This window comes from Strongylocentrotus purpuratus, unplaced genomic scaffold (genome assembly GCF_000002235.5).
Source record: "Strongylocentrotus purpuratus isolate Spur 01 unplaced genomic scaffold, Spur_5.0 spur5_scaffold_16, whole genome shotgun sequence".
NCBI lineage: Eukaryota > Metazoa > Echinodermata > Echinoidea > Camarodonta > Strongylocentrotidae > Strongylocentrotus > Strongylocentrotus purpuratus.
In genome coordinates, this window is record NW_022145601.1 from 28,041,444 (window position 1) to 28,104,592 (window position 63,149).

General features: G+C 37.2%; 2 protein-coding genes across 4 annotated transcripts; one reads left to right on the forward strand and one right to left on the reverse strand.

Annotated features, from left to right (window-relative positions):
• Window positions 1-7,280: 7,280 nt before the first annotated feature.
• Window positions 7,281-19,158, reverse strand: LOC576803 (60S ribosomal protein L22). The gene is made up of 4 exons (XM_777072.5): window positions 19,099-19,158; window positions 9,036-9,155; window positions 8,212-8,333; window positions 7,281-7,600 (listed from the first exon to the last, which is right to left on the reverse strand). Exons 1-4 carry the CDS (start codon window positions 19,105-19,107, stop codon window positions 7,459-7,461), a joined length of 393 nt encoding a protein of 130 aa, XP_782165.2. The 5' UTR covers window positions 19,108-19,158; the 3' UTR covers window positions 7,281-7,458.
• Window positions 19,159-23,694: 4,536 nt separating this feature from the next.
• Window positions 23,695-57,584, forward strand: LOC576873 (G protein pathway suppressor 2). 3 transcript variants are annotated; one of them, XM_030987218.1, is made up of 13 exons: window positions 23,695-23,822; window positions 26,409-26,493; window positions 28,270-28,418; window positions 28,884-28,990; window positions 30,026-30,147; window positions 30,739-30,812; window positions 31,607-31,698; window positions 32,184-32,325; window positions 41,511-41,780; window positions 45,916-46,043; window positions 47,448-47,561; window positions 48,274-48,360; window positions 55,862-57,584. In XM_030987218.1, exons 2-13 carry the CDS (start codon window positions 26,429-26,431, stop codon window positions 55,949-55,951), a joined length of 1,440 nt encoding a protein of 479 aa, XP_030843078.1. In that variant the 5' UTR covers window positions 23,695-23,822; window positions 26,409-26,428; the 3' UTR covers window positions 55,952-57,584. The 3 variants fall into 3 exon arrangements, with proteins under 3 accessions (XP_030843078.1, XP_030843079.1, XP_030843080.1); XM_030987219.1 differs by having other exon boundaries at window positions 32,187-32,325; XM_030987220.1 differs by lacking the exon at window positions 26,409-26,493.
• Window positions 57,585-63,149: the final 5,565 nt, after the last annotated feature.

Consider the following 63,149-nt stretch of genomic DNA (forward strand, 5'->3'; position numbering starts at 1 on the left):
ACACCTCATGTGATCCTGGGTCTGGTGACGTATCCTCTAGAACACCACACCTCATGTGATCCTGGATCTGGTGACGTATCTTCTAGAACACCACACCTCATGTGATCCTGGGTCTGGTGACGTATCCTCTAGAACACCACACCTCATGTGATCCTGGATCTGGTGACGTATCTTCTAGAACACTACACCTCATGTGATCCTGGATCTGGTGACGTATCCTCTAGAACACCACACCTCATGTGATCCTGGGTCTGGTGACGTATCCTCTAGAACACCACACCTCATGTGATCCTGGATCTGGTGACGTATCTTCTAGAACACCACACCTCATGTGATCCTGGATCTGGTGACGTATCCTCTAGAACACCACACCTCATGTGGTCCATGATACATGTACCCTCTCAGTTATTAAACTGTCTTTTGATTATGGATGAAGTAATGGAATTGAAATGATATCTCTGTTGTGTTCAGCATTGTTACTCAGGCGATAACTGATTGATACATTGTAATTACCATAAACAGAACAACTGCTGAAATTGAAATAAATGCATATTATGTTGTTCCAATGATGTCAGACATGTAAGGTCACTCTCTTTCCTCTGCAAGTGACATTTTCAGAAAGTCAAGCATTGATCATGTGGGCCTCAACTTGATATTTACCATTCACATTGTAATGGATAATAACTTGAAGAAAAAAAATATGCTTGATATATGTAACTTGCAGAAAACATGTTGTGAATACTCTCACTGTGTTAGGGAGTCTATGTAATTGTAAGCTTTTCCTTTTGAAAATGTTTTTCAACAATGGCTGGAAAGCTAGATTTAATAAAATGGTCAAGATTATATAAACAACTGAAAGGAAAGCAATGAATCTCGACTATAATTGTATATTTGAATGGATAGATGTTTAGATGTAGCCTTCTGATATGGTTTCCTGTGTAACTAGCCTGGGAGCTAGATTGGAATACTCTCTAAATTCATTATGACACTGGTATTTTTTAATCTTGATTTTGCATGCTGATTCTGTGCCTTATGAAATATAATTGAATACATAAGTATAGAAAGTCATGTTTTAGAAATTAGCAATATATTGGTTGTAGAAGTATAGAATACACATATTCAACTAGTATGTAGTGTGTTAGCTATTGATAGATCAACTTTTTAAATTTGCAATTATGTATAAAGAAAAAAGCAACTAATATCATGTAATGCTTGACAATTGTAAATATGTTGACTTTGATGTCATGTAATCTTCAACAAAACTTTTAAATTCAAGCAGAAATAGCTAGTGCCTGTATAGCAATCGGAATATGAAGTAACAGAATAGCAAGATGAATGAAGATACATATATAGTCAACAACTCTTATTTAATGAAATATCAGTGAAAGTTGATTATTATCACTCAAATTGTATGAAAAATCTTCTGATAGCTATGAAACCTTCCTACTATCTGACCTACTATTAATTAATGTGCTAAGAATGATTTATGAAATGTTATTCTGGATGTCATAAAAGACTGATATACTCATTCAGGCAACTCAAACAGGGTCGATTGAGCTATAAGAGCCGATATCATTTGAGGGGTGAGGGTGCGAGTCAAAGTGAAGAAGAAGAAAAACTGAAACATAAATGTTACAATGTGACATGATACGGGTAAGTGAATCATATCAGCATTGGTTTACCCTGGTAAACAGGACCACAAATGTAGTGTAACTTACAGTACTGCCCTTGTGACAGTATATTTGTGTGTGATAGGATTTCTGTTATTCATGTAAAAACAACCATCGATTTATAGAATTGTGCCGACATTTCTTGTAATCCTTGCATTTTTTGTTTCCCTTTAATCTAGTATTTGCTTAGAGGCTTTTTCGGGAGTTGTGTAACAGTTCCTTTCCGGCTTATTCTTTTTTCCTCTCAACTTTTGATATACTTTAATATATAATATATGTACCCATCTATGTATTTTGTCAAGTCCATTATCAAATTTGAGCCACCCCCCCCCCCCCCCCTCACGGAAACCTTTGTCACCAGATGAATCATTTTGCTTATTGTTTTAAATTTTGAAAATGTGCCTTTACTTTTGATTTTTGTAAAGACTTGGAAATCATGCAATATATGTACATGTACATGTTTTGATTTACATGCATTCAATTTACCTATCTTCCATGAAATATTTGATTTATAAAGGTGAGCTTATTTTTAGGACAATTATAGTCAAAAGGAGCAAATTTATTTTGAATGAAAATGGAATGCACCAATATTATTCAATCTAATTTGATACATGTACAGTTAAAGATAAAGTTGAGTTCTGGTCATGCAATTGCATTGTAAAAGAAACAGTGTGGAACCGATCAAAAAAAGGATGATCATCTAACATGTAATTATTGGTGTGTACTGATAGGTTCTGATGGAATCATCAAAATGATAAGAAATTTGGCCCAGTCTTGGTAAAGTTACAAGCACTGTACACTGAAAGATGTATATGGGACTACACAAATATGTGGCGTAAAAATCTGTCCCGATTAAAGATCCACGCTTTTCAGGGAACATTTTTAATCTGATGTTCTTCCACACTTATATAATAACAATGATAACACACACAAATTATTTTTCACCTCTTCCCAGAACTCAACCTTCTCTTTAACTCTGCATAACTTTAAGTCACACAAGTCAAATTTGTTGTTGTTGACCAAACTGAAAAATGTATTACATGTATGTACACTTCACAAGTCAAACCATATACAGTATTTAAAGAATCAGGGGATTTCTCTCTCCTATGTGAAAATGGCAGATATCATAGCCTATGCGACTTTGAGCATGTATTTGAATTTAATTTTAACACATGGATGTCGAAACTACTACTGCCGATTAAAAATTAATTTAAAATTAAGTTATTAGTGATGTCTATACACTGTACATGTATCTATCATGCTTGCTTGTTACAGATGCTTTTTTTTCTTGCCCTATAGGAAAGGCTTTCGGGAAAATATTTGTTTGTCATAGGACATTTGAATTCTCCTGCACAACTCAAAATGTGCATGAGGTTGCTTAAAGGGACTTTGTAACATTGTTAAGATGAGAGATAGTGGTGCTAAGGTAGTGACTTCAATGCTAGATGTACAATTAAAGATAATCTGAAAATTTGAGCGAAAACGGACCATCATTCATGGTACAAATTGGGAAAAACTCATCCGATCGATTCCTTAATTCTCCCAACTATATTATTACAATTTAATTTTATTTTACGTGAATGGAAATCTCACAAAGCGATAAAATGGCTCTACATTCCATTCCAGACATTTAAGTGTTGACACATTTTTATAGCCTGTTTTTATGTCTTTTTTTCATGGAAAAACGGTTGGGAGAATTTAGATTCAGAAGCGCCGCACATCGACGCCCGTTCGAAAACCCGTTGAACTTTGTTAAAAATCTTCATATTGCGTGAATTAATTTCGGATTTGGGGCATCGTAGTTGGATAATCCATACATACAAACATAATTTTACGTGTTTTGCATCCTGATTCAACAGATTTGTGAAATCAACCATCACAATGTTACTTAGTACCTTTAAGCAGGACTGCACTACTTGCGCCCTCTATAGCCAACAATGCCTTAGTGATACCTGTTAATCCCCCATGGTCCCCTTTTTTCTTATGTTAATTGAGAGCCGATTTGATCAGATAACCACCTATCAGTGATGTAGGGAGGACTAGTGCAGATAAGCTTTAAGGAATGGTGGCATAAAAAAAAATTGTTGAAAATAATGTTTTTATCATATTGAGATAAAACGTTACTTTAATGGAGCTGGTATATGTATTACCTTGACTAGGGTTAATATTACTCTAGTTCAGATATGTAAAAAAAAAAAAAACTTTGAATTCACCAACATCTGTCATTATGCCTTTGGCATTCTTGACTCGTCTCTATGTCATTTTATTTCACACATCTCTGTAATGTTCTTTGAAGACAGGTGTTCTTCATGAATTTCATTTATAAAAAATTTGAATGAAATCTTGTCTGTTCATATTTTTGTAAGGATACGGGGCATTTCAATAAAGATGCATATATATGGAACAAGTCGTGTGTGGTCTGTGGAGTATATTTAATAATAATAATACTCAGTTTTTATATAGCGCTTACGGTATTAGAATCACTAAGCGCTTCCAAACTTGGAGAATATTACCCCAGCTTTAGCTATGCTGCCATTTTGGCGCTCTAGCATTTCAAAGAATTAATTCCTGCCAGGTACCCATTTACATCACCTGGGTTGAGTGTTGCAAATGTAGATCAATGTCTTGCCAATGGACAGTAGTGATGTGGCGGTTCTCGTGACCTTGTGATCAACAGTTTGGCGACTAAACCTCTCGACCGCGGCACCTCTATTTGTGATACACATGTATTTATCTTTCAGACTAGGAATATTGTAGAGTCTTGAGATCATGCTAGGAATTACCTATAGCATAAAAGGAATGGTCTTCAGTTCACAAAGGTATGAATTAGATGAAAATGATTTTCGTGCTCAAAACACAATTTATGCTGATGGTTCACAATTTCAACTGTGAAATTGAGTTCTTGATTCCAAACACGTATTTCATTTTCCATAATTTGGATGACGTGAAAATTACCCCAAATATCCAGATTTATTTTAAACATTTTTATGCCTCCGCTACAAAGTAGCCGGAGGCATTATGTTTTCTGGTTGTCCGTCCGTACGTCCCGTTCTCGTGATCGCGTTATCTCAAGAACCAATTGATGGATTCCCTCCAAACTACCTACAGAGCCAATGAACTGATTAGATTTTGCGCTCACAAGGTTGAAGGTCAAAGGTCACAGGGCTCATTATGTATGCAAAAATAGCTCGTGATCGCATCATCTTAAGTACCGGTTGATAGATTCCTGCCAAACTTTAGTCATGTATGTAATTAATAGAGCCAATGAACTGATTAGATTTTGGGGTCAAAGGTCACAGGGCTCATGATGTATGCACAAATAGCTTGTGATTGCATTATCATGAGAACCAATAGACAGATTACTATCAAACTTGAATTTTTTAAATTGCTCTATGGCGGAGGCATCATTTTCGACTGCGCGCAGTCGAAATTCCATCTAGTTTCTGATCCCATGGTTTTCCAAAGTTTTGTAAAACTTTTATTACTGTAGCTCCTGAAATATGACCCTTTCCTGAACTGTACGTGGCCTTTAACCTTTATGTTAATTTATCAAAGATAAAAAATGGTAAAATCAACCACATTCTTTTCACATGCATACATGTACGACAGATAATCATCTTTCATCAACATCCCAGTTTATTGCAACAATAGTCCCATGAAACAGACAGAACATCACTTCTTCACAAGCAAATACAACTTGAACTCTGTATCTCCACATCTATTCTATCAAGGATCACACATCCAATTATTTACTCTTCTCAAGACTTGCTTTCCTCCTATCTCCATCTTAAAAGTAATACAAAAGTTTTGGGAAATTTTGAAAATTGGGTGGACAGTGATTCTTTAGCCTCTAAAACTCTTCTGCTTTCAAGAACAAGGGAAACGCTCTCGGCGGTCTCGCCGGCATAACGCAATTCAATATGATAAACCAGAACATCAATGAGGTAGCCCTCGTCCGCATCTCGCAACAACAAATATCGTAAATTTTATGTGGTACACTTTTGAACTAGTCAAAAAACAAAATTTGATGCCCTGGAAGGGACATAATTTCATTTCATTTGCATAAAGTACCATAAATAATCAATGGAGCAAAATCTCAGTTCTGTGTAGAAGTTTAGTGTTCCAAATTTAGCTCTACCAGATAAGGCAAACCAAATTAAAATCGGTCAAGAAATGAGGGAAAGGAAGCAACTTTTGTTATTTTTGGAATAAATTTGCATAAATTACCATAATTAATGGAGAACAATTTCAAAATTCTGTGTAGAAGTAGTGTATCAAAGTTAGCTCTACGATATAAAGCAAACCAAATCAAAATCGGTCAAGAAATGAAGAAGCCTTTTTTGTGATTTCGAATAAATTTGCATAAATTAGCATAGATAATGAATTTCACGATTCTGTGTAGAAATTTTAAATCCCCCTCCCAGCCCTATCGTATGAAACAATCAGAATCAAAATCGGTTGAAAAATAACAATGAAGCATTTTGAAAATCTTGATGTTGATGCCACAACAAAGTCTAGGTTTGTTAACCTTAAATGACCTTTGACCTTAACTAAGTGACCTGAAATTCTTCTCACATGATTGGGGAGACTTGATAACCCTCTGGTCCAAGTTTCATTGACTAAGAACTTATACTTTCAAAATTATATAAAAAATTCAAAAACTTTCGATGATGATGCTACAACATAGTCCAAGTCTGTTGACCTCAAATGAACTTTGACCTTGACTTTGTGATCTGAAATTCTACTCACATGATTGGGGATACTTGATTACCCTATAGTCAAAGTTTCATTGACTAAGAACTTATACTTTAAAAATTATATCAAAAATTCAAAAACTTAACCTTGGGTTAAGTTTTTGATGTTGACGCCGCCGCCGCCGTCTCCGGAAAAGCGGCACCTATGTCTCGCTTTTTGCTACGCAGGCGAGACAAAAATTGAATATAAAAATTTACCGGTGCTCCCGGTAAATTTTGATAAATTTCAATTAACGCTAATTGTGCTATATAATTTCCCAACAAGAAAAGCTAATCGGTCAATTTTATTCAAGAAACATGGTTTTATAGCTTAATTAATATCTTGACCTTGAGAGGGAGCTATACAAATACAAAGAGTTTAAAATTTACAATTTTATAACTTCAGACTCGATTTCAACCGCGACAATGATCACTGAATATTATAGGATCACATATGCTTCCGATATGTTCATTTGAACCAAATTCATGACCCCATACCAAAACTTTGTATTACCTTCATGATATTCAATCAATCCTACACTGTACAAGTACAGTCTTTTCAAATGTGATACTCCACTTTTTTTTCAGTCTTCATCAAATTATTCCATGCATTCTATTCTCACCAGAGAAACTTTCTCTCTTCATATTCTTTGAGATTAAACTATTTTGTCAAGTCTGACATGACATCAAATCACATTTCCTCCATTCTTCAATTTTTCTCATCCAAATTATCTATCTCTCTTCAAAAAAACAATAACGGTATAAGATCAATATCTCTTCAAATCCAGTTTGTCGCAACATCCAATCCTCCATAACATCTACTTCTCAAAATCTCCACTACCAGACACTACAAAAACACATTTGCGGTCGATGTGAGTTTTGTTGTGTAAATAAATAATTTATTTACACCTGTGGACCATCACATACAAAACATCAGAAACTGGTTGTCTAGTAGCTTCTAAAAATATCACATTGCTCGAGTTCATGGACTCCTCAATCCACAACAGAGTTTGTGTATGATGTCAGCGACGATCAGGGTGGCGATGGCGCAACAGTTAATCGTCCTCCTCTTCCTCATCATCTTGGTTGATCTGGAAGTATCGGAGTTCGTAGCTCTCCTTGTTGGCAGCGACGACACGCAGCCAGTCACGAAGGTTGTTCTTCTTCAAGTACTTCTTGGTCAAGTACTTGAGGTACCTGATTGGACATTGACAAAACAACAAGTGAGATTGGCTTCATGAATATTTGGCATTATCTTGGCAAGCATTAAAACTATTGCATTAAAAAATGACAGATATCGTGTTACAATGTCGGTTTAAAGGCGTCGGTGAAGTTTTATTTAAACTGAATATTGAATAGCTGTGCAAACTCGATGCCTCTCAACTACAGTGAACAAATACTTCAGAACTATCAACATATTTTATAGTGCTAATTTATCTAGGAACTCATTTTAATCTCTGGTGTAAATTTTATTAGATAGGGTACCACACTTACTTTAATGAAAGGAATAATTTCAAGATTCTGTTAAAAACATGAAAATGTACGGCCTGTAATATATCTTGATGAACAATTTGATTGATTTGGGAGTTATTCAAGCCTGAGATTCTACCTCTTCCTCTGCTTGTTATCAAGCCCTTTGTAAATGTCTTTAAATCGAAACTGAAAACACATCTTTTTAATTAACTGTAAATCTAAGCATATCAGGAGCTCTTATAGCACAGTAGAATATATACTTAATGTTCGATAGTTTCTGCGCTCTATAAATGTATTATTATTATTATTATTAGTACAGTAAGCTAAAGACTCACCTCTTGGAGAAAGCAATCTCAGAAGTCACAGCGACCTTGCTTTTCTTACGCTCAATGACGATGTTGGTCGACAGGTTCTTGGTCTTGCCGTTCACCTTGATGCGTTCCTGAAGGAACTGTTCCTGTTGTCATAGTGAAATCAGGTCCAGTCCAAAGAGGAGATGAGAGAGATGATGAGGGGATGGAATAGAAGAGGGATGCTCCATATTAGGGAATGAGGCCCTAACATGATGAGAGCTTTGTTTAGGGAAGGTATCCCTAGATTGGATCAGGGAAGATCACCCTAAACCAGATTGGTGAAAAGGTTAATATTGATGTTTCATAGTGTACAATGTAACATCGCACAAGGCACGATCACACACAATACAAACAAGTAAAGATCAATTCACTCGCAGTAGTCGGTCTGTGTTGGATCGTTTCTAATAAGGTTGCCTAATTACATCCCTAACAAGTCTCTTTTTAATGGCCATCAGCAGGATCTATATGAACACCATCTAAATAAAGCCTCTACTTTTCTTCCTGAAAATGCAGACAGGTCATACTTCTTGATCTTATTACTCCTCGTTTCTTTTCTATTTTATCCCTTTTTAGAGGCTCAAAGGTGACATGAGACCATACCCCCTGATATTTGATCTCTATTTCAAGTACAACCATACATAAATAGCTCATTTAGTATTTATCACGAAACACTTTACCCATTTGTAAGTTTATTTGTCTTTATCATTATTTGCATCGAATACTTTGGGGCATGTGGCTGAGAGAATGACCCCCCCCCCCCTCCCGTTTCTCTTTGAGGTGAGAGGGGGGGTGGGGATGAAACTTACAAAGTTGGAGGCATCCATGATGCCATCTTCCACTGGCAGAGTGCAGTCAATGGTGAACTTCAAAGTCTGCTTCTTCTTCTTGCCTTTTCCAGTGGGGCGACCACCCTTCGTTGCTGTTTTCTGTAAAATTGAAGAAAAATATGAAGAATTAACATTTAGACTAAGCCCGAGTCATTACGGTTTTTGTGCTAAATGTTTAACCGTTAAAAGTATACGGGCAGTTTCGTTTAACCGTTTAGTAATAATCTGAAAAAGTGAAAATACAGTATTTGTAATAGTGCTGTAGCTCGGAACCCTGCTGGTCTTCAGACTGTCGGGCTGAGCATTCCGAGCCGGACTATGGCACAAATTGGGTCATCCTGATAAACAGAGACCAGTAATAAACAACATAAAACATGTCTTATTATTCCTCATCTGAAATCATGATTAACCTTGCAAAGTTACTCTGTGAAGATAGCTTGATATATATATGCCTTTGCAATGCAATGTTTGCACGTGGTCAGGGAGAGAGCTCCCTGCATGTATCATTGCCATATGAAATTATGTGGAAGTGTGTATCACACACACCCAAGACACACCCTGCCATGAGCTGATCCAAGGTAGTGATTATGTGGAAGTGTGTATCACACACACCCAAGACACACCCTGCCATGAGCAGATCCAAGGTAGTGACCAATCAGGAAGGTTCTCTAGCTATGTGGGTGGAGTTTGATACCAGCATAAATTACAGGTTGGTGACCGCGCGTGCTTTCACCGTACCCAGTTCAGTGGGAGGTCAAGAAGCCACGCCCACATGTGTGCATGTGACAAGCATGAGCTCTCCATCTGTGTGTATGTAGTGTATTTGGGCACTGGAGGTTTGTGTGTACATGTGTGTGACTGAGAGAGCATGCATAGGCTAGCATGTCCCTGCATGGACCAGGCAGGGACATGAGAGAGTGAAGAAGTAAGACAAGTGAGACTAGATAGAAAGGGTGGCTGTGTTAATCGGCTGAATTGAAGAATGATCAAAAACTTAAATTACTCACAATATCCAGGACTTTGTTGAGTGATATTTCTAAAACTTCAATTATTATTGTTATCATTATTTTTGTATTTTATTTATATATGAACATTATTTTAGGGGGCGAGTCGGCAAGGGATGAATATTAATATTGAGAGAGAGAGAGAGATAGGGAGAGAGAGACTCAGGGGGGGGGGGGGAGAAGGGATGTAAGAGGAACTGACCATCGAATGTGTAAACATTGAGAACTTTGCTTGTGAGAGTGCAGTAATAAGAAAAGGTACATGAGCGATGAACACATTGCAGAGAGAAGGGAATAAAGAGGGTGAGAAAAGAGAGAAGGGGGCTGGTTGTTTTATTGTTTACAAATTCATTTATGGAGATTACTGCTGCCAGAAAACTGGCGCAGCGGGCAGGGTGTAACATTACACTGCGGTTTCTTTGATTATCTTTATCATCGGCTATTAGCACATTCCAAAATGTATGCAAATAACGGTTAAACGGAGCGAGAAATGCTAAACGGTTTTGATGAATGCAGTCGGATAACCGTCGGTTAAACGGTTTGTCTCAGGCCTAATTTAGACATCCTTAAAAAAAAATGATTACATCCGATAATACTAGGGGTGGAAAGATTGCTTTACCTTTCTCAGTTTTCACATTAGAAGGGAGTCTTGACCCTCTCCTCCCCAACCTGAGTGACTTGACATATTAGTAGGGTGTCTGATCGCACACTCGGCTTTGTGTGCTTAAAACCCTTCCTATAGATAGGGACACTGATTTTCCGCGATCACGGAAAACGGACAGAATTCACGGAATTGACCATTTGAAACGGAAAATGCAATTTCGAACAGAAAATCGCCAGAAACTCGCGGAAAACCCCTTTTACCTCAAAACTTTTCATTTTTCAAGAAGAAAATCGTAAAACCTACACTATTTTTGTGACTCGTTATGCAGTGAAAAAATATTAGGCCTCAAATCATGGTTAATAATTCTGAATGTTAAGCGATATTCGTCAGATTCTTAGGAGACCGGGCGCTGCCATTTAGTTTCGCTACACCAATAGAGATCGTGACACAAAACATGGTACAAATAGCGGCGAAACGATCCTATCATGCCAGCTAGGCGCCTAGTATTACGTAGACGTAATACTAAGCACACACACGCCAGCAGCGGGCGCTACGTGCGGCCAGATTGTACACACGCTGTTGTACAGTTCGAAAAAAGGGCTGGCATGTGCGCCTAAAATCGATCGATCGGGACTCAGTTTATTGCAGAGGCATTCTCTGTGTACAATGTGAATGCCTGTGTGCTGCAGTGTGTGTGTGAGCTAAGCTGTATACTTCTTCTACTTCTACGACGATACTCAGCAGGATCCATAAGTCAGGATGTAGTGCTGAGGAATAAACTATCTAGTTCTTGATACGATGTGATGGCTGTGTGTATGGGCTATTGTGTACGATTTGAATGAAGTGTTTGGGCTGAGTTGGGTGATTGGTACACGTGTGTCTAATGTGTATGTATGCCATTCTATAAATAATTGGAACTTCTCCGGCCGTGTTTGAGACTTTGCAGGTGTTTCCTTTCCCTTCTTTCTCTCTCTCTTTCTTTCTGACATAAAATCTGCCTTACTGGCCTGATGATGAAAAAATAACAAAACTACTTGCTATGTAAAGAAAGAACATAAATACATCTACTAATCTACAATGAACACAAATACTTTTTTTGTTTTACCTCGTTAGCTCTCGTCAAGAATATGAATGGGAATTACTTTCCCAAAAAGAATTGGACTTTAGCCAGCAAATGAGCAATTAACCTTAACAAAATTTGTTTATTTATTTCTGCACATTCTGGAATAAAATAAGATAAACAATTTGGGATTAACCCTGTAAGTTGGGGCTCTGATCGGAGCGACACCTCGCAACTTTGATTGGTATCGGATCGGAAGATCAAGAACAAAAAAAAATCGGCCGATTTTTTTTTTTTTTTTTTAAATGACGAAAAATTTTAAGTTTTTGGCTATCAAATGCTTAAAAAAAATTCATGGCTGGGATAATTTTGTAATTTAGAGTTGTTGTAGACCATGTTTTATGATATTTAGTGCCTTTTCATGACTTTGAAATTAATAATGTTGGTCTAAGAGCAGAGGCAAAACATGTGGGCCGCCATCTTGGATTATTAATGTAGGTATTTTTTTTTTTTAATGACGAAAATTTTCAAGTTTTTGGCTATCAAATGCTTTAAAAAAATTCATGGCCGGGATTATTTTGTCATTTAGAGTTGTTGTAGACCATGTTTGTTGATATTTAGTGCCTTTTCATGACTTTGAATTAGTAATATTGGTCTAAGAGCAGAGGCAAAACATGCGATTGGATCTTGGATTATAATGTAGGTATACATTATAATCCAAGATGGCGGCCTGGCCTTAACAGCTGGATTGCCTCTTTGAAGAGCGTCCTGCGCGAACATATTTTGAGAACCATTGTCGCGAATGAGTTAAAAAAAAAAAATCCCAGAAAAAAATCATGAATTGCCATGACAATATTCATTTCAATTTTCAATGTTTCGGAGGCAGTTATCGACATAGCGAGCCAGTTTTCGACCGCATGTACAAAGTCAATAGGAAGCGCGCTGATCTATAGCACTAGCGGGCGGAGCAGGTATCCCACGCCGGAGCTCCCCGGTGCTTGCCAGGTCGGAAACTAGCTCTGCGTTGATCGGAAAAGTGGAATCTGAATTAGACAGAGATATAGTATGAGCGTTGCGGTGTCCGGCTGCACTGATGTAAATACATGCTCATTTTATGTTACCCATATTTCTTACAGACACGCGTACGATACTCGATATTTAAGTAGGGTGTCTGATCGCGCACCCGATGTTGTGTGCTAAAATTCTTCCCATAGAGATTACACGCATCCCTATGCAGTCTATGTGCATTGCGCGACCATGCAAAAAAAGTCAATTTTTTTTTTCAATTCGAGCTTCAAACCTTTATCTGTTAAGATCCTGAAGGTGATACTCAATAAATGAGGTGTCATATGAAAGAGCAGGTGAATTCCAATATTTCCAAAGGGGGGTCACCCCCGAAAAACTAAAAAAATCTTGGTCAAAACAGCAATTTAAACATTGTGTCCTGGCTAACTCTGAGGTTTGTCACTTTTGAGATATGACACCCCGATCGATAAGTAGTCCTAGTCCTAAGGAATATATCTATGTACTTATTTTTTCGCTAGCCCCCAGGGATCACAGCTGACTACAGTTTGAAAATATCCTTCTCCACATTTTTCGGATCAGCTAATTTGGGAGGCGTGAGCTCCGCTCAGTCCAAACCATGGTTACATCGCGTAACATCTGCGCGTATAGTGAATGAAAGTATGTATAGCCGTTCGCACAATAAACCCGGAAGTGAATGCACGTTATAGTCAATAGCAATATCGCGGAGACAACGTGCACGTTGTCTCCTCGATATTGCCATTGACGGTAACGTGCATTCACTTCCGGGTTTATTGTGCGACGAACGGCTAGCCATACTAGTCAATGGCACATGTCGCGGAGACAGCGTGGCTCAAGCTGCAAGTTGCGCATGACATGCGTACGCTATGCATACGCTTGCATATCGCGCGATACAGCCGTTTGGCTAAATTTTGCAAAACAACTTAACTCGTGTACGTCTTTTTCATCGATTCTGATCAAAATGCTATGAATATTCCAGCATTTCGGAGGGGCTGTATCTTTTGATAAAAACATCGGTGAGACTTGAAATTTGAAATGTATTGTTCTGATTACATTTTTAATTCAAATATCAAACCAAAATGGTGAAAAACAATCCCAAATTGAAATTGAAAAATCGTTCAGACTAGTGCTGTAAGTCAGACGCTATGTTCGTGTTCGGTTCAGTTCAGCAATTTTTCACCCGAACTTGGTTCGGTTCCGGATTCGGTAATATAATAAACAGCAGCATTATAGCCACGGCGGTCGGCACTGGGCGGGCCGGCCAGCCTGCCAGGCCCAACCAGCACGGAGGACTTCTGCACACTGCTTCCGACCAGCACAAATTTCACATTAAAAAACTGCTCTAAACGTAATTATTTGGGAGAAAAATACTACTTGCATTCGTATTTCCATCTTGAATCATGTTTTCTATTTGTCAATAAATGATATTCTTTAAAGATTTTCCGAGACGGTTGTTGTCTAATGTTAAGTCATGAAAGCTGCCATCTTGAATAGAGACTCGGGCTCATCAGTAGGAAAAATATGAAATCCCTATTTTTCCTGAATAAATAAATACCATACTATAATATATATTTATTTCATTATTTATATTGTAAAATTTGTCCGATATTGTTACAATTAAAATATTATTTTTTTGTTGAATGGGTTTGAGCTGAATTTGTTTTGATCACACACATGTATTCTTGTTTATGGCTTGCGATCGCGACCTAGCATGGTCAGGATTTGGGATTTAACTGGCGCCAGTGAAGTCGCGCCCACCACTGGATAGGCATAAATCACAAAGGCGGAAAATGGGAAAAAAGTAAATATAAAATGAGCAATCATGACATGAAAATTAGGTACAAAATGACAAGTTTATTAGCTTGCAAAAACGTTTACTTTTTCTGCCGAACATCTGAACCAGGCCTTTGCGTTCGGTTCGGTTCGGTTAGAAGTGCAATATTCGGCGAACTTCCGTTCGGTACGGCGGTTCGGCTACAGCACTAGTTCAGACACCCTAATTTAAGATTCAGGTAGCGGGACCGCAGATTACATTGCTAAAATGTGATATTTTAAGATATATTTTCCATTGCAAATGTGGTTCTTCTGTGACTCTGGCATGGTATGGTATGTGAGGGATAGGTCTATGTGATATGCTATTATGCGATGTATTTTAAAGGGATCGTTTAACAATGTGAAATCTGAGATACACGGCCCTAAGTGTTATCAGTGTCTGTGATATGGTGTAATATTGAAGCCCTAAAAAAATTGCGCTTCAAAATGATTAAGAAGTGCCTCAAGAAAGTAAAAATCTTTGAGTGACCGGTTTTACCATACTCGTTTTCCCCAATAGACTGTAGTGTTATGAAAACCGTCAGGCGAACGGTTTTCAAAATTTGTAATTCCAATCATTAATATCTCGTTAATCAGACAGGCGATCGGCTTGTAAAAGTCATGGGGCTCCTGACTGACCTAAAGGTTTATAATTATCATTGCATCATGAGCTAAATCCAGAATTTTGTTTCAGAATCTGAGACAAAGTTACCGGATCCCTTTAAAGGGATTTTACCATGCATCCAATGGATCGGCCGAAAACTGGAGAGGGTCGATTACCCCCTCCTTTACTCTAGACCTAGACCTAGAGTAAAGGAGGGGGTAATCGACCAGCTTCAGTTTTTGGCCGATTGGTTGGATGCATGGTAAAATCCCTTTAAAATACATCGCATAATAGCATATCACATATCCCACACATACCATACCATGCTAGAGTCACTGAAGAACCACATTTGCAATGAAAAATATATCCTAAAATATCACATTTTGGCGATGTAATCGGCGGTCCCGCTAACCGAATCTGAAAAATCAAGTATCTTACGGTGTCTGTAAGAAATATGGATACCATAAAATGAGCTTTATTTCAAGTATTTTTCAAATTAAGAGCCCGATTTTGTGCTGGTCGCAAGCTCAAAGGTGTCTTACCGCATGTATTAAATCAATGCAGCCGGACACCGCAACGCACACGATATCTCCGTCTAATTCAGATTCCAATATCCGATAACCACAGTACTAGTTTTCGGCCTGGCGAGCTCCGGCGTGGGATACCTGCTCCGCCCGCTAGTACTATGGATCAGCACGGAGACGCACAGCGCGCACTTCCTATTGACTTTGTACATGCGGCCGAAAACTGGTTCGCTATGCCGATAACCGACTCTGAAACAGTGAACATTGAAATGAATATTGTCATGGCAATTCGTAATTTTTTTTCTGGGATTCTTTTTTTTGTTTAAATAATAATATTTGCTTCATGATTTGAACAAAAAATGATAATAAATAGGAAGTTAAGGGTAAAAAAAATAGGATTTTGTCTTAAGTGGCCGAAAACCGGCTCCTTTACTCTAAAAATTTTTTTTTTTAAATAAATATGTGTTCTAGTCTAGACCTATTCAAAACTAAAAAGACTCTTGAAATGATCTTCATTCTTTCTTGCATTAAAATAAATAGAGAAAAGGAGCCGGTAATCGGCCAGCTCCAGTTTTCGGCCGATTGGTTGGATGCAAGGTAAAATCACTCTAAAATACATCGCATAATAGCATAACACATATCCCACACATACCATACCATGCCAGTGTCACTGAAGAACCACATTTGCAATGGAAAATATATCCTAAAATATCACATTTTAGCGATGTAATCGCCAGTCCCGCTACCCAAATCTGAAAAATCGAGTATCTTACGCGTGTCTGTAAGAAATATGGGTACCGTATTTGCCGGCGTATAGGCCGCAGTATTTTTGGAAGAGAAAATATCAAAAAGTCGGGGTGCGGCCTATGCGGCGAAAGAGTAATTTTTTTTTTTTTTTTTTTTTTTTTTTTTTTTTTTTAGTTTCGATTTATGGCGCTATGCCTGGCAATGTCTCCCAGCTCAGTAATTAGTGTGTTGACTCACCACTCGGAAACTACAACAACACTAAAATTTGACTGTCATCTTGGTTTGAAAGTAATCTTTCTAATAGATCTCAATATGTAGTTTATAATAATAGTTCCTCAAATTTTTTTCTATAACAAATGGTGTACCACAAGGTACACCACTGGTACCATAGGTACTTTATTGTTTTTAATTCACATTAATGATCTTACACATTCTTCTAAAAACGACATTGTTACTATTATTTCTGACAAGTTTACAAGCACAAATCAGCGCCTTTAACTGCACCTCGATGTTAAATGAAGGTCCTTCCACGCGTGGGTTTTCGGCAGCAAAACAACAACAAAACAAAAAAACAAAAAAACACGATCCAAAATCGGGGGTGCGGCCTATGCGGGGGTGCGGCCTTTACGCCAGCAAATACGGTACCTTAAAATGAGCTTTATTTCAAGTATTTTTCAGATTTAGAGCCCGATTTTGTGCTAGTCGCAAGCTCAAAAGTATCTCATCGCATGTATTAAATCAATGCAGCCGCACACCGCGACGCACACACGATATCTCTATCTAATTCAGATTCCAACTTCCGATCACCGCTGTGCCTGTCTTCGGCCAGGCGAGCACCAGGGAGCTCCGGCGTGGGATACCTGCTCCGCCCGCTTGTGCTGTACATCAGCGCGGAAACGCACGGCGCGCGCGAGCGCTTCCTATTGACTTTGTACATGCGGCCGTAAACTGAAACGCTCGGCCGATAACTGGCTCCAAAACAGTGAAAATTGAAATGAATATTGTCATGGCAATTCGTGATTTTTTTCTGGGATTCTTTTTTTGTTTAAATAATAATATTTGCTTCATGATTTGAACAAGAAATTATAATAAATAGGAAGTAAAGAGTCCTAAAAATAGGATTTTGTCTTAAGTGGCCGAAAACGGGCTCCTTTACTCTAGATCTAGACCACCGTTCTAAATCTCTCTGATTAATTATTATCTGAATGAAATAGTACTAGTAGGGTGTCTGATCGCGCACCCGATGTTGTGTGCTAAAATTCTTCCCATAGAGATTACACGCATCCCTATGCAGCCTACGTGCATTGCGCGACCATGCAAAAAAAGTCAATTTTTTTTTTTCAAATCGAGATTCAAACCTTTATCAGTTGTGATCCTGAAAGTGATAATCAATGAATGAGGTGTCATATGAAAGAGCAGGTGAATTCCAATATTTCCAAAGGGGCGTAGCCCCCGAAATTCTAAAAATATCTTGGTCAAAACAGCAATTTAAACATTGTGTCCTGGCTAACTCTGAGGTTTGTCACTTTTGAGATATGACGCCCCGATCGATAAGTAGTCCCAGTCCTAAGGAACAATTCTATGTGATTATATTTTCGCTAGCCCCCAGGGATCACAACTGATAACAGTTTAAAAATACCCTTCTCGCTATTTGGTGGATCAGCTAATTAGGGGGCGTGCGCTCCGCTCAGTCCAAACCATGGTTACATCGCGTAACATCTCCGCGCACGAACGAAACCCCAAATTCAATTACACATTATAGTGACTGAAATTATGGTTGGCAATTCCCTCGATAAACCCGGAAGTGAATACACGTTATAGTCAATGGCAATATAACGTGCATTCACTTCCGGGTTTATTGTGCGACGAACGCCAACCATACTAGTCAATCGCACATGTCGCGGAGACAGCGTAGCTCAAGCTGCAAGTCACGGATTGGCTTAGCAGAATGCGTACGATATGCATACGCTTGCATATCGCGCGATACAGCTGTTTGGCTAAATTTAGCAAAACAACATCACTCTGCGTGGACGTCTTTTTCGTCGATTTTGACCAAAATGATATGAATATACCAGCGTTTTGGAGGGGCTGTAACTTTTGATAGAAACATCGGTGAGACTTGAAATTTGAAATGTATTATTCTGATAACATTTTTTATTCAAATATCAAACAAAAATGGTGAAAAACGATCCCAAATTGAAAATTGAAAAATCGTTCAGACACCCTAGTACTAGATCTAGGTGTACATGGTGTAGAGGTCTAGTAATGAGTAAATAATGTTGACTTTTATAAATATTTTCCTGGAAATATAAGTAGAAATTTAGTCTCGCTCTCCACAAGCATGACAAGTTCATTCATTACACAACGCCACTGCCACCAAACTGCACATCCACAGCACATCGCGGCGCGCGCTTTCCACCTACGGCAACCAACACACATGGCCTCCGCATCACGATTCAGCACCAGACTCATCGTGAACACCCAAATTCATCAACCATTATTACACTTAACCAGTGGTTATATTAAAATCTGAAGTGGATAATTCTTTTCTATATCAAAAAATCTTTTACAATATTACTTTGGGGTCCTAAATTTTATCAAGTGGAGCCTAATTTAGGCGCTTTTCATTCCCGTAAAACTTACCCCAGGCATGATTTTCGGCAATGCAATAAAAGAGGCCAATTTAAGGAATCTTACTTCATAAGTACATGTACGTTTATTAATATTCAAAATATAAAATTGAAGTAAAGAAATCTGAATTTATTTGTAAAATTATATTTTATTAATTGCAAACAAATATTTATCAAATCGATTTAACCACGAAAATAGGATTTCAATGATTTTTAATTTCGAAATTTAAGAGATGTAAAGAATTGAAGTTAGCAACAGAGATTGGAAGCCGGTCATTGCATGCCTGCTTGGCAAACTTCACTTTTTACAGATCAGTGAGCCGAATTAAGGAGCTGACTTATTTGTGATCTGTTATTATTGTATATTGTTGTATGTTGGAAGCTTGTCGAATAAAAATCAATCAATCAATCGAATGGCAAATAAGAAATCCATTGCGGGTAATTTTGAAAATTTAGTCAGGTTCCGAGGGATCGGAGGGAATTTCAAGTGCCCTTCACCCCAAATTTCCAACCTTAATCCAAACAAATCTAAAAGAAAACACAGAAATCAGAGAAGCTGAGTGGACTACCCTAGTCTGAATGAAATTGGACAAAAATAAGAAAGCTATGAATTTTTGGAAAAAGTTGTAATCACTACGTATGGGAACATCTGAATCGGTATATCACAGTGATGACGAGGTGCGCCCTTTTCCCCCATTTGTTTTACAATAAGTTACTAAAATGTCATACAATTTGCCATTTTAAATGGAATATGAGGGAAACTAGCCGTGCACGGGTATTTGCAGGCTATGTATTTCCATTCTTTTTTAAAGACAAATTTAAAGTTATAGCTATATAGCCTATAGAGGCCCGTAACGCCTAATTCAGCAGTATAAAGGCAACTTTAGACCAAAGAGGGGGCCAAATTCTCGAGAAAATATTTAGTGGCGAATTAGCCAGCCGCGGCCAATAAGCGGGGATATGGGAAGGGGGGCAGGATCACTATCCCCCCTAATTCGTGAAAAAAATCATTAGCGCCGAATCATCTAGCCGCGGTGAATAAGCGGAGGGGGGGGGGGGGGGGTAAGAGCACTATTTTTTTTTGCTCAACGGGGGGGGGGAGGGGGGCTAGGGTAGTGAGCACTATTTCAGTTTCTTCTCATCACCCACCCCCTTGAGCCAGCTAGGAATGGTGGCCCGTCTTCTTCTTTTTTCTTCAAAATAAGTTAAATTTACCTATTTTGGGGGCCAGCTAGGGTAGGCCGCCCCCTCCCCCCTCCCCCAGGTCCGCCACTGATAACACGCCACTGAACCAAAACTTCCACAAGGCTGATGTAAACCTTTTAGGCCCTACAGCTTTACAATACATGGGTTAACCAACATTTTAACAATGATTCTTGAAAATTAGATTTGTTGACATGCAGGTGTATTGGCCAGGAGCGGCCGAGCGACTTCCATAGTGGGGGGCACCAAGAATAAAGGCACTTTCTGGAGGAAAAAAAAGGAATCTACAAAGGGAAATCTCAAAGCGAAAATATACAATTTGTTAGACATTGGTATATACCCCTACATTATCAGGGATGATTTCAACATTTGTTTCACTTTATACACCATACATCTTATAAAGAGGAAAAACCCAATCCAAATGGGGTTATAAGCACATTCTCATAACGGAAGACTGAAAAGACCTTTGATAAGTAACATAAGTATAATCATCTATATAGATGCGTGCGAGCTGAGCGAGCGAGCTTTGGGGAAAATTGCTCTTAGTAGCATGAAATTAGCTAGGGCGGGTTTAATGATGAGAGAAAAAGGGGACACTTATCAGGAAAGAAAAGGGGCATGTGTCAAAGCACAAAGGGTAATTATCAGAGGTGAAAATGGGGCACTTCTTACACCCTCAAAAAAAGGCACTCACCAGGGTTGAAAAATCAGTCATGAGAATAGGAAATGGGCATTTATCGACGGAAAAGGGGCACCCATCAGATTTTGATAGGGGCATTTATAAGATATTATTATATATTGTTAAAAGGGAAATTATCCGACAGAGGTGAAAAGAGGCACTTATCGCACCTGAAAAGGGGCAATGACCAAATATGAAAAGGGACACTTATGTGAATAAAAAAGGGGCTCTTGTAATAAAAGAAAATGTGCATAAGTTAAAAGAAAATGGGCTCCGATCAGATTTCAAAAGGGCATTTATCAAAGGTGAAGGGGGCACTTACCTGAAGTGAAAAGTAGTAACTTCTCGTACCTGAAAAGGGTCATTTACCAGAAAAGCGGGGCACTTATGAGAAGGGGAAGGGGCTATTTTTATGGGGCACTTATCATTAGGAATAGGGGCACTTATTAGAAAGGCAAAAGGGTACATGTGAAAATATAAGGTGCGCTTATCCGAGTTAAAATTGGGTTAGTTATTAAAAGGGGAAGGGGCACTTCTTACAAAGAAAAAGGGGCACTTGTCAAAGTAAAAGAGGCACGTACCTCTCAGATTTAAATAGGACAATTATCAGAGGTGAAGGGGGCACTCATCAAAAGAGTAAAGAGGCACTTCTCGTACCTAACTATGGGCACTTATTATAGAGATTAAAAAGGGCACTTATGAGAATGGAAAATGGAAAGGAAAAGGAGCACTTGTCCAAATAAAAGGGGCACTTATCACAGTTGACAAGGGGAAGGGGCACTTTTACAAATTAATAGGGGCACTTGTCAAAGTAAAAAGGGCACTATTCCTATGTAAAAAGGGTCACTTCTTAAACAGTTAAAGGGGCACTTTTCGGGTGCTTGAAAAAGTGGGGGCACTGTGCCCCCTTGCCCCCCCCCTCCCCTCCCCCAGAGGGCCGCCTCTGGTAAAGGCCTATTCATTTCTGCAAACATCTTACTTGCACTAAAGTGCAAAAGAACTGAAATTCTTCTTAGCGAATTTTAAGTGAAATGAAATATCTCTTCCGGGATCTCTTCTGAGAACATTATTAGGCTCCGTTTATCACATGTAGCTTTATGTAGTCCGATTCATAAACCAATTCAGTTCCAAAATGACCATTGATGCAGCCATATCCGAGACCTGTGACTAGTGGTAGAAAATAACCAAGAATGAGTACCAAACTAGTAGTTAAAAACACTATTTTATGAGATTATGAACGGATAATAGTTAAATTTTACCCCACCCCAAATGCAATATATATAGAGTAGATTTTTAACTACTATAGTATATACCAACAAGACGCTAACTCAGCGAGGCCAGTGAAAAAATACGGGGAAGTAGCAAAAATTATGCTCAATCACCAAAAATTATGCCAAACCAACCCCCAAACATCGATTTTTTATCAGGAAGTATTTTGCGAAGTATTTTTCAGAAAGCAGACGATTCATTGTATACTGTTTTCGACTCTTAATCCTTGTCTAAATGGAGTTTCCCCCTCCCGCGCGAAGCGCTGAAGCTTTGGCGTTTCATCAAAATATTAGAGAAAGGAAGACGATTCGTTGTACCGTTGTTGACACTTGTTTGAATACATTTTTTGAGCTGATATGAAAGGAAAATGAAACTTCGAGAAAATACAAATATTGTAGTTTTTGTCACTCTCGAAGTCGTCACAGCGGTTAAAAAGTCACAGTTCTTAGCCGGAAAAAAACTTGTCACAGGCGGCCGACTGACATTATACATCTCACCGACTTCGACCTCAAACTTCTGCATTGATATAGGACACGAGGATCGAGCAAGAATACCGACACAGCTAACCCGACACAGCCACATATTTATGCGTGTCTAGGCCTTGCTACCTCGACGAGACGACTCCACCCACCAACGCCCCTCTCTCTTTTACTGCCATTTCTCCTCTCTCAGGCACCTCCCCCTCTCTCTCCTCTCTCTCATCCCCCGTTTCTTTTGTTTCGGCCCTTTTCTCTCTTTTCTTCCCTTTTATTTCTTTTCTTTCTTTTCCTTTCTTTCTTTTCCTTTCTTTCTTTTCCTCCCTCTTTTTCTTTTTTCTCTTTCTTTCCTCTCTTTTCTTTCCTTTCTTTTCCTTTTTTTCCCTATCTTTTCCTTTCTTTCCTTTCTTTTCCTTTTCTTTTTTTTTTTCTTTCCCTTCCCTCTCTTCCCCCCGATCCCCTTTTCTCTTTTTTCCCGACGGCAGCGCAATTTTACTGACAATATCTGGGGGGGGGGGGGGGGTGTCGCACCCCACCGTGGCCCCCCCCCCCCCCCCCCTCTTTGGAGACGCCCCTGGTGGTAAGAAGCATTAAACAAAACACAAAATAAATAAGGGAATATTTAGCGGCGGCTTAGAAAAACAATAGAAAAGTGGAATGATTTACCATCATATATAACTACATGTACTTGAAAAATGTATTCAAATTATGCTTAAAAAAAGCTCAAATTGTGCCAGAATTTTGCTAAAAACAGCCAAATTATGCCAGGCATAATGCCAGATGCTAAAAGTGTCAAAGTTATGCCAGAAAGCATAATTATGACAGATCTGCAACGTACGTTGCACTAACTACAGTCCCGTTATTTCTACACAATTTCATGGGTCGATCATTGGTGTAAATATAATCATCAATTTGGCTAAAACCACTGAACTCTGACACTAGGCTAGAGTTTAGTGGCTATAGACTATTCCATTTACAAAAACGCGCACGTACGTGCGCTGTTAAATTTTGCGTGTGCTTATACGATATTTACGTGTATAATATTAGTGTAGACCCACGTACTGTACATGTCTGTAGTGCATAGTCAGTGTACATCACAAATTTTCCTGTGTAAGTTGATTTTTTTATCCTTTTGTGAATACATTTACCGCCATTTTGTGTTATATGGTCGTTGTTATAAATTCTAAAAACCCTTCCAATTACTTTTGATAACCTTAGACTTTAAAGAAAACAAAAAATACAGTGTTAATTTTCTACGAATTTTCACCCGCAATTAAAATTAAAATTAAAAGGAGATCAGTTTCACGGTGCACAGTTTCAGTTTGAAGTTTCATAATTGCGAATATAGTCGAAGTCACAAACTTAATAGTCTAGGATTTCAGGGATTTGAATATGCTATAATTAGTAGATCTATATAAATAAGTATTTAACATTAACAAATGAATTGGACCTATGATTAGGCCCTAGGCCTACACAACAATGACAACAAGTCACAATTCTTGATTTGTTGACAATGTGAATTCTCGCTACCCTAAATAGGTACGAAAATCTCGAAATTCGCGAGACGAGGTAATTTTCACTCTCTCGGGTCGTCACTACAACTTCCGGTATAGAGTCCCATCCCACTGGCGCTAGCGCCTGTGTTCGCTGTGCAGAGTTTTCACGCACGCTAAAATCGATGCCAATCAGTGTAATTTGTACAGATTATAATATGCAATGGAAAGCTTCGGGCAGAATTAGTGACTTTAGCACAAAAGGCCGTTAAACTCTACCGTGAAAGAGAGGGTTGTGATCACGAACGCCTGCACAGGAAGCTGTAATGTCGAAAAGCTATCCCATAATGCAATGCGCGTTTTCAGGATTTTCCCCGGATCTCGGCAGAATCGCTATTTGGGGTAGCGAGAATTGTGATGATACTGACTGACACACTGCACAGCTGAGCTGAGCTGAGTGATACTGATAACTAAACTGTAAACAGCAATAACTGATGATAGTGATAACAGTCTACAGTCCACATATCTGCAGATGCTGAAAGTGATGGGGAATTCTTTCAACTTATTAATAAAGACCCTACTTCCTAGATCTATCTGTTGAAAATACAAAGAACTAGACGGTGCCTCGGCTCTAGCCTCTAAGCCTCTAGGACTTAAAAATCTGAGTGGATTAGCCTAGATGTACGACTACGAGAATATACACCTGTACTTGGATCTATATTATAGCGAAGAAAAAGATGTAGACGTAGGCCTATGCAAAACATTTATTTCCTTACATTATTGCGCAAAATAAAGGCAGATCGGGGGAACAGTACAGAGGACAAGACAAATGTGCCATTTTTAGTTTTGACATACCCAGCAACACAAACCTCATGCCTTTGCCCTTAGTGGTCGTTGCTAATGCGTATTGACTGTCTTTTGATGACGTCATTATGTAGACCAAACGGGCTTCGCACTGTCCTGCAGCTGCCTAGACAGAAAAAAACTAGTGCAGTAGTCAAACGTTTAACCGTCCGGTATCCAACCGCCTATGGCGGATTCCGTTTTCAATTGGACGGTTTCGTTTTCCTGTTTTGTTTTTTTTTTAAATATTTTTTTAAAGTTTCGATTTATGCCCCTCCACCTGGCACTATGCCTGGCAATGTCTCCCAGCTCAGTAATCTGTGTATTGACTCACCACTCCAAAACTAGAACAACACTCCCAATTTGTTTGTCATCTTGGTTTGAAAGTAATCTTTGTAATAAGGTAGTCTACAGAGCAAATGGTACAAATGACTGCAAATATCTATCTTTTACACATGGAGAAGTTCCACTTTGAGCATAATAGAATAATAACTGCCAAAGTCCTAGATGTGCTTCATGAATACCTTTTGTTTGCCCTCTTGAAAAGAATACTTCCACCTGCGTATCATAGAATGTACCGTTGGTGCAGAAATGAATAATGTTACATAACTTTCATGAGCGCATATCCAGTATTCATCTCTGTGGGTTTTACCTTTTTGGTACAAATGACCTTTATCTGCCCATTTGCAGATTGTATCTGTAAACTGGCTTATAGATTTCAATATGAAGTTTATAACAATAATTCGTCCAACTTTTACACACGGCATACCACAAGGTTCTTTCCTAGGTCCTCTACTGTTTTTGATTTACATTAATGATCTTACACATTCTTCTAAAAACAACATTGTTATTATAATTTGTGACAAGTTCACAATCACAAATCGGCGCCTTCAAATGCACCTCGCAGTTAAATGAAAGTCCTTCCCACTTTTTCACACGACCTGGCCTGCTTTTAAAAAAAAAAATTGTTTAACCGAAAGCCGTCCGTTTTTAACTGGCGGTTAAACGGAATTGGAGATATCTGTGATGTTACTGCACTAGAAATAACCATCTAGTATGGGGATTCTTTGATTAAATTGATATTTGTCAACCTTTCCCATATATGGTAACCCTTGCATGCACACAGAGAGAGGGGGGGGGGTACTGATAACTATAATTTTCCCTCAGTTTTTCTTAATTTATTTAACAGTTTGATTAATAAAAATATGATCAGAAAGAAAAAAATATACAAGACTCATATACTATCAAAAGATAGGCGATCACACACAGATTGAAGCTTTGGAGTATGGTCTAGCATTGTGCATGTTGTGAGTGTGACATTTGTTTGATCATGAAAAATTTCAAATCATCAAATTATTAGAGAAGGAAGATGGAACTTGGATGACAGATAGACTTGGAAACTTGACTGCAGATCTCTGCATTTTTCCAGTACATCCGGTTAAAAGGTAATAAGCCATAAGGTAATAAATGAAGACCAGGTTTGTTGTGTACATGTGTTACAGGTTTTTGTGTTTGTTTATTTGTTTTTTTTGTTTGTTTTTTTGTTTTTCAATTTATCTATTTTTTTAAAAATGTATTTATTTATTTTTTTTTGGGGGGGGGGAGGGGGAGGGGAGGCAACATATGGCAAGTCTGTTATTTATTAATTATAATGTCAGACTCTTTTAATTGTCTTTTTCTGACTACAGTTGCCATGAATAATTGATGCCATTTGATCTGTGTGTGATTACATTTACATGGGTCCATGCTTTCTTGTTGCACCGGTATAATTGTAATATTATTATAAAGTTATAATCTTGCTTTCAATTAGTTTTAATTTTAAAAAGAACATATGTCAAAAAAATTGTTTTACCACATCCTTGTCATACTAAGAACTGCCAAGAATTATCAAAATTGTGACAAATGATTAGCAGAGTTGACCTTATTCCCAGTAGATCTTATTCCCAGTAGATCTGGTAATTTTAAAGTAAGGTAATTAAGTTAGAAATCAGTCTAATTAATGTCAAAAATATGTTCCCCACAACTTTATGCATGTGAAGTTTGAACTTCTCCTACCTGAAGATTTATGGAGTCAGATAAAGTCTGAGAGGCAATGATCAATTTACCCGTATTTACCAGGTTATTGAAATAGTGAACAAAAATGGCAGATATGGCAGTAAAGAAAATAAAATCAATTGCTGAGAAGGGTCTGGACATCTGTAGAGAAGATTACATCCTAAGACTAGGAGTGCAATCTCCATCTAAATTCTAGTTTTCAGTGGATGAAACATATTTTGCCAAAACCTAGAGAATTTTGCTTTCATTCGGCTGTTCATTGTTTTTTATGTTAAATACAGTATAAAATTAACTTTCAAAATCAACTTTCAAATTCCTGAAAGCTTTATGATAAGTACAAATTTTGACATCCCAAATGTTATGTCAGATTAAACTGAGTTTATAAACTTCCTTTTTTGATTTTACTATTAAAAAACAACAACTGTATGTTAAAAGCAGATTTACCATATATGAAATGTAGCACTAAGCAGTTAATTTTTTGAAAATCATTCATTGATCGTTTATTTAGCAACATGCACAATTGCACAAATACTTCCAGCAAGTAATGCTGCATGTTGAAATCACTAAAGTAAGCCCTGTCGTATGTCTGTACACTATGTCTAATATAGCAAGAGCCATCACTGGGTCATGCGGCACAGTTTGAGACCACATACTGGGACTCTTTAATAGATTATTTTGATTTATTGCTCAAGAAATATTCTTTATATTCTGGAGCAAATATATAAGAAATGATGATTATGATACACAGAAATGAGTTCATGATCCACAGAAATAGATTGATAACTTTTTAAAAGTTTACAGTTGGTAGTGGTTGTGGCTTTACATCAATTTAACAACTCGTGAATTTGTCCTTGAACCCATGATTTGTGAAAATATCTTTAGCCAAAAATATTGGCTTATAATGTGGTAACACATTTCTCATATTTTAATTTTCCACTGTAGCCAACTTCCTATAAAATCCATTCCCCTTTAAATATACATTGAGTCTACAGGGAGTGAAAGAATCGACCAAGAATTGCATCTTTGCTCTGACTGGTGGGTTTACCGATACAAATTGCCACTTTTGCCAGATGGGGTAATATGGCTAAAGAGGTGAAGAACTACATTGGTAGATAAGCATATTTAAACTATCACACTTTTCCTTTCACTCCTCTCATCCCCTCCAGATTGCCAGCAGGGCACTCTACCGTTGTCGTGGCGAACAATCAAAATAAATCCACCATGCCTGCTTTGTTGGAGAGACCCAAGCTAAGCAAGGCTATGGCTTCAGCTCTTAGGGTTCATGTCGTCAAAGAGAGAGAAAGAAAACGGCAAGGTGAGTGCATTCATTCATCTAGGGAGATGGGAAGATGCATGTATTTCCTAATCCTAATCTTGAATATTAACATTTTAATTCATGATGAAAGCATGCTTTTCATTGTCATTATATATGCATTGTGCCTGCCATGCAAAATTGGTTTCCCTTTTAATGTTTTTAACAGATATGTTAAAAAGTCATCTAAGGTCAAATGATTGTGTCAAAGATCAAAGATGATCTTAATGGTACTTAGAATTTGATTATATCAAATATGTGAAACTAATTTGATAATCATAGTGATCATAGTTAGGCATTAGAACAAATTGAATATACGTTTATCTAATATATATTCTCCTATGAAAAATCTGTGATTATTTTTTATTCTAACATTTCTTACAAAACTTTGTTGAGGACCTGTATGATTGGGCATTATTCCATAAGAAACAAATTGAAATTGACAGTTTAACATACTTTTATTTACAGAGGAAGAAGAAGCAGATAAGGCGATTGAACGAAAGAAACAAGAACAGGAGAGATTACGGAAGAGACAAGAAGCAGAGACGCTGTCATTAGAAGAGACAAAAGAACAGGTACATGAACATTTGCTTTTGATGATTTTCAAATGAGTGTTTGGCAATTCAGCTGTAGTCGTAAGATAATTACACAGCATAGTATATCATCATTTTGTCACGAATAACTTTTCAAAAATTCAGATTATCAAATTTATGCTTGCTATCATCATTATCAATAGTGATCTGTCAGTTTATGACAGGTTCAGTGACCCAAGCAAAATTGTATATCAAGTGTCTCTCCAAGTTCCTCGGTCTTGAGCCATCTGTTTCAGCATTTCATACCCTGTTGCTCCACATTCTGTAATTACATAGTCTAGAAAGCCTTTACGAGGTCTTCTCCTTTTCTTCTTTCCATGAATACGACCTTCTATGACTATGAGCATCAAGCCCTTATCATGCCGCATTATGTGTCCAAGCCATTTCTTCTGTCTTTCTCTAATCGTTTGAATCAGCATCCACTTTTCTTGAGCTCGATGCAACACCTCTTCATTCGAAACTCTGTCCCTCCAAGACACACCTAGTAATTTGCGCCAGCACCACATTTCGACCGCCTCCAATCGCTAAATGTCCTTTTTAGTGAGTGTCCATGTCGCTGCCCCATACAACAGTAAACTCCATACTAGAGACCTCACAAGACGCTTTCTCAAACTAAGGTCAATATTGTGGCTCATCAGGATAGCTTGTCAGTGAATGAAGGCAGCTCTTGCCAGAGCTGAGCGCAAGTTGACCTCTTTGGCAGACTTGCCATCCTCAGTCAGCACACTGCCTAGATACTTGAAGTGGTTGACTTGCACTAGTCTGTTGCCATCATAGGAAAGTGAAAAAACTACCGTATTCAGTTTAAAAGATTTTTGAAATGGAATGGCATGAGATGATGCTTCAATTTTTTGCCCGTATTCATTACAAACAAAATATTTGAAGCTAATCCAACTTGAGTTTCCAAACTTTTTTGAGGGGTTTATAGATATGGGCTGTTTGAATGAGTGAAAGAGTGGACTCTTGTCATTTGTTAGAGAATTCTTAACCATTTTATTGATTTTCTTTCATTTTCAGGTCAACAATATGGAGGAGAAACTGAAATCCCTACAGCAAGAGAAACATGAGCTTTTCTTACAACTCAAGAAAGTCCTGAATGAAGATGAGAATAGGAGAAGACAACAGGAGAGCAAGAAGAAGTAGGTTTGAATTGCAACCAGTAGAGGTCCACTGCTATTGTGTTGATTTTAGAACCAAATTTGAATGTGTTCAAACATGTGTGAAGAATTCATTTTGTGAGATGTTTCCTTCTTTTGCAGACAATTGAAATGAATAAGCATATCAGCTTCAAGCATGTGGCAGTAAGGAACATCTAAATGTAATTTTGTTTAAAGACGCTGAAAACCATTTTGTTTCCTAATCAAAGTATGAGATCATTCCAATTATGCTCTATGAGCTTTACTTATGCGAAAGTTTTATATTGATGCTGGTTTATATTTCTACAATAGTGGGTGCCTATATAAGTTAGAAATGTCAAAATAATGTCACTCCATATCATGGTATATGTGCAAGGAACTTGATGATTTAGTAATGAAAAGGACACTAACTGTCGTTTCTCTGGGTTAGGAGCCAGACATTATTTTGGACTGTGTATACCATGCCCATGTTAGTGTTGAGCCTTGATGTAGGAATTTAATCAAATTATATCTATAATTCCATATTTTAAGCATTACTATTACTTATCTGTGATATTGATCTTAATTTTCCATTTTTTGTGTCATTTATTGCAGTGAAATGCTTGTTGCTATGAGTCAGTCTTACCATCCCGCTATGCAGCTACCAGGCCCTCACATGCTGGTACAGAGTAAGTCCATCGTTTGCACTCTTCACATCACTCCATGACATCATTTGGTCATTACCAATGACAAGATTAACTTGCATCAACGTGGTTGCTGAAAGGCCAAACACACCTAAGGTCGTCCAGCGATCAGTTAGGAAAAGACACTTGTCTACCAAGGCAGGTACTCCCAAAGATCATGGGAGATAGAACTAAATGGAAGAAAAACCCTTGTTAAATCAGTGGGAGTATGCTGGACCCAGTAGTAGTAACTGGGTTGAGTACTGGAATCTGTCAGTAATGTGTTAAGTTACAGTTGTTATATTTTTGGTTTGTTTTAGGGTTGAAGTCCAAAAACAGCACAGTCTATTCGGTGACGGTATAACCAGGGTTATTTTCATATTTGTTGCCTATTTTAAACAAAAGTGAAAACAAATTTTCGAACATGTCAAAAGTATTTACTACCTGGAAATATCTGTTATGGCAGTTTTAGGATATTGCCAGATTCCAGACCCAAACACTTGGTGACTCAAGGCCTGTTCTTTTCAGACCTCATATTGTACAGATTATAGGTAGTTCTTATGGATTCCTTATTATGCATGAGCCTCTACAGGTTCAGCATGTAAAAAAACCAAGGAGATAATAGGTAAGCCTGTCTAGTATCTCCTTAGTAAAATCAATGGGTATCTCTGAATACAATATATCAATTGATTTGAAATATTTTGCTTTAATCAATGTCTCATTGCACATGGGTGTTATCATAGCATGTATGCTTAATGAGAGTGTTATTCTTGCCCTTCTCCTTCTTTCTCCATGATCAGGTGGAAGTTTAGCAAGGCCGACCTTGCTGGGAGATGGACCCAAAGGGCATTACTATCGCGGAACCCAGACTCCTCCCTCACAAACAGTTCAGGTTAGTTTACTTAATATAACCCCTATCCATCACTCAAAGCTTGTGTATCACATGGTCCCTAATTTGATATTAGTCTGACACCAATGCAGAGATGCCAACTGTTCCTTATTTTGCCATATTTGTCAAAAATACTGTTTTTTGCTCTTAAGAATACTTTTTTTGTTGATGAAGGTTGGCATCTCTGCCAATGTCCTATTGTCAAAACGTTCCTCTCCACTTGCTGTTCTTGACCAAGGAAATGTATTTCATTTGAAACCTCAGGGTACTGAAAGCCTTGTTACTGATTTGCCTGATACCCTCACAATGATAGTTTGACAGGGATACTCCTCAGGGAGTGGAGATGGTTCACAAATGTAGTGACTTATGTAATGAGAATTTAGAAAAAAAAGATTGTCGTTTATTCGTTTTTGCTCATGAACCATTCACTAATTATACTAATGTAATGCTAATATTGAAATGTTTCTTGCATTTTTGTTCTTTATTAGCAGAGTGTGAAGCGATCTAGAAGTCCATCGCCCCCTGTGGTAGACCTGTACCCTAAACATCACATACAAGGCAGCCATTATCCACATGTAGCTTATACGCAAAGCCAAGTCACTCATGCTCACAGCCCATACAGACAACAAGGTATGGTTTAGTAGTCTTAGAATTCAAATTCAAATTGTATTGATTATATTTTATAGATGATCAAAGGAAAAAAAAAAAAAATTTTGGGGGGGGGGGGGGGGGAGGGGGGGGGGGGGCATTGGAACTGTACTTCAAACATCACATATACACATCTTCATAAATGCAGAGAGCCAAGGCACTAATGCTCATCGCCCTTATGAGCAACAATGTATGGCATACTTTATTAGTCTTGTGTTTAATCATCTAACAAGTTAGGGGGTTGGTCATTGGCTTGGGGTTTGGACCCTACAATTAATTTAAGTAAAGACTTTCAACTTTGAGAGCTTAGAATCTCAGTGGGAAGGGGGAGTATGTGTATGGAATTCTATGGATTTGAAACCACTATTTATTTATTTATTTAATTTATTTATTTATTTATGCATGTTTACAATTTCACAATTCATTGAAGTTAACATCACATGAAAAATTAATATAAGATGACAAATCATTTTCAATTTTACAATACATTTGAATTAACTTCACGTGAAAAAAGAATATAACATTGTTTTATCAAAGACAAGTTGCAACTTATATACAGTTTGAAGAATAAACACACAAAGGTGATGAAACATAAGCAAATAGAGCTTGAATCGTTACAACACCTTTCAAATATATAATATATGACAAATAAAATTCCTAAAGTTTTGTTGTGAACTATTTACATTATTTACAAAGTTTTAAAAAAAAGAAAGAATTTTTTTGTTTTTTTGTTAAGCCTAGTAACAAAATTATGTTAGATTTAATTAGAACTGATAAATAGATTATAATGTAAGTAATATCTTACATCTGTGAAATGATAATACATTTTAGTGCCCTTTTAAAAGAGTTTGTTGATTTTATATTTCGAATATCATTAGGTAAAGAATTCCATACATCTGGACCTCTGTGTCTGATTGATTTCTGGGCTAATGTAGTGTGAGGATTGACCACATGTAAATTCGATGACTGCCTTGTTGAATACGAATGAACCATGTTATTAGGTTGGAACATTGAAGATAATGACGTAGGTAATAATTTGATATTAAAACGGAACATAAATATGGCAAGTTGGAGGAAGTTAATATCATCAATCTTTAAGCATTTCAGTTTAACAAATAGTGGGGTAGCATGGTCACGATAACCAGCTCGGGTACATATGCGTACAGCTTTCTTTTGTAACAGAAGAATATTATTAGTCACACACTTGGATGTTGCCCACAAAATATTACAATAAGAGATGTGTGGTAAAATTAGACTATTATATAGCATAAGTAATATTCTATCAGAAACAAAACATTTTATTCTATACAGTACGCCAATATTTCTGGAGATTGGTGTAACAATATGTTTTACATGGTCGCTCCAGTCAAGTTTTTCATTGATATAGACACCAAGGAATTTTGTACATGTCTTTCTCTCTAAAGAAATATCATCTAGTTTAATATTAAGAGCAAGGTTGTCATTAGATTTTCTACCTCTAAAATGAATATAATTTGTTTTAAGAACATTGAGAGAGAGCACATTACTTTTTTTTTTCTTTCTCATGTTTATTCGCCTGTACTTGTACTTGGAACTGGTGGGGGGGGGGGGGGGACGTACAAAATATAACCACCAGCTCCATATTCCACTCTTAAGTTGACCTCATACAGTCTTATTACAATGTAGGCAATTTTTTTTAAAACATTACCAAACAAAAACAAAAATAGACAAGACAAGACAAAATAGGTACAATTTACATCGAAAGTGAAAAAATACAGACAGAAGATGGTTCAGCATGTACCCAACAGGTCATATTACATGTATGTAGAAATACCCTATATTAAATTTAAACAAATAAAAAAAGAGCGTTTAATACCCAGAATATAAAGCATACACATCATTTAAATATTCAAAAGATCCCATTTCTTGTTCGAAGAGTCAAGTCTATCCCGACCAAGGGCAATTTCTTTTTCGATAGCACAACTTAGTTTTAATTTACAAATAAATTGATACATGGTAGGCAATACATGTATCTTATTATATCGACAGCAATACAGATAATACTTGGCATGAATAATTACAAAATTAAATTTGTCAAAAGCAGGATCCGTGATACCAAAAAACCCATCTCTGTTGGTAATAGTAAAACTGTTGTGCAGTTCTTTGTGCAGTATTTCCTGCACTTCTAACCAAAAAGAATGAGCAATTCTACAGTCCCCCAAAAAATGTTGCAATGTCTCATCATCAATTTTACACAAGGAACAAAGTTTTGAATCAATAAATTTAATATCAAAAAGAAATTAATTCAGAGGGAGATATCGATGGAGAAATTGAAATTGAAAATATCTTAATTTAGTGGACAAAGTTGCCTTAAAAGAAAGACGGTAAATAGTAGTCCAATCCAGGTTTGCCTCATTCATGTGGATGGCCCATTTCCTTTCTGAATTTGGAGTATTGAAAATACTATTAACACAAAGTTTTTGAATGAATCTGCAAACTTTACTAGCTTTACACATATCGCCAATTAACTCATTCTGCCAACTGTTGTGGTTCGCTCTATCAACAGCGATTTTAGATTTTTTTCCAAATAGACGGAATTGCATGGACCAAAGAAAAATAATCCATAAAATTACATTTCACCCTAGGGTAGTTTACAGTGAACTGATTAAAAGTGAGTGTGTTACCATTATCCTGAAGTAAATCCTTATAGTATTTAATACCATTGTTATACCAATTGTGGTTATATTGGGTATTGTTGTTTATTCTGATAGAGGAGTTATTCCAAATAACCTGGTCATGATAGTTATTGTTAATTGTTCTATAAGCAATTGAACACCATGAGCTGACAGTATTCCTAACAAACATAGTATTGATTTTGCCAATACCTTTTTCAGACGGATTCATATTACAATACCATAGGAGGTTGCCACCAAGGGGCCTCAAATTGTAATCAAAGAAGATTTTCCATTTGCCAGTATTTTTAGAGTCAATAAGGCGCTTCACCCAAGCAATTTTAAGGCCTTTAATAAGAGAAGAAATATGGCACATACGAAGACCACCCTCCGAATAATCACCAATGACAGTGAGTCTCTTAACTTTCTCCGGCTTCCCAGACCAAATGAATTTATAAACCACGGCATCAAGCTCTTTAATGAATTGAGCAGGGGGGTCAGGGAGGACTGAAAGAAGAAAGATAAGTTGGGAAAGGCCAAGAGATTTAATTATTGCAATTTTACCCAGTGGAGTTAGATCTCTACAAGACCAAATTCTCAAAATATTCTTTAACTTCTAAAACTTTGGGATAAAATTCAAATCGAAAAGATTACTGAGGTCCGCATTGAAAAAAACGCCCAGGTAGCGCACCGGTCCATTAAAAAACTTCATTTTAAGGGCACTGATATCAGGAGGATCATCTTTGAGGCACCCTAGTGGCATAATATCAGATTTGTCCAGATTAATTTTTAGCCCAGAATAGATTTTAAACCTTTCTAGAACAACAATAGCATGGTGGACAGAGGCAACATCCTTAAGGTACAAAGTTGTAATCAGCATAGGAGTTGATAGTTACAGTAGATCCTAAAATCTCAATACCCTTTATATTGATATCATTTCTGATGGCAATACTTAAGACCTCCCCACAGATTATATAAAGATATGGGCTAAGGGGACAGCCCTGGCGAACACCGCAGAACAGATTAAAAAAGGGAGATGCATTACCATTATTAATTACACATGATGATTTATCATTGTAAAATATATTCACCCAGTTAATAACATCTTTGCCAAAATTTAAAAAAATCATTGTTTTAAAGATGAAAGGCCACTCTAATTTATCAAAAGCTTTCTCGAAATCGATCATAAACATAATACCAGGCATGTTGTTACGAGATAAATGATCAACCATATCCCGTGCAAGGCGAATATTCTCACCTATGTACCGACCTTTAAGAAAACCAGTTTGGTCACCACTAATGATATTATGTAAAACATTTCTGATTCTAAAAGCAATGCATTTAGAAACCATTTTATAGTCGGTATTGAGGAGCGAAATAGGTCGCCAGTTTTTCAAAGAAGTTGGATTCTTATCCTTTTTGGGAATCAAATTAATAATACCTCTCCGTTGGTCAGGAGAAAGTTTTCCATGCTGAAAAGCATAATTAAAAGAATCAACAACAGTTTGGCCAATATCCTTATAGAAAAATTTATACCATTCGGGTGGAATTCCATCAGTGCCGGGTGTTTTATTGTTTGGCATGGATTTCAAAACAGCCAAACATTCCTGCAAAGTGATAAAACCCTCACAACTATCTTTTTGAACATCATCAAGTTTAGGGCACTTTGTGTGAGGAGGAAGCATATCTTCTGTAATATTACAATCAATCGGGTTGCATGAACTGTACAGATTCTGATAAAAAGACATTTCTTCAAAAAGTATATCTTTGGCATCAGTTAACACTTTTCATCTTCTGTCACTAGTTTAGTGATTACCTTTTGTCGTTGGTTCCTTTTCTCCAAGTTAATAAAATAACGAGAATTTTTCTCTCCAAATTCGACACATTTAGCACGTGATCTTATTATACAACCTTTTGTTTTATAACTATACAAAGACTCCATATTCGTTTTACATTCATGAATGTCTTTTGCAATATTATCACAAGGGTTATTAGAAAACTCTTGCTCAAGTTTATTGAGCTTCTTTGCTAAATCAGACTCATATTTCTTGCCGCGCTTTGAAATTTTCGCTGAAAATTCAATGGTAACCGAACGAACCTGACATTTCATAAAGTCCCATAGTATACTAGGATTCATATTAGCATCATTCTGTTTTGTTTCAAGAATACACTTCTTAATTTTGTCGACATAGTCATGCTCATGGAGTAAAGATGAATTAAATTTCCAAAAACCTCGGCCTCTTGCCTCATTGACTGGAACTAAATAAAACTTGATAAGAGAATGATCTGATTTAAAACCTGAAGAAATTTCAGATTTATTAATTTGGGCATATAAATTGAAAGAAACTAAGAAAAAATCAAGACGGCTCTGAATTGGTGGATTAAAAGATCGCCAAGTAAAGTGTAATACATTTGGGTGTTGCTCTCTCCAAATATCAATCAAATCAAGGGATTCCATCATATTTTTAACCTGACGCTGTGTATTAACTTTAGTGTACCTGCTACCACCTTTTTTATCTTTTAAAACATCAAGAATAATATTAAAGTCCCCACCCATCACAACAGATTCACAAACAAATTCTTGCAGATTTGTTTCTACCTCTTCAAAAAAAATAGGATTATCATTGTTATAACCATAAATATTAACAAGGGTGAACTTTTGGCCTTTAAGCAAAATATCAAGAATCAGAATTCTGCCATCATTGTCATGAAATTCTTTATCAACATGAAGGTTACAATTATTGGTTAAAATACAAACACCTCTACTGTTAGAGGTACCATGAGAAAAATAAATATCATCACCCCAATCATCCCTCCAATTATTAACAGAATTTACTGTACTATGGGTTCTTGTAAAAATTGAAACAGGATGATTTTTGAGCCAGAGGAAAACCTGCTTGCGTTTAAGAGAATTGCCCAAACCTCTCACATTCATTGAATAAATACCAACATTATGATGATCATTCATTGAAAATGTTTGTTAACTACAGCTTTCAAACAGCCAAATTGATCAGGATTCAATGATTCACATTTATCTAAAAAACTGTAGAGCCTGTTATAAACAATTCGTTCCAAAACTTTAAAAAAGCTAGGCAGTAATGAGATTGGTCTATAGTTAGAAAGGACCATCACGTCATCTTTTTTATGAACAGGAATCACCCTTGCCAGTTTGAAAAAAGAAGGAAACACTCGGTTCATCAAAGAGAGATTGCTAATGTGTACAAGAGGCGTTAGAATTGAACCAATGATCTTTTTCAATAAAAATGTACTGATTTCATCATGCCCAGAAGAGTGACTGTTTTTTAGCGATCTCACTACATTGAGAATTTCAATGTAATCTGTTGGTTTTAGAAAAATAGAAGTATTAGATGGTTCATTGTGGTACTGTGTGAAGTTGGTTCCATCTTTATTTATCATCTTGGCTTGATTTAGGCCAACAATGACAAAATAAGTGTTATATGCATTTGCAATATCTTCTGCATTTGTTATTTCTTTATTACCATGAACAATTTTTCCTGGAACTTCATGTTTTCCTTGCTTGAATAAAATATCCTTTACAATTGTCCAGGTAGATGAAATATTGCCATTTGCACTTTCAAACCTCTTAGAGTAAAATAAACGACGTGAACATCGTATAATTGATGTTAATTTATTTCTATATTTCTTGTATTTTTCAACATTATCTGGTGATCGTTTTTTCATACTTCTTTTATATAGGACGTTTCTTCTTTTTATCAATCTAAGTATCCCTCTAGTAATCCATGGATGATTTCCTTTTCTCTTGTCGTTTAATTGCACATATGGAAAATGTTTATTAAAAAGATAATAAAACTTATTCCAAAATACTTCAAAAGCACTTTCTACATCGTCACAAACTATAACATCATTCCTATTTTCCGAGAGTAAATCTTCATTCAGACAAGAAACATTTTCATCAGCAATTTTACGTTTCTTTTCAATTCGCCTTTTTGTGTCACATCAGTTTTGTGGTCAAAAAGTAAGCAAAACACAGGTAGATGATCTGATATTTCACAATAAAACAGACCTGATTGAGAAAAGCCTTTAGATATTTTTACGAAAATATTATCCAACAATGAAGATGAATGATTACTAATTCTGGTTGGTTTATCAATCATTACACTGAATGCATTGGAATCTAGAATATTTCGAAGATGAAGTGAACTTGGACTATTATTCAGTAAATCGATATTAAAATCACCCATAACACAAACAGATTTATTGAAAGAGTTGACAGTTGACATGAGCAATTCTAAATCATTTAAAAAGTCTACCATGTCTGTGCTGGGCGGTCTGTATATAACGCAAACAATAAAATTCTTTTCATTAGGAAGATCAACTTCAATACATAAGAGTTCTGCAGTTTCGTTTTGGAAAGAAATATCATGTCTGGGCTTAAAAGATAAAGAATCCGCGATATACATTAGAAGTCCACCGCCCCTACCACTCGACCTGTCTTTACGTATTTGTTTGTAACCTTCTAAGGTATATAAAGGTGGAGATTGAGGATTTAACCATGTTTCGGTAATGCCTATAACTGAGCAATCGAACTGTAATGATGATAACAGGATATTCATATTTTCATTATTCTTACTTAGACTCCGAACATTACAATGTAAGAAACTAAGAAATTGTGTTTGTTGAGGTTGATCCTTTACAGGATTAAACTCATTAGGTACGTAGTACCTACAGTCAATATTTGGTTGTAATTGGTAATCTTCATTAGTCATTTAAGGATGAGAGTCTTGCAGCATTCAATATTTTGGTTGAATATAGTGACAGCATAAGTTGACACTGATTGGGGAGGCAAACTTGCCAAAAGAGCGAAATAAAATAAAAACAGAAAAGATATGAAACATATGAAATAATAATCATCGTTAAAGAATGTTAATCGTAAATATTGCCTACTTTATTAACTTGTTGATATCGTCTACTTCAACTTCTTGATATCATCCTTGGTATGGATGATGATCGCAGGTTCCTTCTCATCTTTCCTTACGAATATCTTGCCGTTGACGGTCCACACGAACTTGAAGCCCGCCTTCTTCCTTTCGACATTCACGATTCCGTGCAGCTCTTGGGTAACGCTCGTCAGGTTCTCATTGACGTAGAATTTGTTTGCACTGCCATGAACACTGATGTCCCTGGTTGTGACATTCTTCAGCTTTTTTCGGCCATCGTAGACTGCATTCCTTGCTCTGTGACTGTTAAATCGTACAATGATGGATCGTGGTCGACGATCTGCCCCAGCCCTTGGAGCGCCCAGCTGATGCGCAATGTCGATGTCACTCTCCTTCAGTGAAGGAGCAACACATTGGGCGACCTTCAAAGCTAACACAAGAGGACTCTCTTTTCTGCTCTCTGGAATTCCCGCCAGCTCCAAGTTTATCCTCCTATGGTACTGGTCGAGGTCATGTACCTTGTGATGGAGGTCGCTGACCTGGTTATCCAGCGACTTGTTCTTAGCCTTCAGATCTTCGTTGTCTTTTTCCAACCGTCGTGTCGTCACCTTTAGTTCCTCGAATTTTTCATCCAGGAAGGATAGAGAGCGGACGATGTCTGTCTGCCCTTCCCTCACTTCCTGAATGGCAGCCTCAAGCAGATTCAACTTGCCAGTCAAGGCGTGCGAAAGTGTTTGTAACTCCTCCTTGAAAAGAGAGATGATATCGGGTTTGCTCCCACAAGGCCCAGCTCCTATTTAAATTCCTCACTTACTTGCGACCTGGTTTTCTTCGGCATTGTTACGTCATGCGTCACTGAGATGGCGTATTATGGATTTTGTCTAGATGCGCTCTTCTGCGCTTCAATAGTTGTGCGCAGTATATTGCGACTTTCAAAAAGAAAATAGAATAGCTCTATTGGAAAAAACTATTAAAAAATACAAGTTTTTCGAAAATATCACAAAATCGTCACCTCGTCATTCCAAGATGGGTTTAGAATCTGAGTCCTGGTTAGAAAAGCTAACACCCGATATAAAAATTAGCATGCATAGTCCATTGCATTCTGTTAAAAATCAGTCATTACCGGGAGCTCAACAAAACACGTCCACCCAGGATGAAGATGAATAATTTATAAGTTACTTCCACGCAAAGAACAAAATCAGTCTACGCGGTTCGTTTAGGCAACATGGTATCATGATACTTTATTAGTTAATATGATATGAAAGTATTTACCAGTAACAAGATACAATACATTACAATATTCACAATATTTAGAACAATGTGAAAACGTCAAACAAGTTTGTTGTGACAAGAATAAGGAGGAAAAATTGATACAATGTAACCTGTGTTGTGGTGGGGGGGGGGGGGGGGTGAATAAGCAAAGTGATTGTGTTTTGGATGGGATATTAGAACCTTTTCATTAATTCCAAAGTATGGTTATGTGCATTTATACTGTTGTCCAAGATGTTAATCCCAATTTTCAATTTTCAATTGTTTCCCTCTTAGTCTAAAAGTACCTGTACACAAATATGTTTTCTTCCCTTCCCCTAACCTCTAGGACACATAGCCTACACGACAGCTCAGGCTCCATCAGCCTCCTTCATCAACCAATCAGCGAGTGGCTATCCTCCAACCCAACAACCGGTCCACGCCAACTACGCCTCCAGCAGCCAATCAAATCCTAACAAATACCAGGCAAGGGAGTCCGCTTTTAGTTCCTATGGCAACCACTTTGCGACGGCGCAGAAAGGCATTGCAGAGCAGATCTCTCAGTCCTACCAGCAGCAACAACAACAACAACACCAGCAACAGCAGCAGCAGCAACAAAGTGAGTCAATGTTCAACGTTGAATGGGCCAGGTTCATTTTGATTGTCTCTGTCAGGATTCTTTCATACATAATGAAGATACTTGACAATTTGCTTGTAGGTGGAACTCTTTTTGGTATGAATATGCCCATGAAATGTTCATATTTTTTATTATACATGTACAGCCCTGGAAGGAAATACTATTTAAAGTTCATGTAGGGGTATTAGTTATGTAGTAGTTATATCACTCATGTAACTAACCAAACATTATATTTATTTGTATTTCCATGAATGAAAAAAGTTAAATCATAATTTGCTTTTGTTGCCACCTCCCCCCCCCCCCTTTCTTAGCACAGAAATAATATGAGAGAAGTTTTCAATGCATAAAAGTTCAACAAATAATACATAGATTGTTGCAGTTTAATTTTATAAACCTTCATAGACTTGAAATTGGATGAATGTTTTATCAATTATTTTTGCTGTAACAAAAAAAGTTCAGCTTTATTATTATTGGGCTTATTGTTAGGTTCTAAGTCTTATTTCAATATTATTAGGATATCTTTTCCTGGCATGTTGCTCTTGTCACAGAACACCAACAAATTAAAGAGTTTTGTCTTTCAAGATTGGCTCATGTTCTGGCATCTGTCTTCCATCTGATTTCAAACAAACCCATTTTTGTCAGTGTCAGTTTGTTGAACTCCTGTTAAACATTGATTCATAGACTGTGAATAGTACAACTCTGGGGAAGTTTTCTTCATCTCTGTGATCTTTCACCCTCTTGTTCCCACATGTCCTAATCTGTTAATTATCATACATGGTATTTCTGCCAGTGAAACATGGAAGGTAGAGGAGTCATGGTCTAATGGATATGTCGCTGGACTGTGAATCACATGGTCCACTGTGGCGCTATTGTTCTTTGGCAAGACATTAATCTACATTTGCCATTCTCCACCCAGATGTAGTTATTGGGTACCCAGTAGGAAGAAATTGCTTGAATATTTGAGTGCCTTTTCATGGTAGCTCGGTAACAGCTGGAGTAAGAATATGATTGCCAGGCCCTTAGGGAGTACAGTATTAATACTGATGAAGCTTCTATTATTATTATTATTTTTAAATGTAAATATTTCTGTCACCCATTTGGGCTCATCTGCAGTAAAGAGATTATCTTGGCACACCTGAATTATTTGAAACTTTGTTGACTTTGCTCCAAAAGACATGATAACTCCAAAAAGTTTGCTCCAAAAAGTTCATTTAACTTGAATGTATTTTGATGGTTTTGTTCAAGGACAGGATATTTGTTGTCAAATTTGTCTATCCTTTTGCCATTGTTCTATAGAGGAAATATATTAAAGCTAGAACATCAGTTTACTTGACTGGTAATTTGTAAATAAATAACTGCATTTAAACAATCTTTTATTGCAGACCCTCAATAAGAAAATATTGATTAATATAGTTTACAAACAAAGTCAAACAAATTAATGAGAAGAAACAAAGGCAATAAATAGGTTTACTTATTGCATAGGTATTATGTTAGTCTTAGTCTCACATAAGAATGAACAGAATTATAAAGGATATTTCCAGTGTTTCTGATATTAGGTCATGATAAGAGAGCTACATTGTGTTGATTTTGCTGGCTTACTAAAAAAAGGAATGATAAATAAAATTTAAAAAATCATAGAATTTTTTCTTTCTAAAACAGTCCATTCTTGATATCATCCCACTATGGGTAGACCCATATGTCATTTGAGAACTATCATCAGGTGTTTTATTTATGTGTGAAAACTTGTAGTTATTCAAGGACCATCGTGAAAGAGAACAGAAAAAGCATGATTGTATTTACATTTTCATTTTTCATTATCATGTCATTGTTATACATTGTTAGTCAAGTAATTCGTCCAAATTAAGCGCATTGTTCATTTCACGTTTTTTGTTGATCCTTATGACATATTTAGTTTAACCATACTTTTCATTTCACTTGTTTTGTAAAGCACTTAGAAAGTAAGAAACTGTACTTGTATACCAGCGCTATATAAATCTTAATTATTATTAGTATTATTATTGATTAAAGTTGGCCAGGTATCGAAATGAACTGTTGTTTTCAAGGTTGCAGGGTATACAATTATGTCTGAATTCCTGGTAATGTCAACAGCCAGTGGCATCATTCTGTTGATAAAGCTGATCTTATTTTTTACATGGATATGTTCTTTTTGAGTCACATGCAACATCACAGAAGTCTGGACAAAACAGAGACAATAGGGGCATTTACACTACAAGCAAATATCCTAGGTTTTTAAACTCACATTCTGGAGTTTCGTTGGAAGTTTCCATAAACAATTAAATGTTGAAATACCACGGAGTGTGATGTTTTTAAATTCTAGCCAAAATTCCGCTTTTGTAGTGTACATGCTTGTTCAGATATAGCGTGGTAAAGCTTCCGTGTTTTGTTAGTGTGCTAAATAATGGCAACTGCAGGCTACAAAGGACTTGCACATATTTACTGAGCTCTGTGTTAGATACAGTGTATTATACTTCAGATCATCATTAAGAAAATGCCCTGGTTTTGTTGCGTCATGTTTGAAGGAGCCTTTAATGTACGCTCTCCAAATAACAGTGAATTATTCCAGTTTTTGCACACGTGACTCTCCTCTCTCCTGCATGCAAAGGAGTGGAAAGTTGCGCATGGGAAACAGTCTCCAAATACCAGAATTAGCAAGCACCAACAGGTTTTTATGGGTAATGTAAAACACCCCAAAATGATGGTTTTTCAACAACAACAAAAAATAAATTTAAAAGTGTTAATGGCCTAATTTCCACGACATCTTTCCCACGTTCCCACATCAGTTGTTGTATTAATTAGAAGAGCAAGGATACCGTCTCAGTTTTGCTATAGTCATCCTTGATGAAACGGATGATCTACCCAGACCTTTACCCTCTGTTCAGACTAGCGATTTCAATCATTGAGCTATAAAAACCGTATGGTTATACAATAATGTTTTTTTTTAGGCTAAACATCATAAACATGTAAACAAACGTTATTTAGCGCTACAGAGGTATGAGCATCATTCCAAACAAAATACTTGATATAGAATCAGGGTCCGCTTCTCATGTGAATGTCTTATTGTATGAAACCGGTAAAACTTATCATGCGGGCGCAATGATAATTGACCAGCTGTCTTGTCAACTCACCTCTTCTAAAAAAGTTTCTTTATACAATACATTTCTTTGGATGACTGTTCACACCCCTTCCATTAATTTCCCCTCGTGTGAACAGGCTAACGGTCTTCCCTGTAGGAGGAAACAGGAAGTAATTGCATGGTGACCTTTCCAGAATTTAGTGTTGACTTCCTGTGGTCGTGGAAGACTGTTCAGTTTCCATCCATCTCTGTTTGCTAATTTTATGCTAATTTTTGACATATTCGTGAGGATGTGGATGGTTGCTATTTAACAAGATTAGTTGTATTTTAGTAGGCCTTGCTCTGCTTCAGTATTCACAAAGAAGTTGCGTTGGTCTTTAGAATGACCAACCAGTTAAAGATAAACAGTTGTGAATTATTTCATTAATGCAATAAAACCTGTCTATAAAGGCCACCTTAAGTGGAAGCGGTAAAAAATGATCCCTGACCTTTCTAAACAGGTTCTGCAATACATATGTCCTTCTTTTTAAAAGTAGGCAGTGTAAGGGGACATTACTGTAGAAGCACTTAACCTTTTTTGAGAGGTGACCAGTGGTAACTATGGCAAGTTTGACTGTGTAGTGTTGAAATTGGATGCTTGCCCCTAATACCTTAGTCTCACCAACAAGACCAACACCAGATCAAAAACAGATTTATAAAAAACATTACATTACTGATGGAAACTAATCTGTCGTTGTAGAGTCGGTTTGGAGCAGGTTTTATGAGGTGACTAAAGTATAAGTAAGAAAGTTAGGAACTTTAGAATCAGAAACATATGCAGGGTAAAGTGTGTTTAATTCAGTTTTACAAATTTCATGGAAAGTTAATTTCCCTCACATTAACAGACAGAAACCATGATCAAACCAGTGCGGGATATCCCATCAAAGCAATTTTTCTACAATGGATATGTGACGTCATTTATGCATCAATATCAGAAGCCAGACACAAGGAAAGTAACACTTTGTAAATTTGCATCACTCACAGGATATTTGCAAGGTGCCCCTTCATCCAGCCTGCATTCTGCCTCCCACCATGGAGTGGAACAGTCCAGGAAAGCCAGTAGTGAAGGTGATGACCAAGGCTACTATCAGGCCAAACTCCAAGGCCAGCAGGTAGGTTGAATTCATTATTTTCTGAGGGACAAGGAATAATGGATTATTCACCTGGTGTGGTTTGCAAGCCCAGGCTCTAAATTATGGTAGAAGTTGTCTCATGGAAGATGAATATTTTGAATCTCATGTGAGAATGCTCTTGATGGATTTAGGCAAATGTAGAAGGTATTTTTGGTATTTAAAATAAATGCTAACCCTTTCACTCTTTGGCAGACATTTTGATCAAATATATTGAACTAGTATAGAGCATGATTAGCTATTCAATAATAGAATATGGTACTTCACTGTACCAATAACTCTAAAATCATCACAACTTCATGAGTGATTTCATATAAATCCCATACCATTGTCACCATCCTTAGTGTTGTTCCTATTTCCTTTTGGTTTGTTTTCTTTTAACCTTGTTTTCTGTAGTTCAATAGTATCTAAGATGATTTGTCTTAAATTGCAATGCATGTGTGAAAAACAAAAAACCTCCATCCGGCGGGGGAAGGGTGATGAGTTGCCCCCCCCCCCCCCCAAAAAAAAAAAAAAACATGTTTTAAACTATTTAAAATCAGGATTAAAAACAGGATGCCAATTAACAGGAAATGTACCACTTTGGAAGGAATGTTTGGCTGAGTTTCAAAATGTTTCACAACTTGGTAAAAATGGCTGTATTCCATTTTTGCATGATGAAATAATAGTATATTAAAATGATGGGAATTCTGTTTGCCTTTGTGTTTGGAGGTCCTACATGTGTTACAAATTAGTACCATCATACATAGCAATGTGTCTCTAGACTCTCTACTGAGAATCTGATGCAGACTCTCACCATTTCACTTGTATGGCTAGACACATAATGTATTGATAGAGATCCTCTCTCCACAAGCTTTCCTGTCAAGCTATCATCTACATATTCAAATTTTGTTGTTGTAACATTTTGTTTAATTTATAAATACTGGTATACATCATATGCAAAAGAGTATTCCATAGGAATTTACTCTTCAAGGCGGGTTCATGGGGTCTCCCAAGTTTGAGAAGAAAGATGATTTAAGTCTGCAGGTTTGTCTGGATGAAGATAATGATGTCCATTCTGACATGTTTCCTTCAATATTTGTACCCCAACAAATATGCAGTAATTTTACATTTGTTCGAGTGACACTAGCTTTGGGCTTAATTTCATAAAAACTATAATGTTGCAATTGGGTAATAGGTTAGGTTTAGGGTTAGGTGCTAAAAGAAGAGTGTTTAGTCCAGGGTATATGGTGGGTATTTTATTAGTGTAGGACATGACCATAGAGCAATGGTGACTGGATCATGTGTGACATACAACAAAATAGGAATGATGTTTTAAGAGAGACAATGTCCTTTTTGTACTAGTATGGATCCACCCAATGTCTTTTTTTTTGGTACACTTCACAGCATCTTCGTCAGCTGAATTCTGGTCACCCTCAAGCCATCCATCATCCAAGCAGTCATCAACCTCTGCTAACACAAGGTCAAGTCCAGGCTCACATACAACCTGCGCAGACAAAGGTATGTGCGCACAAACCAGACCAGTTACTACTAAAAATTCTTATAGACCAGTTTACATCAAATTCATCTTCGTGTAGACCAGTGTACATCAAATGTTTATCGACCAGCTTACATCAAATTCTTATTGACTAGTTTACATCAATTTTTATCGACCACAATACAAATGTATTAAAGTCATCTAAGCAGCAGCGTCATCTAAGCAGCAGCAAATCAATTTGATACCCTATTTGGCTCTTCTTACAGGGATTGCTATTATTACCAGATATCATCATTTTGAGTTAATACCTGAAATTGCTATTTTTCATGATTGCTCTGTTTAAAGCCTATCTGCACTAGTTTGGCCAGGAGGGATTAGACTAGACCTCCGTGCATGGTCACTGGCAGGTGATTATCTTTAATCAAATCAGCTCTCAATTAAAGAAAAAGGGGATCATGGGGGACCAACGGGTAATGCTTAGGCATTGTTTGCTATATATAGGGCGCAAGTAGCTACAAGAAGTGCAAGAAAAGTTACTTGATATGAAAGCTTGCTGGGCCTTACTAGACACTGCAACAAATAACGCAATCCTCATTCTGACTATGGAAATAAAAAATTATGTAAGAGGGTGAATTCAATTCATTTTTTTCCCTCTTTCAAGTAGTATTAGAAGGTATTTTTGAAAGTGCTCATAAAATGAAATGAATATACTTTCCATGCCCTCCTACTTTGCAGCCGAGTATCCCCACCTCGTTTGCTACTCATGGAAGAAGGAAAACAGACTCACCTGTGTATCACAAGAAACCAAGCCAACAACATGGGGTAAGTCAGAATCATTCTTATAGCCTCCTGTGTGTTAGCTCATGAATCAACAAAGCACAGCTGCCAACCATTCCGCTTTTGCCGGAATTACTCTGTTTTTTCCTTTAAATTACGGTATTACGTTTTTTCTTCATAAAATACTTATTTTTTTTTTAATATTTATTTATTTATTTTTATTTTTTTATTATTTTTACATACCGCACGTCAAAAAACTGCCCTAAAATGGTGATTTGATCACAAATTCAATAGAAAACTAAATTTAAAACATACTTCAAAAGAAAAATATTTTCAACAAGAATGAAATGCCGATAATAACAAAATAACCACCAAAAAAGCAATTCCTGCTTGTATGGAAATAAACAGCATGATGAATGAACATTTCTGCATTGGAAGTGTGTCGCACGTGGTTGTAAGTTTCGTTTTTATGAATTCCTTTTTTTTTTGCTTGAAATTCCTTTTTTTTTGCCATCATGATTACTTTTTTTGGTCGCACAAGGTTGGCAGCTCTGACTAATGAGAGAAGGAAAATGAGCAAGAAGTCCACAGCTTTGTGCAAAGTGTGAATGTGAGGTTGCTCTTCTCGGTCAGATAGGATTTCCAGCAAGTACCCATTTATTGGCTTAGCTTTGGTTTCTCCAAACAATAGTCTACCGCATCATGAAGAAATTACAATTATTTTAAACCATTATCTCTCAAGAAGACTATTCCATTACCAGATTTCAAGTAGTTTTAAAGGTACTTTCTAAAGTGTTAATAAAATGAAATTAATTTAAAGTGTTGTACACGTAGATGACAAAGTATTATAGAAAACACAAACACTTTGTTCTTTAGTCCTGTTCATGTGTGTTTTGTTGTTGTTGTTGGAGTGTAGAGGCATTCTCTGATATGCTGTACACTGTACGGTCCGACTGATGTGCTAATGAGGCTTACAGTGAAGATTTATTCCGCATCTTGTTTGTGAATTTCACTGCATGCGCTAAACTGAGCCTGATTTTCAGTGTGATTTTGCAGCATTGAGCTTTTCTAGCGATAGAGAGCATTATCTTCAGTTGTCATGGCACAATGCAATAAATTCAGATTGTTAAGAATCTGAATTTGCTCCTCATTTCTATATCTAAGTTAACATAATTCATAATTTTTAAAGTATTGTTTTCACAATATGAACTGAATGTAAATTTGCAACTTTTTCATCAGGGATTTTGCTCAGTGGTTAGTGTGTGTGGTTCCTGACCCACCTATACCAGCAAATCTTATAATTTGAGTGGTTTATCAGAGAATTCATTTCGGTGTAAGAAATATGTGTAATTGAAGTTGACGCAAATTTGTATTCTTGGAAAAAGTTTAGCCTAAAGATATAGAACATTTAGATTTAATCCTGAATTAGATACTTAAATAATTTTAAGCTGGTGGTAAAGTATGCCTATTGCATGAATTTAGTTTAATGTCAGGACCAGGCTGGCTCTCCCAAGGTGTCAGGGGTGGTATTCTGAAAACCGTTATATCTGTTATATTGTTGTACCCTCACCTGATCCTAACCATTACAATAATATTGATATTTTGAGTATCTTTTTTGCCACTAGCACTTTCCTCTCATAATATCCTTATCCAGTGCATGGTCACAAGTACATGTAGGGCGCTTACTGGGCATAAAACTGATTCTAAGGAGTGTACACGTAATTTACATTATAACGATGCGCACTGGAATATAACATAATGAGATAATTGATTCCTTTTCTGAAATTTTTAATATTTTGGGGTTTTACCTCATCTTCCATGGTATTTACAACAAAACTTACAACTGCTAGAAGCTTCTGTTTATCTCGGGATGAGGGCAACATTTCTAGCTCAGGATCAGACAGTATGTTCGACTAGCAAGAATGAGACCTTCTCATTTTTGTTGATGCAAAAGTAATTTAATGGTGAAAAATAGCACTGGAATGCAAAGAAAATGAATCTCTTTTTGCCATTTGATATCTAAACCTAAATATCCGTTCCCAACACCTCGCGGATATGATTTTTATGCCTTGGCAAAATGAGTGACTCTGAGAATAAAAATCACAGATTATAACAGCCCCATGCATTGCTCATTACATATACATGCACCAATTTTTTTATTAACAAAATATGAATAAATAAGACTCAGAATGGACAAAGAATGGAGGAATTTTCAGTCATTTTTTACTTTGTCATATTACATTTGAGAGATGGACTTAGAAAAGAAAGAAAAACAAAGGGACTTAACTTTTTGGGCAAACAATGACAAGCGGTGCTGTCATGGTTTAAAGAACTTATTTAGCTACTAGGGGCAATTCTTATTGGCATTAGAATGGCAATTATAAAAAAAAATAAGTAAGTAAAGCTCACTCGTATATAAAATGTTCATTCACAACATTCATATATGCTGGTATTTGATAAACTGGGGGAACGCCAGTAAATATTTATCTTATTTTGAACATGCTTGTCGAGTGGATGTGGCCGCCTAAGGGAGACTTTACGAACCCTTTTACAGCCCCATGGTAGTTTAGCCCCATTTTGTTTGTTCAGTATATGTGTTATTGATCTGAATAGAGTCAGTCATAAAAATTCCAATCTTCTTAAGAAATCTTTACAGCCTGAAAAAATTCAAAAGCATATCTACGTAATCTATGAAAAACTGGTTCGGAACATAGCCAGTTTTATATCTTTATTGTCCCTGGCTTTAAAATGCTTTTGAAAAATGGAATGCTTGCCCGAAAAAGAGAGCGAGATAAGTAAACAAAACGTCCACTCAAAATCAGATTTATGGTATTAGCTCTATCAAAACTGTCCATGGAATATGACTGAGAAATCACATAGTAACTGGTCAATGGTCCATGCATAATGTGTTTACATAAAGCGGAATTCTGAGCTTATCTCTATCCAAGATGCAACCTTTGTGGAGTGTTTACTGAAGGAAAGTGAGATATTTAAACAGAACCCAAATTCCAGGACAGTAGAAGATAATGACCTTCTTTTCAGTTAAAATTCTTCAAATATCATACAAGTCAAGTTTTCTACTCCACTGTCTAATCTGAAATATTGTAATATTTGTAGGTGTTGGTAATTTTCACATGACTTTCAACTCCAGTGGAATGCATGTGTTTGACAGATGAGTGGAGCCATATTGTTCTGATTTGTGAAAGTCTTAAGGGGTAGCATAGATTGATGTTTCAATCACTTTACATAGACTTGTGTATGGTATCAAATTGGAAGATTGGTTTATCCATAAAGCTTTTTTCATCGTCATGTCTCAGGTATACATGTAGAAAGCACAGCTAAACCACTACATGTATCAGTTGATAGATGAGCCAATACATGAATGATTGAAGGAAGGAATGAAGAAATAGATGGATGGATAGATGAATGAATTTATTAAAATATGAATTGCTCTATAAATAAATATTAAAGATACTGGTACATGAATTTGTGAATAATGAATCAATGATTAAATGATTGAATCAGTAAATGAATATATGGATGGATACATGGATGAATCGATATTAGAAAGAGAGAAAGAGAGAGAGAGAGAGAGAGAGAGAGGAGGGAGAGAGAGAGAGGAGGGGGAGAGAGAGAGAGAGAGAGAAAGAGAGAAGGAAGAGAGAGAAGAGGGAGGGAGAGAGATAGAGAGAGAGGAGAAGGGAGAGAGAGGGAGAGAGAAGAAGGGAGAGAGAGAGGAGAGAGAGAGAGAGAGAGAGAAGGGGTAGGGAGAGAGAGAGAGAGAGAGGAGAAGGGAGAGAGAGGGAGAGAGAGAAGAAGAGAGAGAGGGAGAGAGAGAGAGAGAGAGAGAGAGAGAAGGGGTAGGGAGAGAGAGAAAGAAAAGATCTTCAGGGAATGAAAAGGGAGAAAGTAGCAGATACATGTAGGCTAAAAGATGTATCAAGAGAAAGACAAAAACTGACAGAGAAATGACAGAACGTGACAAGAAAAAGAGAGGATCATGTAAGAACTAGCAGGACCCGCGGGATTCTAGAGGGGGGCGGGGGTGTAAATAGATATATAGAGACTCTCTAAATTAAAACCACCTAGAACTTTATTTGCCACTTATAAAAAAAAAAAACGATCCAACTCTACAGGTAGTTATTCTTTAAGCCTCTTTTACACTGGAACTGCATGGAGTTGCGTAGTGTGGCGTAGGTTATGCGTAGGCTTGCGTACAGGTTTGCTTATGGTTGCTTACTGTGTGGAAAGCTTTTACTGCTTTGTCGATCTGGCGTAGGGTAGCGTACTGTTGCGTAGGCATGGCGTACAGTAGCGTAGTGTTGCGTAAAAAGGCGTACTTTCTGCGTCAAGTTTCTACGCCGAAAGTATGCGAAATAAATAGAAATGTTGAATTGTTTGCGTCCATCTTGCGTACCCCTTTGCGTCCCTCAGCATAATTATAGTAACGTAGGCCAGCGTAGCTGGTGCGCAACACTACGCAACTCTATGTATGGACCCCACGCCAATTAGTGACCTGCCCGGTTCACAAATGAAGTATTAAAAATATGCTCATCTGACCCTAATTAAATGCCTAAAACCCCTGAGCTTTCGGGGGTTTATGGCCCCTTGAAACCCGTGGGCCCCACGCCTATATACACTGAACTTGCTGCAATCTAACTGATCCCCCCCCCCCCCCACTTTGAAAATCGTTTCTTGGAGCCTGCATGTAACATGTAAGACTGGTGCATGGTAATGCAGATTTTTTTCTGCACCCCCCCCCCCCCCCCCCCCCCTCATTACGCAACTGACTGTTTCGCAATGCATGAAGTCACATACTTCTGTCTGGTTGATATTGATCTATTTTATGTAAATGTACAATTCATAACCTTATTTAATGCTTTCTTGTAATTTACTGTAGGTATAAGACAATATTAGTCTCCGATGGCTGAGTAGACCGTAGAGTTGAATAGTTTTATAGCTGTATAGGGGTACAAAATTATGGCACTTCTGCTTGCACGCTGTTGTGTTGACGGGTTCTTCAATGGATGGATAGACGTAATAATAACTATGTGTATAGTTGTATAGTTGTACGAACATTGGCCTGCTTGGCCCCCCATACTCTTCGACTATAGCTCACTCAGTCAAAGTCCCGGCCCGGCCCCCCATACTCTTCGACTATAGCTCACTCAGTCAAAGTCCCGGCCCGGCCCGGCCGCCACACTGTATGGTACGTGTGTTGATTGAAGGCAGCTTGCGACTGAACTGTCAGTCCAATGATTTTCTTGTGAAAACTTTCCTTTTAGAAATGATAATTAAAATTTAGTAAACATGGCCATAATAATCACAAAATAAGCTTTGATTTCATACCTCCATTCACAAAAACTATATAAAAATCGCGGCAATAATGATGGAAATAGGTCTCTTAGTTTGGACGTGGACAGGAAGCCCCGTGTATCTCTCTGGCTTGTGCAGCTACTACAAAGGATATCCTTTAGAAAGATACTTTACTCGGGTGTAAGCCCGACTCGTTGCATCCTAAATTTGCTATGCCTTATTAGGCGAGTTAATGGTCATCTGTCGTGTGTCTCTTTCACACGGATGTAATGTTGAATATGCAAGAGGTATCTCTGTCGTCACGCATATCATGCATTATGCATATCGCGTCTGTTTTTCGCCCTGGACGTCGACACGGAGGAGGACCTCGGGTGGAGTATAGCCAATTCCACAGAGTAGACTCTCCCGCGGACGATGGCACCGGGCACCGGTACCCCGAGGGGAGGGTTCAGGAGGAGATAGCTGCACCAACTTCGGTCGGCGATCTCATTAAAAAACAATAGAATACAAAGGCTCGCGGAGACGTCATGCCCCCCTGCGGAGTCTTAGCGTATTACTTATAGTGATGAGAGAAAAAAGGAAGCAAGAGAGAAGCCTTGTACAAGGTACATGTATGTAGTAGAGAGAATAATACGTAATTATAATGAAATAAACCCCCCCCCCCCCTCCAAAAAAAAGTCTCTCATTACCTCCATCATTTCTGCCTCACTTCAACCTCCAATCAAACCATTTAATCGTCATTGTACCTTCCTAATGAGCCCAACACATATTCATTCAGTAATTGGTTATAATTTACACAGGGGTCAAGGGCTCTACCATTCACCCCCTCAATTGGTAATAATTACCAATGGCTCTCAGGTTTGTTTCCATTGCCAGAACTAGACATTTAATTCAGCTTTAAAAAGGAAAACTTAATAGTTTGCATGACCCTCTATAAACCTTTTGTTTGGCTTCATACCAGGCTCTTATTCCCTGTTACTTGGTCTTGGTCAGGCAGATGAGGAAAAAAAGTATTAACAAACGTTAGGTACCACTCTAGATTGAATTTGACTATATGCAGAATAATGCTGCGATCTTCAACTGTGAATCAGTTGTGATTCATTTGGATCAATGGCAACTGCCAAGTCTTTCGTACTGAGTTGCGATGAATATTAACATTATGCAAATGCAGTAAGACATGTTAAGTCTCATGGCCCAAAACATTCTTATAACCCACGACAGTACAACAACTGTATTTGTTTTGGTATTTCCCTCGGTATGTCTTTCCCAGCCTTACATACTTTGTTTGATTTCAGTGCGTATGTGACAGTCTAATCACATACCGTATTTATGCATAAGTTGCTATGAAAATGGGAACTGACCCATCCAGCTTTACCAGGCCAACTGAGGAAAGAAAAAGGAGAAATGAATTAGCTATTAGTGGATGTGAAATAATTGGCAAGAACTTGTGGGTTTTTCACTGAAAAGGAAACAAAATGTCATTGTTCCTGGCAGGAGGGCTAAATAGTGTACTGGCATAGCACCCAATCCACTCCTATGCTTATCATCACCCAAATCATAACTGCTTCCCCCCAAAGAATACAGGGTAGTCAAAAGCAGGGACACTTATAATATACCCTTGGGTTTATTTGAACAGAAATGTGTATATGAGAGTAGTGGAAAACATCCTGAAAACGTTTAGCAAGTTTGATACTTTTTTGTTCTTTTGAGATTGTATCGTGTCAGTTTCTAGACATTTCAATTTCCATAAAATATTTGAAAGAGGTAATATCAAAACAGTATGGCCGAAATAGGAAACAATGACAAAGGAATGTATTTAGTAGTAGTAGTATGAAACAGAAAATGATGTGTATTTATGTGAATTTGTGAAATAAGAGGTCAGTAAATTGATAGTAAAGCATTTATAAGAGATAGAATGAGTTTTGTTGAGAATCAGTTATTGCACTAAGAAATTATTTTCTTGAATATACTCACTTATGAATGTGCTATGTTTTGTTTTTGTTTTTTCTTTCTTAAAGCCCCTACACATCCAATATAAAATATTATATTATTATACCCTTAAACCAGCCATTTTCTGTGTATGCAGTTTGTAGAAGATATGATTTGGCAGTTCAATATTTGTAATCATTTTACCATTTTGATATTAATATGAAAAGGAAGTGGAGATACATGTTTATCTATTTTTGAACTATTGTGTGAACTAATGTTGGTCTATTCTGTCACTTTGCAGTCAAACTACCCACCAGGACAAGGAGGAGGAGGAAGATCAGGCTACGGATCAGCTCAGGGGCAACACCAAGGAACTACAAGATACTACTAAGGACCCTAGTCATACCCCAGGACTGTCATACCCACCCACATCCAGAATGAGCAGAAGGTTACCACTAAAACTTTCCAATGGTTACGTTATGGGCAACACCAAGGAACTGCAAGATACTACTAAGGACCCTAGTCATTCCCACCCACATCCAGAATGAGCAGAAGGTTACCACTAAAACTTACATTATGGGCAACACCAAGGGCCTGGAAGAAGCTAGATTAGACCGACCCACAAGACTTTACAGTGGTTACCCCAACAGTAGTATTGAGGGTTTAAAGGATACTATAAAGTGGCAGAGTATACCCCATCATCTACATCAACAGATAAATGTAAAGAGCCCTCCAAGATTATGTGAAGATTGGTGGAAGAGCCAGGACCAAAGAGCTTGGAAGGACTATGTGAATAAGACTAGGCAGTTTGAACCTCCAATCATATTCTAGTACCCCTTTTGCAAGTCTTGAAAGATCCTGATAGATCCTGATAGCTTACAATGTTCTGATTATAAAGGTGGTTTCAGAATCTTTACGAGATGCTTTAAGGAAATGTTCTGCTACTAGAACACCGTCCTTTCTTAAAGGACGCTTCAAGACATGTACATTATGCACTCTTGTATCCCTACCATACACATTAGAGACAGCTAGATGAGTTAAGGTATAGGCTATTCTGGAGCCCTTGGGAAGCATATTTTATTACTTGCTATATTATAAGGTCATGGTGTAATCTCATTCCACCTGTGAATAGTAAGGCTCTGACCAGTCATGTCATCAGGTTCCAAAATGTAACACACCAAGATTTCATTTTGACAACTTCCAGCATGAAAAATCATACCCAGGTTATGCTCCTTGTGTATAAGTGAGAAACTTCCCAGTGAAAAATGGCAACCTTTTAATGAATAAATTTTGTGAGTGGTGCCCTTGCATTTAGTTGCAAGAAAGTCATTTATATTTGTATCATTACAAGAGCTTCATGTTTTCTCTTTGTGAGGATTGGTTATATAATACCAAAACATTTCATCTGGCATGAAAGCACTGGGAGTAATTTCAAATCTAAACATATGGGTGACAGCACTAGAGATATCCTTTGCTTAGGGTTTATGGAAAATATGAAATTAGGTGTTATGAATTTCTTGTTAACACCCTATTTTGATTTAACTCTTATGCAAATATGCTAGGTGTATGAATCTTATTATAGACAGTTTACATGGGTGTCATTGTGAAAACAGTATGTGTATCCTCAGTGTCTTGTAATATAAGTTGTGCAGAAATGTGAACTTAGGGAACATATAAAAAGCCAATCATAATTTCTCATGCATGTTGTTGACCTCAAAATTACACAATCATTAGGTATGTACATGTACCTTCATATTATAAAAATCATTTTGACAAATTGGGCCATATCCGGTTAAATATGTGTAATCATTCTTGTCCTTTTTTTCCCCATCTCTTTTAAATTAGATGCTTGATTTGGATTATTCTAAAGTTCTGAATGTATAGCTCAATCTATTCTTGAAGTTTCTAAGAACTTGATTATCCGTCTGAATTATATTATAATGTGGTTCATGTTGTCTCTATCTCTTATTATAATCATGATATTGTTATTGTTGTTGAATATTAAATGTCAAATGAATCAGAAATTAATATGGTGCACCATAATTACTACCGGTAATTGTTTTTTAGTAAAGAAACTTGCGTACATGTACATGTGTCTCATGTCTATTAATTAAGAGATAATGTGAGGAAATTTGTTTGCAAGATTTGTAATTAACCACAAAGCATTAGTCTATTTCCCAGGGGCACTGTGTTGTGTATGAAGGAATTTAGGGTTATTTGTAAGATAAGGGGACTGTTTTAGGAGTTTGGAAGAAAAATCTTCATGATTTTTCTGATGATACTTGGGAACATTATCGGTACTCCAATATTTTGAGGGGTGTGGTAAAGTGATTGAAGATGAAGTTGAGTTCTGGTCATGCGATTGCATTGTGAAAGAAACGGTGTGGAACCGACCAGAAAAGGTTGATCATCTAGCATATAAGAATTTGTGTGTATTGCAAGGTTCTGGAATCATCAAAATGATAAGAAATGTGGCCAAGTCTTGGTAAAGTTGCAAACACTTGCAAAGAAAGTTGTTTATGGGACTACACGAACACGTGGTGTAAAAAGCCAGCCCCCGATTTTTACGATGTTACATGCATATTTAGAATATGAAGGCATTTGAAGAGCCATGCTTTTCAGGGAACATGTCTTAACTGATGTTCTTCCACACTTGCATAATAAGAATGAGTAATGCTCACAAATTATTTTTCACCTCTTCCCAGAACTCAACCTTCTCTTTAAAATCAATTAAGATTGAAATTTCAAAGGAAACTGATGTACCATCTGTTGAAAATTAATAGACTTAATACCAGGTATGTGAAGAAGTGTTTGATGTTTTACTTTGTTTATTGACCCCATTTTGTTGGTTAAGTACCTACCATGAAGATTGTAGGTATGTTGGGATTAGATGTACGTGTGAACTCATTCTATGCCATGCTTCATCAGTGTGTATTATACATCCAGCTCTGTTCATACTATTTTGTATGATTCAAGAACATGACCTTATCATGTACATTATATATGCTGATTTGCTGTTGTGTTATATTCTTGTTAGGCTCTGTTTACATTCTATGTTATGGGTGTAAGGAAATACATTGGCACTTGTGACTGCCTTTTTTATACATGGGCCCTGTCTTACAAAGAGTTGATATTAATCGCAATATCAATCGCAACTATGTACATAAGAGATAGGAGACTGCAAACTTGTGATTGATTAGAGGACTTGTGATTGACTCTTTGTAAGACAGGGCCCAGGAGTTTTGACTTTTGTCTGTTGGGAGCAAGAAAGATATTAAGCCTGTAAAACTATTTGACTCTCCTGACAGAAATGTATGTGAGGTCGGTTTCGTAATTCTCAAAATCTGTGATAGGTCACTACATTGTACATGTAGTATAACCAATACCATAATAAATGAAAAATAGAACAAAATTTAATTTGTATTTGATATGAATTTGGAGGGATAGGAGACACAGTTTAGTGGACAAATAGCAATCTATATTGCATGCAGAGAGGGAGAAAATGATTACCTGTAGTAACGTAGTAGTATCTTAGCTTGCATAATCTGTAATGCTTTATGTGGTTACCTGGTTGTAGTTTTATATCAAATACATTGAGTGTATCTAGCTATTATAGGGAAAAAGCAATCTAATGTATACATGTTTTAATGCACCATTAAGCAAACAAATTGTGTTTTTAAACTAAGATTTGAGCTGAATGGAATTCATCATTAACCATGAATATTGTGTAAATTTGTGAAATAAATCTGTATCTGTAATCACTTTCATGAATTGTACAGCTTTTGTTATTTTTATGCTGTAGATCCAGTGTAACTTCATTTTCTTTCCTTCTGTGAGTTCTTTCTTTTTTTTTGGTTCTTTTTTTCTTCTTCTTTGTTTCTTATTATTTTTGTTCTTTTTTTCTTCTCACCTGAGCCAAAGGCCAGTTTCAGTAATTTGACATTTTCTTCTTCTTCTTGAAAACCCAAGGCTGGATTCTAACCAAAATTTGTAAGAATCACCTGCAGTAAAGGGAGATCTAATGCTGTTCGAATGGGGTATACGCCCAACAAGGGGGTCTCGGGGCAGCATTCGCCAAAGTGCCCCTTTTTCTTTAAAATTCATGTATAGATTTTGACTTAACTTGGTAGGAAGCATTCCTCAGGCAGGGGGATATGAACAAATTGTTCTGAAGCGCTACTGAATCCTTCAGATGGAGGGGGTTTGGGAGTAGCAACCCCCATCCCCCCCCCAAAAAAAAAGCCCTCTGGTTTACAATTTCAACTTCTCAAAAAATGCAAGGCCAGATCTTAACTGAACTTGGTAGAGATCATGCATCCTCATAGGCAATGGTGATCCAAAGTTGTTCAAATGGGGTACGAGTTCCTCGGCAATAATTTGACATTTTCTTCTTCTTGAGAACCAGTGGCTGGATTCTAATCAAAATGTGTAGGAATCACCTGCAAGAAAGGGAGATCTTATGTTGTTCAATTAGGGAACATATCCACAGCACAACGGGCAGGCCTTGGGGCACCATCTGTCAAAGTGACCCTAGGGCAGAATTAAAAAAAATGTTTTACTTTTCTTTAATTTTCTTGTCCATAAGAAGATAAGCATTCCTGAGGAAGGGTGGTATGAAATTGTTCTGAAGGGCTACTAACTCCTTCAGGGGGAGGGGTCCCCCCCCCCCCCCCCCTCGTTCTACTGCTGCTTCTTCTTTTTCTTTCTGTTCATTCATTTATTTTATTTCTAATGAATGTACTTAATTATAGACTTTCTTTAGTTTAGATCTGGCATCATTTGTGTGTGCTGACTCATCGTTTAGAGGCTTTGCACAAGGGATTAATCACTTGTATGGTCTGCAGTAGGATAATGTCTCTTCATTCATTTTGATTACATAACAAAAACATGATTGTTGAGAGTGAGAGAGAGTAAGAGAGAGCATAGGGAGAGAAATTGAGAGACAGATAATAGGGGGAGAGAGAGGGGGGGGGGGGGGAGAGGGAAAGAGAGAGAGAGAGAGAGAGAGAGAGAGAGATAAATAAAAGAGGACTGACCAGATTAAACTTATAAAAAGCAGAAACACAAAGTTGCAAACCATCCAGAGACTCCTAATAAATTGCATTACTGACTAATTAATTATGTCATTACAAATCTTTATTCTCAGTTTTCTGATGTATAACTGATTTTCTTATAAAATTGAAGATATGGCGTATATATTCAATACTGAATTAACGACATTAAACTATTACCAACAACAACAACAACAATAGATCCATTATTTAAAAGATTGCGAATCCTAAATGTGTATAATTTACATGAGTTATCAATTTCTACTTTCATGTTTGATCTAGTCAATGGCAATTTGCCTCATATTTTGATAGAGTATTGTGACATTATAGAACATAGCTATTCCACAAGACAAAAAGAAGATGGACAATTACGTCTTCCAAAATTAAGAACGACACAAGGTCAATTTTCATTGTCTTTTGTGGGCAGTGAATTTTGGAATAGATTACCTGATGATGTCAGACTGACAAGGTCTAGAAATAGGTTTCGGAATTCTGTTACAAGTCATTTGTTGAATAAGTCATGAATGAAATATCAAGTGTGCACAATTCATAATTCATATTTTACATTATTAGTTTGTATATTGTAAGACATTATTGAGTACTGATTCTTGTTTTGTCTAAGTATCGATTGTAACAGTAAATTCATTATTTTTTGTTTTGTTACGTTCTCTAAACTGATTTGTAACAAAATACTTTGTTTAGCTGTTTAAGGGGTTAGGCTCGACTAGCACATGTGCTATTATCTGGCCCCTTTTACCAACCAATAGTTTCTCTTTCTGTATATGTAATTATTGTATAAAATGTATGGAATGTATTGCTGTTGGTAAATAAATCAAATCAAATAGAAGAGGGAAGGTGCAGGCACGGATCCAAGATTTTCCAATAGGGGGGGGGGGGGGGCTGGAAATTTGAAAATTGCGCAGACCTTTTTTTTTTAACTCAACATATCAATACTTACAAGGTCATATTAGAAGCACCATACCGGTTTCCATCGGGGGGGGGGGGCTATAGCCTCTTGCCCGAAAAAAATAATTTTCTGGTTTTACAATTCAGCTAGTGAGCGAAGCGATAGGGTAAACATTTGAGCATAATATGTATATTGTGAAAGTGTTATTTATCACGAAAATAAAGGAGAAAAAATACCAAAAATTCATATTCAGCCTCCCCTCTCCTCCCCCATTACGCGCGAAGCGCAGAAGCTTTGACGTTTCATAAAATTTTTAGAGAAAGAAGACGATTCGTTGTACCATTCTCGACTCTAAATCCTTGTCTGAAGTCAGTTCCCCTCCCCCTCCCGCGGGAAGCGCGTAAGCTTTGACGTTTCATTAAATTATTAGAGAAAGAAGACGATTCGTTGTACCATTCTCGACTCTTATTCCTTGTCTGAATTCAGTTCCCCTCCCCCTCCCGCGCGAAGCGCGGAAGCTTTGACGTTTCATTAAATTATTAGAGAAAGAAGATGATTCGTTGTTCCATTCTAGACTCTAAATCCTTGTTTGAATTTAGTTTTCTCCCTCCCGCCCGAAGCGCGGAAGCTTTGAACTTTCATTACATTATTAGCGGAAGAAGATAATTCGTTGTTCCATTCTCAACTCTAAATCCTTGTTTAGATTTAGTTTTTTCCCCTCCCGCGCGAAGCCCGGAAGCTTTGACCTTTCATTATATTATTAGAGAAAGAAGACGATTTGTTGTACCATTCTCGACTCTTAATCCTTGTCTGGACTCAGTTTATCCCCTCCCGCGCAAAGCGTGGAAGCTTTGACGTTTCATTAAATTGTTAGAGAAAGAAGACGATTTGTTGTACCATTCTCGACACTTAATCCTTGTCTGGATTCAGTTTACCCCCGCCCGCGCGAAGCGCGGAAGCTTTGACGTTTCATTAAATTATTAGAGCAAGAAGACGATTCGTTGTACCGTTTTCGACTCTTAATAATTGTCTGAATTGAGTTCCCTCCCCCCCTTCCCGGCCGAAGCGCGTAAGCTTTGACGCTTCATTAAATTATTAGAGAAAGAAGACGATTCGTTGTACCATTCTCGTCTCTTAATCCTTGTTTGAATCCAGTTTCCCCCCTCCGCGCGAAGCGCGGAAGCTTTGACGTTTCATTAAATTATTAGAGAAAGAAGATTATTCGTTTTTCCATTCTAGGCTCTAAATCCTTGTTTGAATTCAGTTTTCTCCCTCCCGCGCGAAGCGCGGAAGCTTTGATCTTTCATTACATTATTAGAAAAAGAAGATAATTCGTTGTTCCATTCTAAACTCTTAATCCTTGTTTAGATTTAGTTTTTCCCCTCCCGCGCGAAGCCCGGAAGCTTTGACCTTTCATTATATTATTAAAGAAAGAAGACGATTTGTTGTACCATTCTCGACTCTTAATCCTTGTCTGGATTCAGTTTACCCCTTCCCGCGCGAAGCGCGGAAGCTTTGACCTTTCATTAAATTATTAGAGAAAGAAGATGATTTGTTGTACCGTTCTCGACTCTTAATACTTGTCTGAATTGAGTCCCCTTCACCCCCTCTCCTCTCCCGCGCGAAGCACT

Bases quoted from the DNA above. Each gene is read 5' to 3' on its own strand.
- LOC576803 (XM_777072.5), bottom strand. The intron at 8,334-9,035 runs GTAAGTTTCATC...CTATGACAACAG, and splicing joins TCATGGATGCCTCCAACTTT to GAACAGTTCCTTCAGGAACG. The intron at 7,601-8,211 runs GTGAGTCTTTAG...ATGTCCAATCAG, and splicing joins GAGATTGCTTTCTCCAAGAG to GTACCTCAAGTACTTGACCA.
- LOC576873 (XM_030987218.1), top strand. From the start codon at position 26,429: ATGACAGATAGACTTGGAAACTTGACTGCAGATCTCTGCATTTTTCCA. The intron at 30,148-30,738 runs GTAGGTTTGAAT...CATTTATTGCAG, and splicing joins CAACAGGAGAGCAAGAAGAA to TGAAATGCTTGTTGCTATGA. The intron at 47,562-48,273 runs GTATGTGCGCAC...CCTACTTTGCAG, and splicing joins TACAACCTGCGCAGACAAAG to CCGAGTATCCCCACCTCGTT.